The sequence below is a fragment of the Magnolia sinica genome, chromosome 4, assembly GCF_029962835.1.
Source record: "Magnolia sinica isolate HGM2019 chromosome 4, MsV1, whole genome shotgun sequence".
NCBI lineage: Eukaryota > Viridiplantae > Streptophyta > Magnoliopsida > Magnoliales > Magnoliaceae > Magnolia > Magnolia sinica.
In genome coordinates, this window is record NC_080576.1 from 15,321,481 (window position 1) to 15,393,569 (window position 72,089).

At 38.8% G+C, this 72,089-nt stretch overlaps 1 protein-coding gene across 1 annotated transcript; it reads left to right on the forward strand.

Moving 5' to 3' along the window:
• Window positions 1–48,939: 48,939 nt before the first annotated feature.
• LOC131242553 (IAA-amino acid hydrolase ILR1-like 6) lies at window positions 48,940–57,488 on the forward strand. The gene is made up of 5 exons (XM_058241273.1): window positions 48,940–49,500; window positions 50,520–50,645; window positions 54,270–54,584; window positions 56,387–56,515; window positions 56,837–57,488. The coding sequence occupies exons 1-5, from the start codon at window positions 48,955–48,957 to the stop codon at window positions 57,200–57,202; spliced, it is 1,482 nt and encodes a 493-aa protein (XP_058097256.1). The 5' UTR covers window positions 48,940–48,954; the 3' UTR covers window positions 57,203–57,488.
• The last annotated feature ends 14,601 nt before the right edge of the window (window positions 57,489–72,089 follow it).

The window sequence follows — 72,089 nt, forward strand, 5'->3', positions numbered from 1 at the left end:
GCGATATGTCATTCCAAACTATTATAGATCATAAATCCTATTTTCCATGCATGAACTATTCTGATTATAAATATTATTCACCAAGGAGTTCCAATTATGTGGGCAATGATACTATATTTATATTATATATATTAGCCATAACTTATATGTACATCTATTTATGTTGAGGTTGAGCTCCAGTGGGCCGAAGGCTCTAGTCTACAAAGTGAAGAGGAAGATTTTCAGTTCAAGCTTTATTTAATATAAAATTTGATATAGGTCAATCAATTGAAATTGCACCCTTAGATGCTTATCAAGCTATCTAGTTAAAGATAAGTTGGCACAATTAGTAAGAATGAAATTACTTGATAATCTGATGTGGTGGGATTTAATTAGGCCATATGTTGTTATTTGAGATGGGGGTCGATGAGCATAATTGAACAACTCTCAAGCCTGTTTTGTGTGGCCACGTAGTTCAACCAAATCTCAGCATGATGAGTCACCTAATAATCTGCACCTATGACACCCAATTGTAGAAAATTCTTGAAGCAGTATGCTTGTGGTTCACCTCTTTTTTGTGCTTTATTTTTATTATGATATTGTTAGGTATGTGGTTAAGAAGAAATTTTTTTACCAACAATATCCACTCAATCCGTATTCCAGCTCATATTGGAACATGAGTCCAAAAATGAGATAAATCTAAAAGCCAAATAAGCCATAAAATAGAGAATAATAAAGATTGAAACATTTGTGAGGCCACAAGGTTTAGGTAATCCAAATATTTTTGTGTTTTCATTTAACCCAGTGGGATTGACCTTATGGACAATTTGGATGGCATATAAACAGGACGTAGCCATTTCCCTCCCCATCCTTGAGAGTGGATTAGATGAGACCCGTCCTCACCCGAGACTATGTGGGGAAATGGGGAAAGAAATTCCTACGGTGAAAACCTTTATATCTTCACATTGGTGTTTATAAGCCATCCAAACCGTTTAAAAGGTCATTCTCACTAGGATTAATTGAAAAAACACACACATATACAAAAGAAGCTTAATACAAAACTTTTATGGCTAAATTGTTCCAACGGTGCTCACTGATTCCCCGTCATTTCCTCTGCGTGGCCCACTTATTTTAGGATTCACCTCTGCACGTCTTAAAATGAGCCGGAAAAAGGGTTGGACGGTTGAATTTCTCACGAACATCGCACTTGGCCTCACCCACCGTCCTTTTATATGAACTTTTTGTGAAAAGTTTTTGCAGGAAATCCGCCTCCGCCTGGAGTCTGGCAGAGTCAGTGATCAGTTTTCACACGTGACTCTTTGGTGGTACGGTCCATCTGGTCGTTATTGCTGTACTCCACGTTCTTAATTCACATGCGTGCGATAGACGGGAGACACGTGGCAGTTAATGCAGTACACTGTACACCTTTACAAGTGTAGCAAGACGCCAGCGGCACGCGTTGACAGTTCGGCGCAGCGCGACTTAGGTGAACACGCGGATCAGGCTGCTAACACCGCCCCAATGATGGTGTGTGATGTGTCGGGCGATGTGAGCCACCTTGATGTATTTGTTTCATATCCACTTCATCCATCAATTTTTTTTTTCTCTTTTATAAGCATTAACCCAAAAAATAAAGATGATCGGTAGCGCAAATCGCTACAAATGAACCACGCCTCAGGAAATAGTGGGAACATTAACCACCACCGTTCAAATATCAACTTGATCCAAAACTTTTGCGGCCCTTAATCTTTTATTTTTATTTTAATTATGATGGGTGTCCAATAGTTTTCAGATTAACTTTATTTAGATTTATAACATAAAATGAGATAGAAAAATAAATGGATAATAATATAGATATAAAGCACATACATCTCCACAACATCCGATACATCACCACACCATCAACGGATCTAATCTCCGTCCGCCGGGGTGATGAAGGGGGCAATGGATTGGCTACTCCCCCTGACACCAGCCGTGAAGCTGCTGGTCGGTGCTCTGTGGGCCCCACCATGATGTATGTGTTTCATCCATTCCGTTCATCTATTTTTAAATATCATTTTATATCTTTATCCCAAAAATGGGAGGGATATAAATCTCAAGTGGATCATACCACAGGAAAACAATAGTGATTGAATATCCCTCATTTAAATCCTCCTAAGGCTCGCTGTACCGTTTATTTAAAATCCAATCCGTTGATTAGGTCATAAAGACCCAGATGAAGGGGGAAAACAAAGTTCAACTTGATCCAATACTTTTATAGGCTCCAAAAAGTTTTTAACGATCGAAGTTCAATCAACACTGTTTCCTATAATGTGGTCCACTTGAGACTGGGATATACCTCATTTTTTGTACATTACCATAAATTGATCTAGAAAAATAGGTGGACGGAATGGATGAGACATATACATCATGGTCGGCCCACAGAGCACCGACCACCAGCTCTAGGGCTGGTGTCGGGGGAGTAGCCAATCCGTTTCCGATGAAAGGTAGCATTACCAGTGGGTAACGATGTGGATCAGCCGGTATGGGGAGTAGCCAATCCGTTTCCGATGAAAGGTAGCATTACCAGTGGGTAACGATGTGGATCAGCCGGTATTGTCAACACCACGGTAACACCACCCAAGGGGTGGTGTGCGGACGCATTAGCCACTGTAATGCACAACCATTCACCATATCCATCCATTTTCCTCGTATGATGCTGAAGTATATAAAACAGTGGTAACTGAGCACCTATCATTAAGAGCTCCTTAGGGTCACAAAAGTTTTAGATCAGGCTGTTTTTTGTATTTTTCTCTGGCACACGTTAAAATTACCTTCTCAACATGTTTGATGGAATAGACTAGAAAAATTTTCAACAATGGATGTCATCATCTCCGCTCCTTCTTATGGTGTAGTTTACTCTAACTTCACATCAGCTTCATTTCGGGTTCACACCATGAAATGAGATAAATGGTGTAGATATAAAACACATACATTACATTGGGCCTCACGATGATTAACACATCAACACACCACTGCAGGGGTAGTGTTAGCTACACCACCTAATCCACATCAATATACCATAAGTTCCACCCTGATGTGTGTTTCGTATATTCATGCAATTCATCCTTTTGTTGGCTCATTTTACGTGTGGTTTCAAAATTAAGGCGGATCAGAATCTCAAGTAAGCTGCTCCATGGGAAAATGGTGGTGATTATACACCCACCATTTAAAACTTCTAAAGGTCCACTTTAATTTTTATTTATCTTCTAACTTATTGATAAGGTCACATAGACCAGCATGAAGGGAAAAAAAAATGTAAATTCCCTTTAACCAAAACTTTTGTGGCCCCCAAAATTTTAACGATGGGAGTTCAATCGTCTCCTACCTGATATTTGGATCTCCCTCGTATTTTAGACCATGCCATAAAAATGGATGGATGGCATGGATATACATCACATACATTGAGGTGATTTCCATGATATGGGCCTCACCCACTAAGCTGTTGCTGTCTCACCTACGTGCCCTTGGTCATACGCCACTCACCCCTCCCACAAATTTGTATAGCCCATTATGATGTTTCCTTGCATCTTCTCCGTCCATATGATTCCTTAACTCATTTTAGTACATGAGCCTAAATAAGAGCAAGATATAAAATTCAAAGTGGGCGCATCACAAGAAACAGGAGATGGAGACATCCATGATTGAAACCTTCCAAACAACCCGTCCATAAGGTAATTATCACGTGGATGAAGGGAAAAATATAAAGTAGCTCTCAACTCCAATTGGTTGGACAATAAATTACAGTTACTGCAGCAGATAATTTCCAACCTATGATGTGTGTGCAAAATCCAACCCGTCTAATAGGTTGGTCCTATCATGATTATTTAATAAGAAAAAAATCAGCCAAATTCACTTTTTAAAGGGACCACACTTGTAATTTTCTATTTATCAATGCCTAAAAATTGTTTCCTATGTTGTGGTCCGTCCAATGAGCAGATGAGACTAAATTTTTAACTCGGCGGTCCTCAATATTGGATCAACCTATTCAAGGGGTAAGATGTCACATGCTCTTAACTGGTTTGAATTAATCAACCCGGTGCTCTATAAATATAACCATAATCCAAATTCTTCCTTTCCCCGCCAAGGTTTCGTAAGCGTTCAGTACTCGCTCCTGTGGCCCACTTGAGTTTTGGGTCTCCTTCAGGGCAAAGGAACGGATGGATGGAGTAGATATAACACAAACATCGTGGTGTATTGGAGAACCGTGAAACCGCTGTCACGTGCTACTTTTGAGTCTCAGTCACATGATGTTACACGGCCTCATGTTTTTCATACGCTGCCTTGCAGTTGCAGGTGACAGTCCCGTGACCAACTATTTCAGGTACGAATTCTTCAGTGGTGGGGCCCACTAGACGAGTCTTAGGACTCGTGCAAGTAAAAGACGCCGAGCTATGGTCCTAAAATAATTATAGCAGATTTTTTGCGTCCGGATGACGTGGCCAAGCATTCATTACGCACGTGGTGTTCTGACCATGGACAGAATCGGTTCCAGCACCTTTGTTAGGTAGGACTTCAGCTTTCTCTGGGTCCACTATAAAAATATATAAAATCAGATTCGTCCATCAGGTGTGAACCATTATTTGGACCGTACAAATAAAATATAAGCCAGGTAAAAAACTCATATGGCCCACACCAATGAAATAATGTAAAATTGCTCCCAAAATTACCAAGTTCACATGGAGGGGCTCGTTTTATCTTTATCCTGATGAGTTACACCTGATCACCATGTAGTCCAACACAAAAACCTACTGTTAGCATCTCATGGCCCTCGTGTTCCACGTGCTATAACTCATGTAAGTTATGTATTTAGTGGTTTTCTGGTTTTCAGGAGTTTAATTAAGGATAGAACCAGAGAGGGAGACGGAATGATTTTATATACTTGTGTAAATCAGCAGTTGCTGAGGATTCTAAGTACATGAATGGGATATCCGAAATCTCGAACCCTTTCATCTATCATTTCCAACTGATGAATTTGAACCCTTATATTTCTTTCTCGGCTGACTATTTGTGGGCCCTGCTTCGTTAGGGTCGGTGTCTTCCAATCGATGTTTTTGCAGCAGTTCCATCCTGGTGTGTCCCATTGTCTCAATGGTATAGATCGCCTGACGATGGGCTCCACGTCTACAGGATTTACCCTCACCAGGAATGCATTTTTGCTACATCTGCCTATTCCCCTTTGTACAGTGTACTGTTATTGAGTACAATATAATATTGCCACCATAGTAACTCAATTCAAGAATGATAAAATTACTACTTTTCTTCCCAATTGACAATAAAAGATTTAAATTTTGATATATTGACTTGGGAATGGTGCCATCATTTAGATTGTGAAAATCTAATAGACGACTTTTCATGATGAGGTATCAAGATTTTCAAAATGCTGTAAGTTTTGTATTTTTAGCAAAATTATAAAAAAAAAATCAACATAAGAAGTTTTTAAAAGTAGTGACTAACTTAGAACTTAACGAGAACTTTTGACACCTAGTTTTGTATTCTACTAAATAAGTCACCTCATGAAACTGTATAGGCTAAGTGTATAGCTTGATTCAAAGTTCTAGTGAGTCCTAGCAAAGTGATGAGCCTATCAGATTTTTGTATCGGGTTAAAAAATTAGGTGACTCATTTGATGAACTATTCAGATTTTGTGCCAACATCATGTGTCAATTTTTTTTTTTAATGTAATATTTCTATGAAAACCCATTCCTGGGAGAGCATTTATCTGCTTATATATACTAATCTGCCTCGTTCATCACTTGTCCCTATCATCAAATTGGTATGAGTCTTACAATGTAGGATGCTAGCAAAACCTTATATATAAATAATTATTTATTATTTTATTATAAATATTTTTTAATTATTAATTTAGTGATATCTTTCAGATAATGTCCTGAGTAAAACATTAAACCAACATCTCAACTGGGACATTCCAAAGAACAAGATTTGTCATTATGTTTGGAAGGATAGGCAGTCAATGCATTCCAAAGTTACTTACAAAACCAAGTGTAGTACATAGGTACCAGATTCATGTATTCCAATTTATTTACAAAATAACATATATATGCATGGTTGCAATGTTGAAACGATTCATATGTTGGTCCTTGATGTGGATGGTCCACACCTTAAATATCAATGGGGTTGACAATTGGCTAGGCCAGGGTTGGCCCTGGTTAATCCTAATTCCTTAAGCTCCGACCCTAGTCCTAATCTAGCTTGCCAACATGGCCTCATGAGGAAAAGATTTAAATGACCAATGGTCTAAAATAAGTCCAATTAAAAATTTTGTTTTGAAATGTCCTCTATGCACAATGAATCACTACGCCAAAATGGCCATTTTGCGACGTATTTTTGCGACGGACTTTGTCCGTCGCAAAAATCTCTTGGTTTAACGACGGATTTAATCCGTCGCTAACGAAAAAAGTCCGTCGCTAAGCTTGTCTTTCTCGGATATCCGTAGGCCAAACGTCGCAAACTTTTGCGACGGACCAAAATCCGTCGCTAAAATCCGATTTACGACGTATTTACGACGGATTTTTTGTCCGTCGTAAATAGGCGACGGATGAAATCCGTCGCAAATTTTGATTTGGCGACGGAAAACGAACAGTTGCAGATTCCCACCGAAATTAGCAAATGGCGGGCTTTTCAGTTGATTTTGCGACGGATCAGGTCCGTCGTAAAAGGTCTTTTGCCTACACATTAATTTTTTTTTCATTTTCTTTAGAATATGGTGGAAAATTAAGTTTTTTTGTAGTCTAATAATTGTTTTTTAAAATAATTTCAGTGGTTTAATTGTACATATTTGTATCTAAGATTATTTTTTAACAATTGATTGAATGCAAAAAGAAAATTTATTTATTTTTATATCAAATGAGTGGAATTTTTATTTTTATTTTTTAATTTAAAACTAATATTTAAATGATTTGTAGTATCACATGAAAAAGAATATTGAGAAGTTAAAAAAATTTAACAATGTTTGAGAAAAAAATTAGATTTTCAAAAAATAAAAATCGTGATTTAATAAAAATCTATTGTGGGAACAAAAAAGAATATTTAATAAGGTTGATAAATTTGAAAAAAAAAATAGCATTTGATTTTGAGAAAAAATAATATCCTGAAAAAGAAAATTAAAAATATTTTAAAAAATGTGAAAATTTTCACAATGTTGAAAAATGAAAATATTTTAAAAAAGAAAATGAGAGTTTGAAATTTGAAAAAAATAAATAAATTGTGAAGTTCAATTAAAATTGACAATTTCGAATAAAATGCTTTAAAAAAAACATGGAGAAGTGAAAAATAATTGAAAATTTTTAAAATAAAACGATATTAAAAAATCGATACTTTATCAAAAAACAAACATTTTGAAACGAAAAATAAATAAGTTGAAAAATTTTGTGATTTTGAAAAATAATTGAAAATGTTCAAAATTCGAAATTAAAAGAAAATTATTTATAAAAACACTAAGATTTTGAAAAAATATATATAATTTTTAAAAAAAATTGAAAAGTTGAAAACAACATGATGCTTTTAAAGAAAAAAAAAATGGGCATTTTGGAATTTTTGGGAAAAAAATTAAAAATTGTGAAAATTTAAGATATTTTGAAAATAAAAATTAAGAATTTTTATTTTAATATTTTTTTGAAATATTTTATATTTAAAATGATATTTTGTTAAAAGTTTTCAAAGAAAAATTAAGAGTAAAAAAATATACATTTTGAAAAAAAAAATGTAATTTTTGAATGGAAATTGATATTTATCTGTGAAAAAAATTATTTTTTTAATAAATTATTAGCACATCCACTAATTGAACATTTAACCACTTTTGGACAATCGAATTAGTCCAGATTGAAGAGTAAATAACTTCATATGTTTAAATCAAATTTCACTCAAATTGTTGATCAATCTTGTAATCCCAATACCTTTCTCACATGTAGCTAGCCTGATTGAGGCGAGTAACTAGTCAAATTGAGGATATTGATCAATAAAATAGAGTGAATGGACTATACATATAAAATGGGCTAAATGTTATTGTCAAAATTGTGACCCAATTTATTGACCTTGTGAGAACCTACGAATTGATGTAGATAAGTTTTGTGGGCCCCATCATGATGTGTGTCGAACATCAACATCGTGCATTTAATGTGTCCCCTTTAGGTTATGAGATATCTCAAAAATCATCCGTAAACGAAACTCAGGTGGACCATACCATCTAAAACCAAGTCAAGACATCATAAAAAATATAAAAGCACTTGGTGGGGCCCACATGAGTTTTGGATGCGGCTAAAACTTGGTCTGACCCCTCATCCAAGTGGGACACACATAATGAGTGGGTTGGATATGTGAATCACATTAAGGCAAGCCTAATATATGATTATGAATGTTTTAAGGAAACCCCTCTACATTTAGGTGAGTTAGTCATTACCTTTACCAAAGTAAACTTTGTGGGGTCCACCGTTATTTATTTATTTTATCCATTCCGTTTATCCATGTTAACAAATAATATGAGGTCTAAAGAACAAAAAGGAAACATATCCAAAGCTCAAGTGGACCACACCACAGGAAATAGTGTGATTGAACCTCTACCATTGAAAAATTCTTGGAGGCCATAGAAGTTTTGGATTAAGCTGATGTTTGTGTTTTATCTTCATTCATATATATTTGATATTATGAATAGGTTGGATGGCAAATAAATTAACGTTAACGTTACTGTGGGCCAAAGGAAGGTATCAATGGTGGAAATCATTATTCCACATTGTTTCGTGTGGCATGGTCCACTTGAGCTTTGGATTTACCGAAAATTTGGGATCAATCCACACCGTTCATCCATTTTTCAGAGAATTATTCCAAAAATGAATCATTTCCAAAGATTAAATGGACCACACCACAAATACTAGCATGGATGGGAACGGATTGGCTACTCCCCTGTCACCCACCCGTTGGCTAGTATTACGTGCTATGTGGGCCCCACCATGATGTATGTATTTCATCCATTATGTTCATCCATTTTTACCGATCATTTTAGGGCTTGATCAAAAAAATGATAGGGATATAAACCTAAGGTGGACCACATCATAGGAAAACAATATTGATTGGATATCCACCATTAAAATCCTCTTAAGGCCCACAATACTGTTTATTTGACATCCAATCTATTGATTAGATCATACAGGCCCTGATGAAGGGAAAAAACAAAGATTAGCTTGATCTAAAGCTTTTATGGCCCCCAAAAGGATTGGCTACTCCCCCTGATGAAGGGAAAAAACGGATTGGCTACCATTGGTTGGTGGTTGGTGCTCTGTGGGGCCCACCATGATGTATGTGTGTCATCCAAGCCGTCCATCTATTTTTATATTTCATTTTATGATGTAAGTAAAAAAATAAATTATATCTCAATCTCAAGTGGACCACATTATAGGAAACAATTTTGAATGAATTTTGACCATTAAAAACGTTTTGGGGGGATAAAAGTTTTGGATCAAGCCGATATTTATTTTTTCCATTCATCTGGGTCTTTATGACCAAATCAGCATATTGGATTTCAAATAAACAGTACAGTGGGCCTTAGGAGGATTTTAATGGTGAATATCCATTCATTATTTTTTTCCTGTGATGTGGCCCACCTAAGATTTATATCCTAATCAATTTTTTTGTATAAAGCCATAAATTGATCTGTAAAAATGGATGAACGGAATGGATGAAACACGTACATCATGGTGGGGCCCACAGAGCACCGACCACCAACCCCGCGTAGCAAGGAAATCGGATTGCGTACTGAGCTACTAAGTACGCTTTTATCGTACTGAGTAAACTCAGTCGGGCCCACTGTGAATGTATGTGGTTTATCCACACCGTCCATCCTTTTTTCCCACTAATTTTAGGGGTTGATCCAAAATGTTAAGTAAATCCAAAGCTCTAGAGTACCATACCACAGGAAATAGTGTGGAATAATGATTTACACTGTTGAAAACTTCCTAGGACCCACAGTGATGTTTATTTGTCATCCAACCTATTCTTAAGATCACAAATACATAGATGAAGAGAAAAAACAAACATCAGCTTGATCCAAAACTTCTGTGACCTCCATTAATTTTTCAATGGTAGAGGTTCAAAAAAACTGTTTCCTGTGGTGTGGTCCACTTGAGGTTTAGATATTCTTCCATTTTGGTATCAAGACTTAAAATTATCTGTTAAAATGTATTAACGGAGTGGATAAAATAAATAAATAACGGTGGACCCCACATGGTTTACTCAGTACGCTAAGGTACCGAGTTACTCGGTACGCAATCTGCCTAAACGACGCCTCTGTTCTCTCTCCCTCTCATTCACTCCGTCGGTTCCTCTCCCAGCGCCGGCCGCAGACATCTCTCCTACCTCTTTCTTCCTGTCAATCTCTTCACCAACACAGGTAATGCTCTCGCTCTCTCTCTCTCTCTCTCTCTCTCTCTCTCTCTCTGTTTACTCAGTACGCTAAGATACCGTTTTCAGATCCATTGATTTAAGATCCCAGGTATGAAGCACTATTGGTATTATTATTCTTGGTAGCTGATTTTCTATGTAGCTTGGATACAGTTCCTTCCTGTTGAGAAGCTGTCACAGTGCTGTTTGTCCCACTGCTCTGTGGTATTTTTGCTGGATCAGTTGTTTGTTGCTTAGGGTGATGCTTGTTGCATCACCTCAAGCAACAAACAGCAGATACGGGCATGTTAGTAAGAACAGGAATAATAGTCCTTGAGGTGATGCTTGTTGCAGTACACTCAGGTTTTTAGTTCTGACGAGTGGAGCCCATGGTTCAGTAATTCAGATCATTGGTCTTTTCTGTCCAGCCATGGAAAGAGCATGCCCCAAATATTCCTAAATTGGAAAATCCTAGCCTCCAGCTGTAGTATTTCTTTTAGTTGAACGCAGGTCCTTATTGTAGTTCTATTTTCAGTTGTCCTTTTTTTTTTTTTGGAAAAGTAATGAAATTTTATATGAAAAAAACTCCAAATAGCTACTGCCCGACCGTAGTGTAGAAAGCAGCATCAACCCAAGTGAGGGAGACAAGGAACCATCATCCAGGGCCTTTAAACAAGAGTACTTGCAGTGTTTTACTGCTTGAGCCGTGTGCCTGCCTCGGCTGCTACATGACCATGACAGATGCTGAAAACGGACCAGCTGATCCTGCCTTGGCTGCTACGTGATCTTACATAGCAACCACACATGGAGATGGCCATGATTTCTGATCAATAGTTTAGGCTGTTCCAAGTGTTTGGATCACCCCAAATCAACTCTTCATTCCATATTCCACAGCACCTGAGGTTGATCTATAGGTTCAATAAGTACACACTAAGCATGTCTACATGGTAAGTGCACAGCTAGAAGAAGGAAAAAGAAGCTGAAAGCATGCTTTCCAACAATTGTTGGAGATGGAACAAAGCTTGAGACACATACCATGCCACGCAAGGTGTGTCACTAGCAACATTCACAACCCCACGACAGGTTCTCTACGACACACGTTCCTTGACAAACAGTTACAATTGCCACTTAAAAAGATGGTGAATTAATTGCAAATATGATCTCTATGCCCTCCAACTGGAAATCATCAGAAACCATTACTCCACTGCAACACAGTTCCAAGTCCATCCATCCATATCAGCCCATGACACAGCATACTGTCTTTGAAGTAACTTTTAAGAGAGTCAAACGTACAAGCCCACTATGGATCTAGAAGTTGATTGAAGTAACTTTTGCTTGTATTTGTGTGACAAAGAACCTGCTAAATAAAGGATTTAATCTTTGTAATTCCTTTTTTCTAGCAATAGAAGTTCAGAGCACTTTGGTTTTCCAAACCGAAATGTTTCCAAAAGTATGTTTGTGAGTTTCTGCATTTTGGTGCAGATGAGATGCACCCCACCCAATTTAGCAGCCTGTTAAACATCAAGTTATCCAAACGGGTGGTGGAAATGCACCTTCTTAGGATGTGGTTTCTGGAAAGAATAGCCTGTCACAAATGATCAGTTAAATAGATATAAACCCATTTTCACAATGGATATCCAATTGAATGGTGATTTTGGGTACATCCAAATGGGCAGTTGTGCACGTGTTGCATGTGGAAAATCTTGACAACCAAGACTATGACTTCACCTTTTGACTCCTGCTGGGACTGCATTGTGACGCACATGGTGATGGGCGGACTCAGATGAGTCGTCAATCCATGTCATTTGGAACAAATGGCTAAACTATTCTTGGACAGTTACCATCCATAAGAAAATTTTAGTCACTCGAATCTTTTCTAATTTTTACTATATATAATGTGATTAGCTTTTCTTGGCCAGTTACCATCCATAGAAAAATTTTAGTCACTTGAATCTTTTCTAATTTATGCTATATAGAAAAATCAAAAGCAGAAGTTTATCGATGTCATGCATTGTTGGAGAAACTACAGGTGGTAACTGGTCGGTAGATGCATGTAGATGCTTCTTGTGTAATTTTTGCAGTTTAGGCATCCATTTTGGTTTGTTTTGAATCTTATTTTGGGTTTTGGATTTTGTTGGTTTTTGTTAGATTGATTCAGATTTTCAGATTTTGGTCATGTCTACTTTCATGTATGGGACTAACTAGATTACACCCATCTGTTAGAAAATAATATCCCCATCACCATGCTTAATAAAAAGAAATGAGGATAAACCTGTTACACTTGTATTAAGCATTTTCTTTTTGTTACTACTGGTGAAATCAGGATTCAATGTTATTCAATGTCATGCTCTGAGTTTTGTTTATCTGTTTATGTATGGAGAACAGGTGGTGCTAGTATCTGGTGAGACTGGTTGCAGGAAAACAACTCAGGTTACCACTTCTTTTGAATTATGTTCATTTAGATTACAAATTTTGATGTGATTGTATATAGATTAAGACAATCAGTTACCCATTTAAGGATTTTTATGTGGCCAGGCATAGATACAGTGTGCTCCTTATGCATAAAAATTCTTAAATTGTCCCTGTTTGGACAGTTCAATGCTGGATAGAATGTAATGCTTTCATTTTAGCAATTCAAATGCACTTGCCTTTTCTATGCATCATCTTTCTTTCTCTCTGGATATGTTTCTTGCATTTATTTCCATTGTCAAATATCCTCACTTTGTGTTGATACCTGACGTGGGAATCACATACAAGATCAATATATCTGGAGAGATATGGGGAGATGCTGCCGGAATTTCGATGTAGGCATTTAAATTTGAAAATGAAAGCGTTACAATCTATTTGGTCTTGGATGGGCAACTGATTTAGTCAATTAGATAGACATACTCATTCGTAATCTAACTTAAACACATCATGTATACGTTACCAGAGATGACTTCCATGACACCATGCAAGAACTGGATGCGGGCAGGAAGGTTAACTGTTGAATACATGGAAGGTGTTGTAACATTTCTAAAGTACGTGAAACAAAATTCAAATGGGGAAGACTGGCACAGCTGTCCTTGTGCCAAGTGTTGTAACATACGTGGGAAGATGACATTAAAAACCATTTCCAAACACTTGGTTTTTAATGGCATAGATCAAACGTACACGACGTGGTTTCTCCATGGGGAACAATGTCTTGACACAGGTGCGAGTACATTTGTCGATAATCGTAATGAAGATGTGTTGCCCAGAATGGTCGATTTGGTGAATGATGCTTTCGGTCATTTTCAACCCATCGAGTTAGATGCATGTATGGATGAGGTTAATAATGGAGATGATATTGAAGCTCATGATGAATTAGGCGATGAGGCTCGGTATAGGAAGTTAATGGAGGATGCAAAACAACCCCTATATCCATCGTGTAAACCGGAGCATACAAAGTTGTCTGTGACAGTGGAGTTGCTGAGTTTGAAGGCTAGGTTTCGTTGGTAAGACAATAGCTTTACAAAGTTATTAAACTTGCTCAAGAAAATTTTACCCGACAAGAACTCTTTGCCAGATAGTACTTATAATGCAAAGAGGCTGATCAGTTCATTGGGTATGAACTATGAGACAATACATGCATGCCCTAACGATTGTATTTTGTACTGGAAGGACCATGTTGATAAGCAGTGTTGTCCAAAATGTGGAGAAAGTAGATGGAAATTTAATAGTGTTGTAAGGTCAACCGCCCCACATGTACCTCGTAAGGTGCTAAGGTACTTCCCATTAACGCCAAGGTTAAAAAGACTCTACACTATACCAGAGATTACAGAGAATATGATATGGCATTCAAAGTCGGCTCAAGATGATATTTGCATGCGTCATCCAGTGGATTCGTCTATGTGGAAGATTGTAGATGAAAAGTATGCTGATTTTGCTGCGGAGCCACGTAACGTTCGTTTAGGACTTGCAACGGATGGATTCAATCCTTTTGGGAATATGAGCAATTCATATAGTTGCTGGCCTGTTATGATTGTTATGTATAATCTCCCACCTCATTTATGCATGCGGAAGGAGTTTACCATGTTAACACTTTTGATCCCTGGAAAAAAGGGTCCAGGACATGACATTGACGTTTACTTGCAACCGTTGATTGCAGAGTTGCTTGAATTGTGGGAAGGATCTATGACATATGACTCGCACAGTAAGAATATGTTCACAATGAGGGCAATTTTACTATGGGCAATACATGATTTTCCAGCATATGGACATCTTTCTAGATGTAGGATAGGAGGAAAGTATGCATGCCCTATTTGTAGTGAGGAGATGGAATCGGTTTGGCTTGGACATGGAAAGAAGTTTGCATATATGAGACATAGAAGATTCCTACCACCAGGTCATGACTTTAGGACTGACAGAACCAGATTCAATGGGAAAGAGGAAAAAAAGGAAGGCTTTGAAGCGTATGAAAGGTTCAGATGTACTCTGTAAAATGAATAATATTGAAATCGTTTTTGGAAAGCAAGTGGGAAAGATTAAGAAAATGTCTAAGAATGACCTAAACAACATTACTACCTGGATGAAGAGATCAATCCTTTTTGACTTGCCATACTGGGAGCATTTGCCCATTCGTCACAATCTGGATGTGATGCATGTTGAGAAAAATGTCACTGATAACCTCATTGCAACAATTATGGATACAAAAGATAAGACTAAGGATGGTTTACAAGCCCGTCAGGATCTTCAGGCTATGAAGATAAGAAAGTCTATGTGGCCTGAAGAAAGAAACGGCAGGTTATTCTTACCCAAAGCTCCTTTCACGTTGTCCACATCTGAAAGAAACATGTTTTGTCTGACACTGAGCAATTTGAAAGTCCCAAGAGGATATTGTGCAAACTGGACACATCGTGTCAATTTAGAGGATTGTCAGCTAAAGGCCCTCAAGTCACATGATTATCACATTGTGATGCAACAATTGCTACCAGTTTTGTTGATGCACTCGTTTTTAGGAAAGAAGAAGACATTGCGCACTGCCATTTGTGAAATGTCAAGATTCTTCAACGTCATATGTTCAAAAGTTATTAATCGTGAAGAGCTTCAAATTATGAAAAAAAAAATAGTGGAAACATTATGTGTATTCGAAAAATATTTTCCCCCATCTTTTTTTGTTCCTATGACACACCTAGTGGTGCACTTAGCAGAGGAAGCACAACTTTGTGGACCTGTCAGATATCGGTGGATGTATCCTTTTGAGAGGTAACATTAATTATCAGAATTTATCAACTTTCTTTTTTCATTTTTTTTTTAAATTTATATCGATATCTGATTTTAATGTGTATAGGATGATGAGAACATACAAAAAGTATGTGACGAATCAAACTTATCCAGAGGGTTGTATTGCTGAACGCTACATACTGGAAGAGTCCATGATGTACTGCATGGACTACATGCCTGATAAGATGTTAGGAAGCCATAAGAGAGTGAAAAAGATATTCTATGATGAGGGTGATGATAATGCCGATAATTTTCAAATCGATAAAAAAGGAAAAAGTTATCTTCTTACTAATGTGCAATATCAACAAGCACGCAGATGGGTATTACAACATCACGCTGAAAATGCTCAATGGCTGGGGTAAGTTGACAAAACTCTATATTTCTATCCTTAATGTTTTTAAATTGTACCATGTAAAGTAAAAAATTTAATTATATTTTATATTATATGTGAATTGTAGGAAGTACAATGAATACATTCATGGCCAAACACGTAAGGGACAAAACAGGAGGGGCAATCCGTCGGTACAAAAAGAAGTAGACTACAATGCTTGGTTAAGGGAACAATTAGAGAATGAAGAAATGTCACAATTTAAGAGAATCGCTACTGGTCCTAGCTACGATGCCACATCATACAGTACATACTCAGTAAATGGATATGTTTTTTGCACATCAGACTCTGAAAAAAAATTGACAACACAAAACAGCGGAGTCTCTATGAAAGCCTTAACTATGTTCAGGGCGAGTGCCAGGGATAAGAACTTGGTAGAACAGGAAGCCACCTACTATGGTATCATTAGATAAATTCTTGAATTAAACTACTTCACCTTTAAGATAACATTGTTCTACTGTGATTGGGTGCATATCGAAGATACTTCAAATGGATGTTATGTAGATCCTGAAACAAATCTGATATTTGTTAACCTAGGAAGGTTTAGAAGGAATATCAAGGAAGAAGATGAGCCATTTATACATGCATCTCAGGCGGCTCAAGTCTTCTATTGCAAGGATCCGACAAGAGATGACTGGCATGTTGTATTAGATGTTCCGAAGCGACTAACAAAAGATGCATATGCATTTGAGGATCCGCTAGTGTTTGAGGCCAGGTTGACTGCAGGTTCCTCGAGCCCTTCCTTAATAGATGATCTGTATGACCCAACTAGTGAAGATATACAAGAAGGGTCATATGTAGAAATTGTATTAAGTAACTCACGTATTCAGAAGCGAAAAAGAAACTGATCAAGTTTCATATCAGGTTGAAATAAATTTAACTACTTTTACTATATTAGATTATTTTCCTTTTCATTTTTTCTAAATTCAGTAAAAACTTATGCATGTGTATAGTGTCATCTCTTTATTATGTATCGCAACATATTAAATGACTAATAATCTTAATTTTTTTTTAGGAATTATGTCGTATGTAGGGCCTTCTAGTTCTGTCCCAGGAAGCACCACAAAGATAAAAGTTTCAATTAGTCCAGTTGGAGAGATTACTGGAGATAACAAAAATCAATTCACCTCATTTCTAGGAAATGTGGTCAGGACTCATTGTCCAATTGCATACAAAGACTGGCGGCTTGTGCCAGATACCATCAAGGATAATGTTTGGTCAACTATTTTGGTAAGCATTTAAATACATGAGTTTTACTTTCTAATGTTTATAATATAATTGTTGTTGACTAATTGCCCTATTTAATGAAATATGTAGGCCAAATATGATGTTGACGATAGTGACTGTAAAACTGCCATAATTAAGCGTGCTAATGATATGTGGAAGGACTGGAAGAACCGATTACGAGGAACTGTCCTAGATATGTATGATAATGATGGAGACAGGAAAAAAAATTGCCCTAATGGCGTAAAGCTAGAAGATTGGGTCAAATTCGTTGATTACGAATCTACAAAAGAGGCAAAGTCTCGTCGTGGAAAGGGAAAGGAATCCAGAAGCGAAATGAAGTTCCCTCACACGACTGGGCGACGGGGATCTGCTAGGACGGCAGAGTTGATTGTAAGTTTTTAATATAACTTTAATTTCTTTTAATCTAATTTAAGAATATAGAATAATTAACATGATTTCTCATTGTAAATTACAGCAACAAAAAAATCCAGATACTCAAATCACGAGAACTGAATTGTTTCTGGCAACTCATACTAGATCCGATGGGTCTCTCCCTTCACAGGAGCTGAGCATCACAACGGAAAAAATAAAAGACATAGTTGCCAATGACCCAGCTTGTATACATAATGATTTAAATCACGACCCGGTTGCACAGGTTTTTCATTCATTCTCTTCACTTTGACATACTTAGCTTTCTGAACAATTTTTGTTACTAATATACATGCATTACTAATAATGGTTGATTATCATTTAGGTTTGTGGTCTTGATAAAAGAGGACGTGTAAGGGGGTTGGGTCATATTGCAAAAACTACCATTATTGCTTCAACCCCTTACATTAATGAAATTAGAGAAGGAAAGGGTGAAATTGCTGAGGTTAAAGCATCGATAATTGTATTAAAAGAGCAAATGGAAAACAAGATCAACGAGTGCAAGGACATGATATTGACCATTGGAGAACGTTTGCTTGAAGTTCAGAATCAAATAAATACTCCAGTTCAACCAATGCAATGCTCTCCAGGCACTGCTGGTTCTCAGGTATTTTAACAATAAAAGAATAATGTACAGTTACTATTTTATCCATGAAAATAATAAAAATTATTTCTTGTAGGCATTTTTTCGATCTGGCGATACCTCAAGTCATCGTGATGAGTCAGCTCCACCTCCACCTCCACTTCTACGGGTGGAACAAATCTGTCATTTGACAGATATTTGTAGTCGAGTTGTTGCACGTGGGCGTCTGATTAGAGATAATGCAGGCAACCCTCCAGATTGCATCAAAGTTATATTGGATGTTGTTGAAGTTCCCAGTGCGAATGTGTTTGGTGACATTGAGAAGACGTTAGCCGATTGCGACGTGGGTGATGTTCTCGTTTGGCCTAGAGTGCTGACGAAAACATAGATATTAAAGGAGTTTACTTAAAACTTTTCCTAAGTCAAGAACATATTTTTGTAATTTGGTCAGGACATATGGATTGTGTTTGAGGTTATTTTGGATATTATTTGACTAAATCTTTATCTCGAATTATTTAGTAGTTTTGCTTGACTAATCTAGTGATTTGTTTCAGCTTTTCATCTTCTTATGCGTGACAAAAGGTACACATATTTCTATTATGATTTATTTTAATTTTTTCTTTGCTTATGCGTAAAATGTTCTGATTTAAATATTAAGAACTACGTAGTGGCTTGATCCCAATCTTCCAAACATTGGGTACGTAGGCAGCCGTTCATACTAGACCGTATCGGTGCAGCCACAAATATATATATATTTTTTTTCCCTTCTCATAGTGTGGATGCATTTTCGTTGGGACTACTTGGCAATAAGAGCGAGATGGATGTAAGTTCTCGAAACCTTTAATTAATTTCAAATCATTTATATCTTTATCGCTTCATTTATATGCTGTCGTTAGGGTCAACTTGTAACTCCTCAGAACCCGCTCTGCCGTAAGACATTACGGTGCATAACGGTTCCCATTAGGTTAAGTTGCAAATTATTATTAAGGGTTGGTTGGATATATTTTATTTTTTGTAAATGTTGTTAATAGTTTGATGGATGATGAATGTATTTGTGAATGTAAATGAAAAAAAAAACTTATTATATATATATATATATATATATATATATATATATATATATATATATATATATATATATATATATATATCAATAGAGGATGCCTTGTTTAGGGGGACATGAAATTTTGTAGCTTATGGTATGGTGCCCCAATATTGGTTGTATGTTACTAATATGTAGTAGATAATACTAGGATCAATAGTAAACATTTTGTTTTGAGTGGAAGACCGAGTAAAAGAACTTGGAAGATGTACTTTTTATGCCTTTCAGCTTCAAACTAGATACCTTTTGGATAAACCAAACATCCATTCACCACTAGTTTTCCAACTTCAGATTCATACTTTGGAATTCAGATTTAACAAATACCAACCTGGCATGTTTTGGTAGGAAATGAATAGATAGTTTAATGTTTATTTTTTCTTCTTTTAATGTGATTTGTGTGATAGACGGTTGCAAGTGTTCGGTTTATGTGATTGAATTTGCTATTTTTTTTCCTTATTTTTTCATTCCAAAGTTATCTGGGATTTTTTTAGTCTAATATCATCCCTTGCACTTGCATTAAGCACTTTTGTAGGCATTTTCAAGTTTTGTATCTTTTACAGCATACATGGCTGACTCCAATGGTGATGGTTATGGCAAAACTGAAGATGTTAATGCAATTGACAATCATGATTTTTTTTTTCCCCCAATAGTCAATGAAATCAACTGATTTAGGTGAGATTTTACAAGGACATTGGTAATGAACTGCACATGCATTGGATTCTTTTCTTTAGTTTGATCTCCAAATTCTTGCATTTTACTACTAACAATATTTGTTTTAGTTGCAATGCATGTTTGGGGATCTACTTATCTTTTCTTCTTTTCCATTACACCTAGAGCTCTTCCTTAGCTCTGGAATTGTTTGCCTCTCTATTTATTCATTGGTTGCTAGGATCTTTGGCATGAATCTCTCATATACATGGAATCTAAACCATGGATATCTATTTAAATGGGTACATTTTCTCCTCTTTTTTTTCCCTTTCAAATAGACAATATGTGCTTGACCAAACACATGATATTTTCGTATACAAATCAAGTTTCTTCATGTGGTCCCAAACAGTCAACATGCATGAGGGACCAGCCTGAATTATGGGCCAGGGCATCTATACATATAGGGTTCATCTGATGCATGGATTGTGCTGATTTTTGCACAAGGTGCTCCTCATGGTAGGCCCACCTTTTGGACAAGTTGGATGTTGCATGCACGACAGGTTAGAAGTTGTCCACTGGCTGAACAATAACCTACGGTCCAACTTAGCTGAACTTGATGCATTATCCCTGCTCATAAAAGAGTTCGAATTGTTGGGAAATAGGAATTTCCCAGTTCCTACACTTTCCTTTGGTCATGTCGTTAGACACTAGGGCATTAAATGCAGATTGCCTTGCACTGTTGTGTATTGATTCCAACATCTAAAGATCCTTTCAAACTGTATTGTACTCTCCCAGTGAATGCTATGAAGTTAAGAAATGCTCTTACCTGAACCTCTAATGGCTAGGATGAATTCTAATCTTTTATTTTGTTAATTGGTTTTAGTTGATTAAACTCTTCACATTTCATGGATTTGAGCTGGTTATTTGTAATATATGAAGGGTTGACTAAACTATTCTTTTCTTGGATTGAATCTGGTTGTTTGTAATATATGTAGGAAGGGCTCAAAAGAAGGTTGAACAAGAGCAGATACTAAGTAGCCAATTCAAGGCAAGGCATAGCCAACAGTTGAAGTTCTGGGTAATTTCTTTTGTACGGGTCCTAGTTTAAGAGGGGAAAATGTTTAGTTAGTAGGGCAAGTCAATTTTTGTTGGAGTGGGCCACTTGAGTCATTTCCTCTTTTATTGAATTGAGTTGTTAGCAATTTTGTGAATAGGATTCTTATCAAATAGTAGTGTGAATTATTTTTTGAATGACTATCAGGTGCAAGATTAAAAAAATAATAATAATAATTTATCAATATTTTATTTTATTTACAGATATTTTAGCGACGGACCAAATCCGTCGCTAATTTGTGAACATTAACAACTAACGACGGATTTGAGGTCCGTCGCTTACTCATATTAGCGACGGACCTTATCCGTCGCTAATTTCCGACCGTTGAACGTCAACGACGGATTTGAGGTCCGTCGCTAATTTCTGACCGTTGAAAATCAACGACGGATTTGAGGTCCGTCGGTTACTCATATTAGCGACGGATCTTATCCGTCGCTAATATTTTTAGTAACAACTGATTTTTTGAATTTTACCGACGGATTTTTTATTTTTTAAGACAGATCTTATCCGTCGCTATGAAACGACGGACGTTATCCGTCGCAGATTAAACGAAAAAAACGACCCAGTAAACAGCGACGGACCCAGCGACGGTCGAAATCCGTCGTTTATTTGGTTTTACGACGGATTTGGTCCGTCGCAAATTGGCGATTTTGGCGTAGTGAATCCTATATATAAATGGTTTGAACCATTGAAACATAACGCCAAATCCAATGCCTTGAAACTATACATCTACAGTGAATATGAATTATTAATGATTGTCTTAAGACTGTCATGATGGTGGCCCATATAGACCAGCACGATAAGCCGCTCGTGCCTAGTCTAGCTTGGCCTGGGTATTGGGTCTATATTTAAAGCTAGGCCTAGTCCCCAAGCCAAGTTTAAAGGGTTAGGCCCTAGCGCCCTAACTTTATAGGTCCGTCTCAACAAGGTCAAGCCGGCCACCCAACCCATTACCACACACGCACACACACATATCATGAGAATGATGCTTCTGATGTGAAGATTTTTATCCATTTAGTTGTTAACTGATTTTTTATTTTTTATAGCCAAACATGTATTTATGATATAATTAGAGTTATTAATCTACTAATAATCTAATTAGAATTATATCCTCAAAACTTTATAATACTTTTTTTATATATTTGCTCACAATGTTATTTAAGAAACTTTGTATAAATAACCAAAATGCCTTTATTAAAGCTTAACTTTTTTTATATTTAACTTTACTTATGTCTAGGAAATCTCTCTTCCTCTCACCAATGCAGTAAATCTCACCATGCAAATGGTAGGTCCCATTTAAAAATTACTTGGCACATGACTCACCAGGTGGGGCATAGATCTATGTTGAGCTGGATTGTCAGTTGTTCACTAGTTCTAATAGTGTGAACTAATATTTGTCTAGCATATCTGAGTCCTGCATGATGACGGTATGATTTTTAGGCCAACATATGCTCACACTTGATTAATGACCTATATCACTTATAAATAAATCATGATAGCACGTGTCCCATGAAAGGCCTAGTACATCTGGCCATGAGTCATTACTCTTAAGCATTTTGCTTGACTGAGTATTATACATGGGTCATGTATTTCTATGCTCAGGAGTCTTTGTAAACTTTCCTATTTCATGAACAAGGCTAGCCGATTATGCATAGGTGTAAGATGGCATGTGTCATAGCCCAAAATTCAAAGTACAAAGTGTGCACTCTTAGACCCAAGTTTCAGTTTATAACTTATACACAAAGTATATTAACTTCATCTGTTGAGCAGCTTAATTGAAAGTGAGAATTACGTTCTTATAAGTCCACTCAAGTTTATTGAATTTAAATCACACATATATAACACTTAGCATCAATCAACCAGGCATGTATAAATCATCATGACTGTTCAAATAATATAAATCTCAAACATCATTAATTTGTTATGGCATCTTAACATAAATATATTTATTCCAGTCTCATTACGTTTTAATTAAATAAATCTAAGTAATTGTTTAAAATCCTATAATTAATGCCAATATGCATTATATGTCAATCAAATTATCCTAGCAAATAAATCAGATATTAAAGAATGGTCTAATGCTACCAATTCATCTTTAGATAAGTATATGCACATTTCACGTGGGTTGCGGTAGCTTTAGTGACTTTTTTCGGTTCATGCACTATATCATTTTTCAACGGCTCATTTGTATGGTTTTTTCATCAATAAAAAGGTGAGTTGGACAAGTTTAGCGAAATAACCCAGCATGGTTCATAAATATATCAATTAAAATAGTACAAAGTACTAAATGAAAAAATCCATGCACATGATGCATGAATGCATTAAATGGAGTAATCATCCATCTACTTAGGTTGGAGCTCATCAACTGGTCTCCACCCGTTGGGTAGACTTTCACCTTTCGGTAAGCACATACATTGCCCACATCTGGTAATGCTCTACTAGGATCGACATTTCTTCTAGGGAGGGCCCCCCAAGATCGACCATATAATATGTGGATGCGATGGATAATGTATAATTTCATCATTTCATAAATACTTATGTTAATTTAGAATGTAAGTACGTGATTCCATCATTTTTTTCAAAAATTAAATGTGAGAATGTAAATTAAAATGTGAGACAATTTCATGAATCAATATCAGTTAAATCAATATATCAATCAATTAATTACTCAAATAATTTCATTTTAATTTCTATGAACATGAGATATGTTAGGTTACTCACTTGATTCTAGTGGTGAATAATTCATAAGATAATCTGATGGTTTTGAATTTGAAAATCCTAACAATCATATAACCATGTAATTGTTTGATCCAAATACATCACATAGTGGTTTCCACCTTTGATTCAATACCTTAACTGGTCAAGCACTATGCAACAACTTTCAATGACTACTTAATTGAAGTTTACATGCATGATGTATTCATTCGATTCGATTATCAAAGCTTGAATTTTTCCAGACATCTATCAATCGATATGGTTGATCGATTGAGGATGCCTTGATCGATCGAACTTCGAATTGACAGAATTCTGTTTATGGCATATAGGTTGCTGGACAAAATTTGGCACCTTCAATTGATCGATCGATTGATCATTGATACGCAATAAGCCTAAAAATTTAAGAATTTACATTAATTAAGAGTCTAAGGTCCATTTAACTACAATGGATAGATCAACCTTCATTATTGAACCCTCCTTGGTTAATAATTAGAGAGGCTTATAGATTGTTAATCTGAACTATTTATATGCTTATTTACATCTAGATTTCAAAAATTAAATGGAAAATGATTAATTAGGTTGGCCCACTATATGAATGGATCATCCAGATTCTCGAAGTCTTGGTATATTTTACATTTACACATTGGATGAATGGTGTGAATCTAACCACACATACACCGATGATCTATCTCATTCTTTTACTCCAAGTGATACCAATACTTGCATAGAAAATATGAGCTTTCCTTATTAAGAACATCCAAATCTGACAACACAATAATCATATATTCGATCTGTCCCGTTCATTGCGTTGTCCAAATAATTAAATCTCAATTTTACCAAAAATAATAATAATGAATATATCTTACAAATATTAATATATCATCATTTGTAGAGAGCAATTCCTTGTATCGAAACTAGATTATTTACGGAGAGAACTGATAATCTCCATTCAAGCATGTACGATGGTCGAAGGACTAATTAAAACCATTTATACATATTACATTAAGATTATTAAAATTATAATGGTATCAATCACAAATTACTTTCCTAGCAACTCTCTCTCTCTCTCTCTCTCTCTCTCTCTCTCTCTCTCTTCCTTAATTGTATGTAAGGTGTCAATTGGTTAATATTTTAGTTGGAATATAACTTCTCTTACGACATTTTCCTTAAAAGAAAATAGGAGAGAGTTAGAGAGATAAAAGGGAGATGGGTTAGGAATAGAGATAAGATAGGAGATTAAAATTAGATAAGAAATAAAGAATTGAGTTTGGATAAGAAAGAGAGATGAGACACGAAATTTCTTTCTCAAATTCAAATTATTATTTTTCATGGCCGTTATAACATGCCTCCTACTAACCAAGTAACACATGAGGAGAAAGTGCATGAGATCCCATCCATTAGGTGAATTATCACATGTTCACACTGATAGGGTTTCCTCCTTAGTTCGGATGAGAGATAGTACAGCCGGTTGAAAATTGGAGTGTTTCACTGTGCTGCTCGACCAGTCGACTGAACAATGTTCGATTAGTCGAGGGTCACTCGACTCAAAATCTAGCGAGCTCAATGAATAGTGCTCGACCGGTTGAGTGAACAGTTTCGACTAATCGAGGACTCTGCTCGACTAGTCGAGGCTACGCAGATTTGAGTTCGGATTTTACACAAACTGTGGAAATCTGAAGCCCTTTCGCAAGGGGTGCAAAAGGGAGTTGCCTAAACTATAAATAGGGGTGCTTAAGGCTTTTCTAGGCAATGCAAGAGGATTTTCTTAAGTTTTTCAAGGGTTTGCCAAAGGGTTTAGGGCTATCAAAGGTGAGAGAGAGAGAAGAGAGAGAGAGGAAGCTTGTGGAAGGGAGTCGATGTCTCAGCGCTTCTACATCCTCGTGATCGGTGAGATCTCTTCATTTTCTTTTTATTCTCTTATTGTTTATCCACTCTTGTGTGAGTGAAGAAGGTTTGTTCCAAATAATGTATGCTTATGATCGATTGTAACGTTCTACTTGATAGTGGATTGTTGATCTAGACGAGGTCCTGAGGTTTTTATCTCTTTGAGGATTTTTCATATAAAATCTCCTGTTTCGTGTGGTTTATGCTTTGATTGTTTTCATTGCTTTATTATCCCATAATTCTAGTGTTTTGGGAGGCTAGATCCTAAGGTTTTGTGCAAGGCCCCCAACAAAGTGGAATCAAAGCTAAGTTCATTGAACGGAGTGGGATCGGTTCTGAATTATGGAAGGTGGCTCATCAAGGAAGATCAGCCTCAATGATTCTAACTGGACTATATGGAAGGCTAAGATGGAGGACTTGCTTTATTGCAAGGACTTGTATTCTCTAATTCAAGGCATATCAGTAAAGTCAAAGGACATGACAGATGATAATTGGAAAAAATTAGACCGGAAGGCGGTGGGGTTTATTAGACAATAGTTGGACGATTCTATATTCCACCATGTATCTATGGAGACCTCAGCCGCTAGCCTATGACTGAAATTGCAAGGGCCGTATGAGAGAAAAATAACCGGCAATAAGATTTTTCTAATAAGACGACTTGTGAATCTCAAGTTCAAAGAAGGTGGTTCTATGACTAAGCATATGAATGAGGTCAGCAATATATTGAACCAGCTCTCCGATATGAAGATAGTCCTGGATGATGAATTACAAGATTTGCTATTGCTTAGCTTATTGCCTGATAGTTAGAAAACATTAGTGGTATCTCTAAGTAACTCCGCATCAGATGGAAATGTATCCATAGAACAAGTAACTAGCTGTCTCTTCAATGAGGAGACAAGGAGGAAGTCTCAGGGGTCTACTCAGCAAAAGGCCCTTGTGACATAAGAACAGAAGAGAGGAAAGAACAGAAAAGGTGGGAAGGCCCGACATAAATCAAGAAGTAAGTCGAGTACCAGGAAGGATGTTGAATGCTGGAATTGTGACAAGAAGGGCCACTATAAGCATGAATGTCGTAAGAATAAGAAAAACAAGAAAGGAAAATGAAAGAAAAATGAAGATGAATCAAACTCCACTACGGTCATTTCAGATGACGACGTTGTAGTTATTCTTTCAGTAGATCATGATGTATATCTCACGACTACGAGTCAGGACACTAACTGGGTGATAGACTCAGGAGCCTCGTTTCATGCAACTCCACGTACGGACTTCTTCACAAGCTACTAGTCAAGTGACTTTGGGACTGTGAAGATGGAAAATTCTACCATATCAAAGATCATAGGGGTCAGTGATATTTATGTGAAGACCGATGTGTGTTGCACATTGGTTCTCAGGGATGTGAGGTATATCTCAGACCTTCGCCCCAACTTAATGTCAACGGGAAAGTTGGATGATGATGGCTATGAAAGCCGTTTTGTTCGTGGGCGCTGGAAGCTCATCAAGGGTTCGTTGATCGTAACCAAAGGAAAGAAGTGTTGTATCCTTTATAAGGCAAGTGTCAGTGTGTGCAAGGGTGGGTTAAACGTAGTGGAAGATTCAGCTATTGATATGTGGCACAGGCGTCTAGGTCACATGAGTGAAAAAGGACTTCAACTACTAGCAAGGAAGCGGCTCCTTCTAAACGTGACAGGTATACCTCTCAAAACTTATATTGATTGTTTATTAGGGAAACAACATAGAATTTCATTTGTTAAATCCGCTTCTCATGTTAATAAAGTACATACATTAGAATTGACTTATTCTAATGTTTATGGTCCTATGAGGACAAAAACCTTAGGTGGAGCATTGTATTTTGTCACTTTTATAGATGATTCATCTAGAAGAGTTTGAGTTTATTCTTTGAAATCCAAGGACGAGGTCTTTGGTGTGTTTAAATTGTTTCATGCTATGGTTGAGAGAGAGACAGGTAGACCATTGCAGTGCATCTGCACTGACAATGGTGGTGAATACATTAGTGACTTCCATGAGTATTGTAAGTCACTGGGTATATGGCATGAACAGACGGTTTCTAAGACCCCTCAACATAATGGTGTAGCTGAGCGAATGAATCGCACTATTGTAGAGAGAATCAGATGCATATTATCCCATGTGAAGTTGCCCAAGATGTTCTGGAGAGAAGCAATGTACACGGCAGTGTATTTGATAAACAGGTCTCCATCAGCCCCGTTGAATAGAGAAGTACTTGAGAAGGTATGAACTGGACATGATCCATCTCACAATCATCTCGGGATATTTGGATGCAAGGCATCCGTGTACGTACCGAAGGACGAGAGGTCCAAGCTCGATATGAAGATCAGGCAGTGTGTGTTCTTGGGGTACAGTGATAAAAAGTTCAGTTACAGATTGTGTGATTCGACTGAGAAGAAGCTCATCATGAGCAGAGATGTGTTATTCTTTGAAGATCAGTGTATAAAAGACATTGGTAAGCTAGAGAAGAACTAACCTAGTTCAGGTGAGTTAGAGGACATGAATCCTGTTATTTCTCCTGTGGTGCTTGATGACGGAGGAGTACAACAAGGTGCAGAGGACGAGGGAATTTCTACAGAAGATGGACCAGGGGAGCAGCCTTCACTTGGTCCACCTGTTGAGCCATAGGTAAGGAGGTCATCTAAGGACAGACAACCATCCAAGAGATACTCGCCGCATGAGTACATTATGCTGATTGATGGTGGAGAGCCAGAAGATTATTATGAGGCCCTAGCTGTAACACCTGGTCCATTCGGTACTATTTTCCATGCTTATGATGATTGAAGCCCTTAGCTAGACATGGATTGATCATTCATAGTATACACCCAACTGACCAGAACCCCAAGACCTCGAAACTTATTTCATATTAACCGCCCCATCGCTGCGATCGTGGAGGTACCACCCGTGCGTCGGTATGATACTCCGTTAGTGAGATACACCGTGAAGAATAATAAGTGTATCATGTGCGCATGGCACCATGTATTTCATTCCACACATGTGCACAACACATGTCATGCACACATGTAGATGCTACACATGGGTGAGAATCTCTACCCATGTGTGTGATGTCACACACCCATACCTCCCATCTCTCATGTGCTTCCCAAAGTCAACATCTCTCCATGCCACACCTCATGTATGGCATCATCAAACCATGTCATCCCATGCTTCTTTAATCCACCATTAATTACAAATCATGAATTAATTATCAAAATTATAGCCTAAGCTAATATTAATCACATTAGCCTAACTTAACCAAAAGTTTATCCACTTCTCTATAAATACACCTCCACCCCTTAGCATTTCACCATTTTTCTACAATTAGAGAGAGAGAGAGGATTGATCTTGGTGGGCCATCAATCACGTCCCTTCCATCCATCTCCACCATCAATTACATCTCAACCATCCATCTAATTCATCAAGGTGAGTACACTCACTCCACTCTTGGTTTGTTTGTTTGTTTTTTTTTTAATTATTTGTATGATTATTAGTGAAAATGATTTGAGAATAATGATGTGATCAATGGTGTAGATACATAAGAGAGTACATATAAAAATAAAAAAAATAATAATAATTAATACTTGTGATGATAGGATGATAATGATGTGATTAATGGTATGGATGCTTGGAAAAAAAAATATAATAATAATAATAAATAATTTATTATAGGGACCCATTGATAGTGGCCCCACCAGAATTTTGTAGCCATTCAAACTGTTCAAGTATGGCAATTTGGTTGGCCGCAAACTCACACGTGCATTCACACCAAAAAAAAGAAAAAAAAGAAAAAAAAAAGAGGCAGGCGTCCAAATGCCTGCCGCCGTTTGAAAGAAAAATAAGGGAAGAGTGTGGGTCACAATGGGCCCCACGCATGATGTATGTATTAAATCCGTGCCGTCCATTCAATTTTTTAGATCATTTTAGGCGTTGAACCAAAAAATGAATCCAATCCATTTCTTTGGTAGGCCACACCATTAAAAATCATGTGAAGACATGCTAAAACATATAAAAGTACTTGCTGGAGCCCAATTGAAATTTTTATGCATTTGAAACTTGGATTGAACGCTCCACCATGTGGGACACACACAACAGATGGACTGGATCGTCCTGTTGCGGGCCCCATATATGAGAAACAAAAAAGAAAAAAGAAAAAAAAAAAGAATAGAACTTTGACGCTGCTGCTGCAGCGTCTCTTTTGACGCTGGAAAGAGGTGGCCCCACTGCAGGCCCTAGCTTGATGTATGTCGAAAATCGACACCATGAATTTGATGGTTTCCCTCTTAAGAATGGGTCACGCCAAAAATCAACCGTACAAAAAACTTAGGTGGCTCACACCATCTAAAATAATGTGCAAACATGGCTAAAACATATAAAAGCACTTGCTGGGCCCCACCGAAAATTTGGATGCATCTGAAACTTCTATTGACCCATCAACCACGAGGGACACATACAACAGATGGACTGGATCGTCCTGTTGTGGGCCCCAAATATGAAAAATTGCTGTCAGCGTTTGACGCTGCAGCAAGCAGCGTCTGCTATTCATGTTGGAAGGAGATGGGCCCACCATAGGCCCTACCTTGATGTATGTCGAACATCTGTACCGTGCATTTGATGGGAATCCTTTAAAAATGGGTCGACCTCAAAATTCAGCCGTACACGGAACTCATGTGGCCCACACCATCAAAAAAATGAAAATAAAAATAAATTCATGAAGCTGAATAAATCAGCAATTTTCATAGGTATGATCATGTGGTATATGTTATATCTAAACCATCCATCCATTTAGTGAGCTTGTCTTAAGGTTTGAGAAGAAAAATAAGATAGATCTAACTATCAAGTGGGTCACACTACAAAAGCAGCAAGGATTAAATATCTACCATTGGAACCCTTTTGGGTAAGAAGTTTTGGACCAATATGAAATTTGTATTTCCCCTTAATTCAGGTCCCGGTGACCTTATGAACACATCGAATGGAAAATAAACATTATGGAGGGCCCTATGAATGATTTAATGGTGAAATCATTATCCTCACTGCTAATTGAGGTGAGGTCCAGGTAATCTTTGGTTATGATTCATTTTTAGATAATTTTCTAAAATGATCTCTAAAAGTAAATGAAAAGTGTAGGTATAATAAATACATCACTTTAGGACCCATGTAACTTTGATCTCTTTGAACCATTCGTACAACTCGAAGCTCGAGCATGTAAAATCACTTGTTTGGTCCACCTGGAATATGGATGTATCTAAAACTTGGTCTGACCTCTCAACCAAATGGGACACACATAATGGATGGGCCGAATTTATGAAACACATCTCTGTAGACCCGATTATGAATATTTAATGGAGGGTAAACCTCGCAACTTGTGTGTGGTATGGCCCACTTTGATGCAGGTGCTATGCCACTTAATCTACCATGGCTATGATACGATATATGTTTAAAATCCTCATCGTTTATCTATTTTATTAACCCTTTTGACGGTATGTTACCATGAAGCAGGCCCATCCAATGATTAGACAGCCGTACATTATGAAATAATATAAATTGAACTCTCATCACTAAAAAAAATAAATTATTATGGGCCATCCTGATGATGTATTACAAATTTAACCCATCTAGCCCATGTATCGGGTCCCCTTTAGAGCATTGTCCCAAAGATCAGTCAATCTAACCTGAATTGGACCATATAATACAAGGCTGCGAGAATAAGGACATAACTATTGAATCCAACCTAAGGCCACCATGGGGTATCTATTTAATCCATGCGGACCATCCACTTCCTCATATCATTTTAGAATTTGTGCTAAAATCAAAGTAGACCTAAGTCTTAAGTGAGTCACACACGACTTAACCTCATGGGAAAGCCCCATGAGCTTCACCATATAAAACTCATTGTAAATTCCATTTATTTATAGGTCCAAGAATGTTAAGGCCCATTTTAAGTGAATGCTATATGGGCCCATCAGTGGTAGCCTTGTTTGGGCCAACCATTGGGCCTCTTCGACAAGGGTTGGTAATCTCCATGTGTTGAACATATGACGAACTAGTATTATAATTTTTGAAGTAATGATGAATAATCCCTTTAATGGGCTGGTTGTGGACAGCACTTGATCACTTGGCACTTTGGTTAGAGTATGGTCCTAAGTAATAGGATCATGTGACTTGTGTTTAAACCCTTAAACATGGTTAATTATAATAAATATGTAGACTCTAGTGGTGTGAGGGTGTGATATCCCTGTTTGGACCATTAATGATGTAGGTATTTGATGTATATATAGCCACCTAATCATAGGCAATGGTGGAGTATATGTAGTATATGTGGTCATTTAATTATATGAATGAGAAATACGTACAAGGCCACCTAACCGTATGAAATCAAGTGGCATTTATGGTCATTCAATAGCGTAGGTTTGTGTTTATCGATATAGATACCGCCGCTTGAATCACATATAACTAAGTTGTACACTAAACCGAATGTGATGTAGGGTTGTGTTACCCAAGCTAATGCTATCAAGGTCCTGGATTCTATACACTGTGATCTCTAAACCGTAAATGGTACGATGAAATGTGGCTCTTGGCCTTTAACCATGCGACACTAAATATGAGCCATTAACTATGTGACGTATGAATTGGTTATGGTATAAGACTTATTATAATTGGTGTAGCCATGTATTCGTGGCCTATGGGCAAGGCCCATTGAGATATATTTTCGGTCCATATGATGAAGCTCATTGTGATGTATTTTCGGCCCATGTGATGCGGCCCATAGTGATGTGTATTAGGCCCAGGTATGTGGTCTACCTGTGAAATAGATTTAAGGCCACTTGCAATGTATTCGAGGCCCATGGGCGAAGCCCAATGTGATGTATTTGAGACTCATGGGCGTGGCTCATTGAGATATATTTTAGGCCCATGGGTTGTGGCCCATTGTGATGTATTTGAGGCCCATGTGTAGGGCTCACCTCTTGAGTATTTGAAGCCCATGGGTCGTGAAGCCTGATGTGGTGTATTCATGGCCCATGAGCCAAGGCCCATTGCGATGTGTAGTGCACATATGGTATGACCCAATGTGATGTATATGCGGCCCATGAGTGAGGCCCAATGCAATGAATGTGCGGCCCTTGTGTGAGACCCGAAGCGATGTATCTGAGGACCGATGTGGTGTGATTTCATCATGATGTATGTATTAATATTTATGTGGGCCATTCCTTGGGGACAATGTTGGTTAAATGTCCACATTATCGAAGCCGATTGTTGAGGCCGGTTATTGATACAGATTATGAGTATGTGACAGCACAACATTATCATACATGCCCATACGCATCATCTGCATGTTTGTTATGAGATGGGGTTGACCATTGCATATGTCGTTGGACAGATTGTTATGAGACTCCCTGATAGGCGGAGGTTATCTCACATGAGTGCACGGTATGCGCAGGATTGATGCATGACTGTATTGTATGACTCATGCATCTTGCATTGTGTGCCCTAGCGACATCAGGGCCGTAGCCTCCACAGACATATCGTGGATGGCCAGATGGGACACCGAAAATATTTGGTTCTAGCATACGGGCGCCATAGATGTCCTTGGGTGAAAATTTCTAAACCTCCGAGGCCAGGAGACGCCCCAACGTCGAGACCGAGTGGATACATGAGCGCTCGAGTGCCGAATACCAGGAGGCCGCGTCTCCCACTGTGTCGTGGTCGGTTGGGAGGGGGTGTGGCCTTACTCGCCCGAGGGTAGGGGGCATTACTAGGCTGAGTTTGACCAGCTCGTAAATGGGTCCGCTATCGACGTGCCGGATAGGTATTGGCAGACTATTGGCCAAGCGGATAGTGAGGTTTCTTACGCTTACTTGGACTGTGCTGCTGGGAGAGAGACGGTGCCATTTGGAGTGTACTAAACCCCGGTGATGATCCCAGAGATGAACTATACTGATATGTGGACTTATTGAGTAGGAGTTGCATACTCATTCATTCATTCATTCACTATTCACTCGGGCTGGTGGTGCGCAACTATTTATTGAGTGTACCTTCGCAATGGCCAGGATTTCGGTTGGGGCACGCGACTAACCTGAGATCAGAAGTTTACCACATTGAGTCTGACTATCCAAATTAGGTATGAGACTATTTTGGATAGAAGTCCCTTGTGATAGATCCCATAGTCTGCGATACTACGTACTACCATCCCGACTTCACTCCAGCATAGTCAATTCATTCGCACCACAGATTGCATTGCATCCTCGACATCTGATATTTGGCTCTTTATAACTCCTCATTTACATGCTGATTTATATTGCGTACTCTGATATTGTATGACTCATGGACTTGTCAGTATTTCCGATATTGTATAATTATGGCATGACAATATGATGATGATGATGTGATTATGGATGCATGTAATATGGTTATGGTTGTGGTATGATTTTCTTGTAGCATATTTATCTTGCTTGCATGTAGAACACACTGCACACACGTGTGTACTCACTAGGCTTTTTGCCTAAGCCTCCTATTTTCCATTTTTTTCAAGGTTGGAGTAGCTTGGAAGACTTAGCTTTCATGATGCATTGCATCTATTCTTCGATTTGGGCAATGTTGATGTTACGTATCTTTTGTAAAGCATTATACTTATAACCATCAAGACTTATGATGGAGAGTGTTGCTTGGTACTTTGATCATGGATCTTCATGCTCAGGTATTACTATGTATATATATAAAAAATCAGTCAAAAATCTTCCTTATGGTGCGCCGAGCTCGGGACTTGGTGTATGGAAGTCGAGTGCCGAATTCGGGGCATCACGGAAGCTTTCCGTCCCCGGGTTTGGGGCGTGACACTAGCCGACGAGCGTAAGGGGGAGTGATTGAAAGTTATGCAAGAGGAGATGAAATCCTTGCATAAGAACCACACATATGATATGGTGAAATGGATACTGCGGTATCTAAAAAGCTCATCCAAGTTAGGCCTATGTTATGGTGACAGAAAACCTGTGTTAGAGAGCTATACAGATGCAGATATGGCAGGTGATATAGAATCCAGAAAGTCTACATCGGGGTTCATGTTCATGTTTGCAGGGGGAGCGGTTTCTTGACAGAGCAAGTTATAGAAGGTCGTAGTATTGTCGACGACAGAGGCCTAGTACATTGCAGTCACCGAAGCATGTAAAGAGATGCTTTGGATGAAGAAGTTCCTATAGGAATTTAGCCTGAAGCAGGAGCAGCATGTGGTCTATTGCGATAGTCAAAGTATTATACACTTGAGCAAGAATCCAAGTCAGCACTCCAAGTCAAAGCACATAGAGATTCGGTATCACTGGATTAGGGATACTTTGGAACAGAAAGTGTTACAACTTGAGAAGGTCCACAGGGACGATAATGGGTCAGATATGATGACCAAGGCATTGCTCAAGGGCAAGTTTGAGGTTTATAGAAACCTGACTGGCTTGAAGAAGGTGAATTCCTCCTGAGTCGGAAAGGGAGAGATTTGATAGGATTTCCTCCTCAGTTTAGAGGAGAGAGTGCAGCCGGTTGAAAATCGGAGTGTTTTACCATGCTGCTCAACCAGTCAAGTGAACAGTGCTCGATCAGTCGAAGGTCACTCGACTCAAAGTCCAGCGAGCTCAGTGAACAATGCTCGACCAGTCAAGGGCCTAGCTCGACCGGTCGAGTGAACAGTCTCGACTATTTGAGGACTTTGCTCGACTAGTCGAGGCTACACAGATTTGAGTCTAGATCTTGCACGGACTTCGAAATCTGATGCCCTTTCATAAGGGGTGCGAAAGAGAGTTGTTTAAACTATAAATAGAGGTGCCTAGGGCTTTTTTAGGCACTGCAAGAGAGTTTTCTAAAGCTTTACAAGGGTTTGCCAAAGGGTTTAGGACTATCAAAAGTGTGTGTGAGAGAGAGAAAAAAAAGAGAGAGCGAGAGAGAGGAAGCTTGTGGAAGGGAGTCGACGTCCTAGCGTTTCTATGTCCTTGTGATTGGTAAGATCTCTCCATTTTCTTTTTATTCTCTTATTGTTTATTCACTCCTGCGCAAGTAAAGAATGTTTGATCTAAGCGGTGTGTGCTTATGATCAGTTGTAATGTTCTATTTGATAGTGGATTGTTAATTTGGACGAGGTCCCGTGGTTTTTACCTCATTTAGGGTTTTCAATGTAAAATCTCTTGTGTCGTGTAGTTTATGTTTTGATTGTTTTCATTGCTTTATTATCCCATAATTCTGGTGTTTTGGGAAGCTAGATCCTAAGGTTTTGTGCAAGGCCCCCAACACACACTAGAATCTAAAAAAATTAGCCCAATCCAAAACTCTAGTAAGCCACACTACAGGGAAGAATTGGGATGGAAACTTGTTATTAGTTAAGTGTGGAACTCACCATAGTTTATACATATCATCCAAACTGTTCATTTGACACAAAACAATGAGATGAATGGATGTTAAAAAAATCACTCCATTCTAAAACTCAAATTGGCCACAACAGGTTTTAAGAATATTTACACTAAACCTTTGGTGAGGCTCACCTAAGTTTTGAATCCGTGTGATATTTGCAGTCAAGTCCAAATATTAAGGAGTGCACCTGATGAACGGTGTGTCTCCCCTTGAAATCTGCCCCATTGAAGCAGTAGGCATACTCTGATTATGCCAATATTTTTTGTAAACAAAACATTAAGCTAATTTTAGCAAAAAGATATTTTTACTCATTTAAAAAAATGTTCTTTCTGACTCTTTAACTAAGAGTGTAATAGTATATATTATAAAATTCTTAGAGTATAAATGCAATTATATGAATACACACACACGTGTGTGTGCGCGCCTCTTCTCTTTTCTAACCATCTATAACCATTCATCACAAATCCTTTTAAAAAACAAAAAGAACCTTAAAAGAACAAAAGGATTCATGCCATAGTGGGGGATGCTTTTCCTATAGACCATTGGAAAAAGAATTATACTTTAGCAGTACAGTGTACTGGATCACACATTAAAAATCTAAGAAAAGGAGCAATAATGAGACTTTTGGGTGTAAAGAAACAATATTAGATGTTCAGAAGTGAATTGATACTTTAGTAGAATGTGAAAATCCATACACATGCACACACCATCTGCACAGGTGGCATACCAGTACTCAAATTAGACCACAGCAAGAGGACCCATCCACTCCACATGAGAGGTAGCCTAGTTAATGGATAGTGGAGGTACGCACATGTGACACATGTTGAAAGAGTAACGGAGAGATTATTTAAAGGAAAATGACGAGTTGATATATAAAGAGAGACGTATTACAGTCATTTACAAAGGTACGTGCTACATACTGAGAAAAGATATACCTCATGAGCCTTGTCGTGTTATAAAGTTTTGCAAGCTATATATGGATGCATGGATGGAGAGAGCGCTCTCATTATTCTGCAATACCTATGAAATGCAGACAACTTTCTTAAAGTTGCCTGTCTCTAACAAGCATTGGACAAGCAATGAAATGGCACCATGTCTTAGACTGACGGAACATACATGATCCCTGGCAGGACAGAATCAGCTCCCCTTGTGTAAAAACAGATGGAAGGAAGACCTATATATATATATATATGGTAAGGGCCATATGGACCAAAGGCAGTACGGGTTGATACCTAACCCTTTCCACAGTCAGTGGGGTCCACTGAGATGTCCATGTGACATCCACTCTGTCCATTAGCTTTTTTCTAATTATTTTAAAATGTAATTTCAAAAATTAAAATGTAAAACTTATTTAGGCTACACCATAAGAAGCAGTAGGGGTTGAATGCCCTCATCCAAACGTTATTGGGCTTACAGAAGTTCTGCTTGAATGCCCTCGTCCAAGCGTTATTGTGCTTCCAGAAGTTTTGCTATTATGGTGATTATCACCTTATGAACCAATTGGATAGGGTTAGGACACAGGCTTGGGAAGGTCATGGGTTAGAGTGCCTATTGCGGTGAAATTCTATCACGGTGTGAGTACATGTGTAAAGAAGAAAAAAAAAGACAAAAACACCTTATGAACCGTTGGATGTTATATGAAAATAACGGTGGGCCTTAGGAAGGTTTTAGTGGTGAGCGTTTCCATCCCCATTGTTTCCTGTGGCATGGCTCACTTTAGTTTCGGATCAGATCCAATTTTGGGACCACATCCTAACATGATATGCAGGAACTTGATGGACGGAGTGGATGTCACACGGACACCTATGTGGGCCCCACGGAGCTTTGGCTCCGTGTGACGTGTACCAGACGCAGCTCGCGTCAACTTTCGTCCAGCTCCGCTGTATGGTAAGGGGTCTGACAAAGGGTTTAAAATCCACTCTCCGTCAAACAGAAAAACGCCCTTTTGCAAATGGTATGGCCGTACAAACGCTTGATTGTTTCACTTCTTCGACTCTCCAATGAATCTAGACCATCCATCTAGTGAAGATTATCTTGGATGACAGGAAATCCAAATATCACACCACATCAAAGTAAATAACTACCCGACCAGTCATCTATCTTTAGACGGCGAAGAAATTTTAGAGCAAAGGTCCAGAAAGAAAGTTATAAAATCGAATGGTTAGGAAGTTAGGAATAGAAATTACGGTCCAAATTGTGATTGGTGGTCCATTCAAGTGGGCCCATTAGTTTTTTCCGTATTGATGGACGGTGGGATACGTCTGTCTTCATTATACGCCGTTAACTATACTGAGTTGGAGGCGTACTCGATCCACCCCCACATTTCCAGAAGTAATTAGCCACGTGCTGCAATGGCAAAAGCGAAGGTCTACCTAAAAGGCGACGGACCTACTGTCTTTTGTCGGGATCTCTGTTTCAGCTGCCAAAGTGGGGCCCACTCTAGGTGGATCGCGGACGGTAGAGGTACTACGTTATCCTAGAACATAGATGCACGCAAAAAACTAAGATTTTCATCATTGTATCTGTACGGCCCATTTTATGTAAATCACACCGTTGATTTGTTTGGACCCACCGTGGATAAACCATTGCCCCAAAGTTTCCTTGATTGGTCGATCTCAAACCTTCAATCTGTTCCATGCAAATAGACGGTTAAGAAGAGAAAATGCAGCTCCCGTCCATATTCAGCTGAAAAACGACCCAAGACCGTTAGTTGGGATTTGCGATTTTTAATGTGGACCGTTAGGTGGGATTTACGATTTTTAAGGCGATCGAGATAATCACTGAATCATGGACTCCATTCGCACGAATTAAAAGCTCGAGTACACTGCACTTATCCTGTGATCGAGGATCTTTTATAGACATTATCAACGGTTAGGGAATTATTTGATACTCTGGCAGCGTCTGACACTTGATACTCAGGCACTCAAAGATTACAGGTTCTTGCATACATTAATTAAAATCAAACCGTCTATATTGTAATATCCAACGTCATTAAGTGACGGTCCAAAAACCAGATTTCTTGACTAATCTTAGCGCCTGATCCATGAATGCTTGTTTCATTAAAACACGACTGTTGGATTTTTTCAGTTTCTACTGTCCAATAAATGTAATTCTGTTGACATCTCGAGTAGGTCCCATGATTGTACAGTTTAGTTTGAATTAACCGTATGCCAATTATGTAATTTCTAAGTGCATGCGTATCATCTATCACACTGTTGAAGAGCATCAAAGTATTTCTAATACTGATATTAAAGCATGTGTACGGAAACTGTGGAGTTGAGGCTGACGATTAGGCAACTTCAGATGATGGATCCCGCACCTCCAATCTCTGTACGGACAGTGTATTGATAGAGCCGTCCTATCAATCCACCCGTCAGATGGACCCCACAATCACTTGGGCCCACGTTGGAAGGGGATTGGTTTAAAATTGCACAAAAAGCTAAAGGAGTGGTTCTTATTTTAGGTGATAGAATTTGATTGGATAGCAATCCATTCTCAAAAATAGCTATAAAAAGTATGATTGAGGTGATTCCGTCAGACAATGGAGCTCTATGACAACGGCTTGTTGTCTAATAACTACTCGCCACCTCTTTGATAGGCTGCACTCAAAGATGGCCCACGTTGATTTTTTTCGAATACAGGTAAATGCAGTTGAAATGGGCAAAAATTAGTTGCCGAGTAATTATGGCACCGATCCATGTGGTTGATTTGGCTCGTACTTTTTTTTACACTAAAATAGAGGATGCTGCCAGGTATACGAAGGGCCCAATATAATGATGTGGATTATCCACAAAGTCCATCCATCATGCCAACTAAATTTAGGGCATGATCCAAAAAATGAGGTAGATTCAAAGTCCAAGTGGGCCACACTATAGTAAAAATAGAATTGAACACTCACCATTAAAAACTTCATGAGGCTACTGTTTAATTTGGTGTGGGTCACTTGAATGTTAGATTTGCCTCATTTTTTGGCTCATGCCTCAAAATGTTCCGATGAAATGGATGGATGACACAGATATGTTCTATACACGATGGTGGGACTCACAAATTTATGCCAATTATTTTGGACCGTATTTCAAAACAAGAATACCACCGTATGTTTAAGCAAGTGAAATTGTAATAATTTACCATTTATTGGGCATTTACACTAAATTTGAAGGAGACTAAACGGGGTTTCAAATCCCTAATTCGTTGGCAGAATAAAGAAACTAAGGGTTTCAAATGAAGGGGCTTTCAAATCCCTTCTTTGAGGGGGGTTTGCAATCCACGGCGAGAGATTCATTTCAATAGTTGTAGGTGTAACATGTGTGTCACAATATACTATTATTTTATTGGGCACATGGCCCACTAATGATGATCAGCACCGTCCAAACAATATCCATGTAAATTAGCATCGTCCAAACATTGCCCATGTTAATCAACGATAAAAAATTGTTAGTTAGTCACTTAGACATGATATTATGCTTGCAGCCTATTCGAGACTTGAAATTTCATCATTTTCAGGCAAAGCATATATTTCAACAAGCTTATTACAACCATTATGTCAAAAATTACATATCTCACTAATTAGAGATAAGCATTCAATCATTATTACTTCTTTTGTTGTGTGATCCACTCAAGATTGAGATATTCCTCGGCTTTTTAACTCATGTCCTAAATTGAGTTGGTAAAATAAATGAACAATGTAGATTAAAAAACATACATCATGGTAGAATTTATGGGGTACTTCTAGCAATTATCCATAATAATCTTCCAAGCCTGTTTGAGAGAGTGGATTTGGAACCCCCATGATTAGAAACCCCCTGGATTTGCAATCCTCTTCGTGTGTTTGGCACCATGGAGTGTGAATCAACTTTAATCCAAAAGTACTTATACATGATATATTTACATGGGTTTGAATTTAATTACTAAATCAACTTTGGTTAAAAGCTTCCTATGGCTACAAAAGTTTTGATCCAAGTTGTCGTTTAAGCTTTACTTTCATCTTGGACTTTAAATTTTGTAATAACAAGGTTCAATCACCACTAATTTTTAATGGTGTGGTCTACGTGAAATTTGGATAGGTCTCATTTTTGGGTTTAAGCACTATAACAAGTTGGTGAAATATAAAAATAGTGTGGATAAAACACATACATCATGATGAATCTAACATAGTTTTATCTCTAGTAATTATCCATCATTCAATAAATTTATGTTATGTTATTACTAAATCTAGGCCAACCGAAACTCCTTATTTAATTTGTAGCCTTCGAGTGAATGAATGTACGGTAAAATGGTAAAATAATAGTAGTTAGATATTACAATTGCAGGTTTCAACCTATGGCTTTATTTACTTATATATATATATATATATATATATATATATATATATAGCCATGGAGTGGGACCCATGCCAACCTTTAGACAAAAGTGCGTTTCGTAGTGTGTGAAAATAATAATAATAAAAAACTGCTGCAATTTCGAGAGCGAGAAAACTTAATGTGTGGAATTGTCTTATTAACGCGGTTTTTGGAGCATGGGCCAACTGATGCAGCGCAGGCTAGGTGGACGGTCGTGATGCTCTGTGTACCCTTCCACATGGACGGTGGAAGGAAACTCTTATGATATTATAATAGGGTCGGATCGATCAGGTGCGGGTAGAGAAGAGGCGCGTGCCTTCCACACGCCCGGGGTTTCCAGGATATCCACAAAGATCAAGCCAGTGATGTGACTTCTCGACTCCACTCACATAGGCAACTTGGCGACAGGAAACGGATATGGATCGCAATTTCCTCACCATCCATTGAGTGGGCCCACCGTAGCTCCACCACGACCTGAAATTATACCCATCTTCCCGTTCTAAATTCTAATCGCTGATATGGTAGAACCACTCTTCCCCACGCATCGCATGATAGGCGGTGGATCAGGGCTGCTCCTCAGTTTGATGGCCTATGGATGGGAAGGCGGATTGCGTCCTACCCCCGCCCACTCTGTTGAGCCTAATGTGATGTAAGTGTCACGCCGTGCAATGCTTTTCTCGTATCATTTTAACATATGAATGAAAAAAGGGGGCAGATCCAAGGCTTAAGTGGACCACAAGGTGGGAATTGAACGTCCACCATTAAAAACTTCTTGCGAGCGGGAGAAGTTTCGGATCAAGCTGATATTTGTGTTTTCATTTCATCCACGTCTACGTGACCTTGTGAATAGCTTGGATGGTAAAAAAACACCACGCTGGCCCTTAGAAGGGTTTCAACAGTGAGTGTCATTATCAGTGCAGCCTCCTTTGGTGTGGTCCACTGGAACTGTAGACCTACCTCATTTTTAGGATAATGTCTTAAAACGTTATGGGAAAATCTTTTAACGGCTGTATAAAAAACTTACATCACGGTGTGCCCCTACAAGCCTTGCCTGGACAGATTAGCATCGGGCGTGGGGAGGACGCAATCCGCGTTCCATAGTTGGATGATCCTTCCACAGTCTCAAATTTTTCCTTAAGAATATTAAATAAAATCCGATCATGCCTTGGAGTGTCCATGCCGCATACAGGGCAATGCCTATTACTACGACGGTCATGATCCACCGACTATCCTGCCGTATATAGTAGGAAGGGGAGCGGATTGGCTATTACCCGGGTAACAAGGGCCTGCCTTGTTTTATTTTTCTTACATCCACATCGTACGTAACGGTGCTATCCGGGATGCGGATTGCATCCTACCTATATCTCCCATGATAATGTATTTATTTATTGAAACCGTCAATCCCTTTTTTCAAATACTTTTAATGTATATGGGTAAAAATTACATTGATCCAACGCCCAAGTAGACCACACGAAATAATAAACTTAGGTAGCATTAAATGCCTGAATCATTAGACCACACCAACTAATAAACTTAGGTGGCATTAAATGCCTGAACCATTAAATGGAAATTGCATTAAATGCAAAAATAATCATGGGTGTGGTTTACTTGAAGGTACGATTTGCCTAGTTTTTATCCTAGTTTTTATCGTTACCTTAAAATGACATGAGAGAAGATCCTCGTTACTTAAAATGATCCAAGGAAAGAGATGGACAACGTGGTTAAATAGATACATTACGGTGGGCCCACCACAGCACAGAGCGTTCTTGGCTAGATACAACAGGGTAAGACGCAATCCGTGTCCTGTGATTCTAAACCTTGAGAATATCCAATAAGTGGACCACACCACTGAAAACGTAATGAATGACCGTACATATATCAACAAAAGTTTTGGATAAGTTGATATTTATGTTTCCCTTGTATTCTGACAATATTAATAAGTTAGATGGCAAGTATTACCAAAACTTACAAGGGGCCCTTTGAAAATTTTAATGGTGAGACAATCACTCAAACAGCACTATTTCCTGCAGTATGGTCCACTTTAGATTTATATCTACATAATTTTTGGTAGTATTAAAATGGGCTTGAGAAACGGATGGAGGCGTGGATATACAACACATCAGCAAGGGTGGCCCCACAGTAAGGGTAACACCTACTCTATTCCTGTGAAAAGGGTGGCTGACTCATCCAACGGCAGAAAAATGTTGTGTCTGATGTCCTCAGCCCTGACAAATGGGGTTCATGGTCTGGTAACCATTCGTGCGCTTCCCATCTCTCAAATTGGATGATCCAGACCATTCACTTATAGAGAGACGGTTGAATGAAAAAAAAAAAGTATTGACGATCAGGAAAAAAGAAAAACCAAAGATTGGATGTCTTGGACTCCTGAATATGAAACCTTGTGCGGGATCTAAATCCAAGGCGGGGCCAATCTAGTCAAAGTGTCAGACCACCGAGCCATGGAACTTATTTGTATGAATGTGAACATCAGGCTGCCGTGTACAGCTCAGATGCACGGTCAGTCGGCGAGTTCAACTGTCCAACACCATGTTATGCAAAGGGCCAGATCACCGACAAGTGCAGCTTCGCGGACTTGTATTCGGTAGCGGCACCTCCCGAGCAGTCGGTGCCGGTCGGTGCGGGAAAAGCTGTGGGACCCACCATAATGTATGTTTTTTATCCACACCGTCCGTCCATTTTGCCAGCTTATTTTAGTGCGTGAGCCAGATCCAAATCTTAGGTGGACCATACTACAGGAAACAACGGTGATTAAAAGGCCACAATTAAAAACTTCCTAGGGCCACTGTATTGTTTATTTTCCACTTAACCTGTTGATTGCCTTGATCCAAAACTTTTGTGGCCTTAAGAAAATTTTAATGGTAGGCATTCAATCACCACTGTTTCTCATATCCGGTCCACCTAAGATTTAGATCTATTTTAATTTTGGGCACATGCCTTGAAATGAGATGGAAAAATGAATGGATTGGAGCGGATAAAACACATACATCTTGGTGGGCCATAGAGCTTTTCAAGCAGCAACCAGCGCGAAGTGGTTGCTGGAGCGGTCACTACCGAATCCGGAGAACGGATTGGCCACTACCCCTGCCGCTAGCCCGGTGGCTGATGGTCGGTGCTCTGTGGACCCCATCATGATGTATGTGTTTCATCCATGCCGTTCATCTATTTTTACAGATCATTTTATGGCTTGAACCTAAAAATGAAAGGGATATAAATCTCAGGTGGACCACACTACAGGAAAAAAATAATGATTGGATATCCACCATTAAAATACTCCTAGGGTCCACTGTAGTGTTTATTTGACATCCAATCTGTTGATTAGGTCATACAGACGTAGGTGAAGCGAAAAAACAAAGATCACCTTAATCCAAAACTTTTATGGCCCCAAAAAGTTTTTAACGGTCTACATTCATTCAACACTGTTTCTGATACTGCGGTCTGCTGGAGATAGAGATATACCTCGTGTTTTTGTCTCATACCCTAAAATGATTTAGAAAAAAAAGACGGACAGCATGAATGAAACACATGCATCCTGGTGGGGCCCACAGTGCACCGACCAACAGCCATCGGCTGGTGGCAGTGGGAGTAGTCAATCCGTTTCCCCGAATCCGAGTCCAACTTGGACTTTGGCTACTTGAAAAATGTGCATTCTCCAACAGCTTGAAGGGGTAGATACTAAGTAGCAGCCATTTGAACAAGAAACACGTTTCTGAAATTGTAGCCACTCATCAGTCGACCCCCCCCCCAATGGGTAGGTAATATGTCCTAAAAATCAGGCTGACATCATCTTCAGACGCGTCACATACGCACAAATGAAAGAAAAAAAGTACACGTAACTGACCGGAATTCCAAATTCCATGCAGGCGTGTCGCTCATTTATTGACCAGACTCGCCTGATTTTTAAGACATGGAATGTGAAAAATTAGGGTCGCCTGATGTGCCGTTCTGATCTATCACGTGTTACTCGTTTTCACGTGTGACGCATGTATTCTTAAATTACACGCAATTAAAAGTGAATTGACTCGTTTTTCACAATTTTCCCTCTTACCCTTTCTACCAACGTACGGTACCACTGTTCAGATTGTTAAGTGGAGAAAAATTCAAGCTCTGTGTGCCATCACCAATAACCCCTTGAATTAACGTTTGGATTCTTTCCAATTAGCACAATGTGATTACTGTTCAGATGAGCATACATTGAAACCGACGGAAATTTCCTGCAAGGCGCAGTGTTTGATGTTTGTATGATATCCCTTTTACATCGGCTCAGCTCATGTTAGCTTTTCGGTTAAAAAATATTAAACTATTGAAAATTCAAATGTGCCGCGCTACTAAGTGAAATGATCAAAAATTCAAGTAGGCCACACCACATGGAACTGTAGAAATGAGATGCCCACCATTGAAACTTTCCTAAGGCCATTGTAATGTTTATGTGATATCCAATCCTTTTCGTAAGGTGATTTTAACTTAGATGAAGGTAAAAGTCAGATATCAGCCTGTTGGAAAACTTGTGGCCTACTAAGGTTTTAGTGGTAGTCATCTCTTTTTTCAAATGGATCAGTAGAGTCTTTGATTGACCTTTTGTTTAGCTTGTGATCTGAGATGGTGCAAATGAGGGATGAAGCCTATCACTCGTGCAAATAGGTTTTCAATAATCCATGTAGGAAGTTATGAGAGTACCTTTTGTAAAGATTCCAGACCACAGGTGAAGGGGCCGGTGGATAAGAAAGGCTATACTAATGATGTTTATGTGAAATCCACGTGACCATTATTCACGTGACCACGTGACTCAAGGACCAAAACACAGCTTCATCTGTGATTTACGTCGACCATACAATTTGATATGGTGCTTGGAACAACGCTAATGGCTGTTTGATTTTCTAAATCTTATGTAGATGCATTGTAAATGAGTAATAATTATTATTTTTTACTGTAATTACAATATCTTTCCCCTTGATTGGACGCTACTTATCAAAGTTGAAATAAGGATGCTGCCAAATATATGTAGAGCCCATGTAGAGCCCACCGTGATGTATGTGGCTTATCCACAATGTTCATCTATTATGTCAATTGAATTTAGGCGTGAGCTAAAAAATGAGGTAGATCCAAAGTTCAAGTGGACCACACCATAGGAAAAAGGGAATCGAACACCTAACGCTAAAAACTTCCTGGGGTCATTGTTTGCTTTGGTGTGGACCACTTGAATCTTGGATCTACCTTATTTTTCGGCTCGTGCCTCATAATGTTCTGGTAAAACGGTTGGATGACACGGATATGTCATATACATCACGGTGGGGCCCACAAATTTAAGCAAATCATTTTAAACCATTTTTTGATGCAAAAATACCAATATGTTTTCAAACAAGATGTAATTGTAATAATTGGTTATTTACGGGGGCATTTATAGTGATTTTGGAAAACCAAACATATCCTTAGTTTCTAAACTATTTCTCTTGATGTGGCATGAATGAATCATTGATGTGCTTAATTTTTTAGCTTAATAGTAAATTTTTGTGTGACATCTAATGGTTAGAGTGAATTTCATATAATAATAACAGTGGGCCTAAAATCAAAGGTGGACATCTCTCTCAATTGTTCCCTTTAGTGTGGCCCACTTGAAATATGGGTTGATCCAATCTTTTGACACATACACCATGGTGGGCTTGTAAAAAAATCCGGGGCAATCATTCTGCTCTCAACTACTCGAAAAGTGATAAAGATGCATGCTATATATATATTAAAGTAAATTTTATGAGAAATGCTTATTTTTTATGGGCCCCACTTTGATATGCATGTGAGATCCACTTTAACTATTAGATGTGTAATCCCCATGTTAAGTTCTTGGGGAAATAGTTAAGGTTTGTTTGGGAGCGTGGATTTGGAATCCCTTGGATTTGAAATCTTCCTATTAGGAATCAAATTTAATCCAAAAGTAGTAATGCATGGTATATTTATAGGGCTTTGAATTTAATTATTAAATCAACTTTAATTAGTGACATATGTAATGTTTGGCAGGGTCCTTACTCTTGCTCCCGTGGTAGACTCTTAGGAGTTTCAACACTTGGTCAAGGGTTTGAGTACCCATATGTGGTGAAATCCTACTAAGGCGTGCGTGTGTGGGGGTGGAAATTTTTTTTTTTTTTTTTAAATGTAATGATTGGCAGAATAGTTGTATGAAGCTTGCTGAAATATATGTTGTGCTCGAAAATGATGAAATTCTTATTCTTGGATGGGTCACAAGCACAAAATCATGTCAGAGTGACTAACCAATGATTTTTAGCCATTGATTTACACGGAAAATGTTTGAACAGTGTTGATCAACATATTAAAGTAATTATAGAGATGTAATTGATAATCTAATTGTTTTTGGATATCATTAGTGGGTAATGTGACCAATAGAATAATAGTATGGTGACACAAATGTTACACATGCCAACTATTGAAAGGATTTTAGGTGTAATCCAAACTCTCACAGTGGATTTGAAACTCTCCTCTTTGAAGGGATTTGAAACCCCCAGTTACTTTATGTCACAAACAACTTCGTTAATGCTTATATAAAATCTACTCCAATCATTGGATGTTGCACTAAAATTTAGTCATAAAATTCAAAAAATCAAGCCCACGGTTTAGCTAGCTCACACCAAGGGAAACAAATTTGCTTATCATGTGGTCTATACCAACCATGGATGGAGCTGATTTGTGGGCCAGGCTTTATAGAGGGTAAAGAATTACATGTAAACATCACGGTGGGGGCTCAGGTGTCAATAAATTTAATTAAAGGCACTCTATTAATAATTATTTAAGTTAAGATGGTATCTCATTGAAAACCTTTTTGAATAGATTCATGTGAAATTTGTTTTTTCTGGTAAGGTAAGTAATTTTTGTAGGGCTCCCGGCAATATCTGTTACAGTAAATTCACGTCCTATGCCTACGGTATCCTCTTCAATTTGAAGCTATATCAGGGAGATTTGATCATCTGCATATCTTTGCTGCAACATGCCACCTTTATTGCAAATCAGTACCATAAAAATGACAGACACCAAAATCAGATTGCTACCACAGTAAATGAGTAACACTTATATTCTGTCTGGACCGTTGGTTGTCCATCGGTTACAATAACGGTGCCTAACTGACTAGATTAGGAGGCTGATTTTTGTTGCTGGTGATCTTTTATGGGGACTTGCCATTTTCATGGCACGGATGTGGTTCGCAAGGACTATATTGGCAGAAAAGATTGTACTGCACCAGGAGAAGCATGCTGACTGCCGTGCTGACCATATCTCATCGTCATCAGCATTTTCTGTCCCAGATAGACAAAGGACGGCTGTCATTCAGTGGTGGGGCCCACTAGTATTCGTGTCTCCAAATAGCCACGTGACGGTGATGGCAGCAATTCTCCTGATAGCGACACTTCTCCATTATCCCACGAGGTAAAGGTGCCCGCAACGATGCATCTATACCTCCTTTCATCCGTCTCTCTCTTTTTGTTCCATCCATCCATCGCTGTTCCCTTCATCGCTCTCCTCTCTTCCCTCCTCGAAATGGTTCTTCTACTCTACCCCTTCCTTCTCCTTCTATTTACCGTCAATTGCCACGGAGGCAATTCCGATCTCGACTGTCCTTTCTTAGAAGGCAGCAGCAGCGGCGCCGGCTATCTTGTCGTCAAAGAGTCCAACGCGACGAACGTGAGTTCGCCCCTGCTTCCGCCTCCGACTCGCCGATCGTGGACTCAGGACGACTCGGACACGATCCTCGAACTCGCCAGGCGTCGAGAGACGGTGGACTGGTTGAAGGGCTTGAGGAGGAGGATCCACGAGAATCCGGAGCTCGCCTATGAGGAGGTCGAGACGAGCCGTCTGATCAGGGATGAACTCGATCGGATGGACGTGAATTACCGGTTCCCAATGGCAGAGACAGGGCTCAAGGCTTCGATTGGCACTGGTGGGCCGCCTTTCGTCGCCATAAGAGCCGATATGGATGCTCTACCGATTCAGGTGTGTTGAAAATCCCCCTGTCCATTCATTACTTTCAGTAAACGGAAGAGAAAAAAAACAGAGACTAAATTGCCCCTGGACTGCGTACTGGAGTGCTTCTTTAGACTATAAGATCTTTAATTTAGGTCGCGTTTGGATGCACTATTGGATTGGAATAATTATTTATATGAAGCGGCGATCGCCATGTTGAGGGCTGAATCTCCTAATTGTGATTATGTTAGGTTCTAGTTGGGATAAAAAGGAGTGTAATCTCAATTTGACGACGGTTTCCTCTGTAGTCATCTAATTACCGCCATTTAGGGGTCGTTTGGATGTGCAGAAGTCAGCTTGCTGGAAGTAGTTTTCCGTAGTTCATCATCCAAATCAAGATTTTAAAAGTAGTGTTATTACCTTATAATGACTGTTGGGTGTTGTGCTTATGTGATGCTAACGCCATTCTGGAATATGAAAAATGAAGAAATGGAAAAAAAAAAAAAGGACGATCTGGGCCTATGGGAAAATAACTGGTTGTGTTTTTACCAAAAAAGGATGAGTCCTGCTGTTGTTTAACAGGTGTTTTCACATTACAAGATGCCATGTGGGTTGTGGATCGATCGTACGGTTATAATGGGAATTATGTTTTTTTTTTTTTCCTCCTCCTTTCTTTTTTAAAATTCGGTCAAAATGCTGTTTTATGGTGTGTTGGAATTAGGTTCCCATCCCTTCAGGGAGCGTGCGGTCCTCACAGACGACAACTCAGTGATTGGTTGCATATGGTGGTAGAGCCCCTCTCAGTTCGTGAAGCTTGTTGTTGACCCTTTTAAAGGAAATTCCCCTATTCACGAATTAGGAGTGTATTCACTAGACAACAACCAAATGTTGAATTTTTGTCTCTAGGCCCTGAAATTTTCCCCAATGAACAAGCTCTGGGAAGGAAACCTGAACTTGTCTCTAAACAGGACCTTGATTTGAACCTAAAATACTTGCATTAAAGATGGAAGTATGACTAAGGTATGACTCTCGTGAGATGTTGGTTGCAGGAAGCTGTTGAATGGGAGCACAAAAGCAAAATTCCTGGTAAGATGCATGCATGTGGGCATGATGCTCATGTAGCAATGCTTATAGGAGCCGCTAAGATATTGAAGACCCGCGAGCATATTCTAAAGGTTTGTACTACAATTCACTTCCCATTATTTCATGAAGTTACTGTGAAAAGAAAGGAAAAGGAAAAAGATAAATGCTTATGCTTTCTTATCAGGAAAGGTGGTATCCGTTTCTGCTTGTCTTCGCTAGCTGCTGTGCATGTATTTGGTCAATGTCTTCATTTTGAAACTTTAGCCTTTGAAGCCATTGATGCCTTGATGTAGGACAAGTAAAAAGGACAATCTTATGGACCACCAAAATTAAAGGAAATCAGGTGGTAGGGGCCGAGATGAAAAGGAAAAAAGAAAAAGAAAAAGAGATAAGGCACACTATAGCTTCGGCCATAACTTGTGACTGGTTATCAGAATCACAGGTGTAATTTGTCGTTGGGAAGCTATTGACAAGTCCTATGTCCTGGCTAATGCTGTGGGCTATTGGCACACGAATGGTTTTGCAAAATTCAATTGTTTTAGAGGTTAGCTTTGAGTTTGAAGTCGAAACGTGCTATTTTTAGTTGGTTACTATATATATATATATATATTTCTATTTCTTAGTTGTTTTAAGGTTCGAAGAGTTTTGTAAATGAAAAACAATGAGCTATTGTAGTTGAGCTAATACTGAAAATTCTGTCTGAAGCGGGCTTCCTCCACTCCACACATCCTTCCAAAACCAAGTTCACCCACCATCTCCAAGGGAGAAGGAACCCCCTCTTTAAACTTAGGAGCTCCCCCTGTAACCACTTTCTACAGACTTTACGCCCTATATTGAGAAGAGTCCCTAACCCATTACCCTCCTTCCTAAATGCTTATGCTTTCTTATTGTACTTGTATTCAAAGAGATGAATCAATAATAGTATCTCAAGCTGCTATAGAGTGTTATGGATAGTACGAGTAGAGAACCAAATTATGTAACAGAATACGGGCAGTTCAGTATCAAACCCATTTATTATATCAAGAAACAAGAAACCATAATACATTAGCACATGATGGGCTGGAGTGCTAAAAAATCCTCAAATTCAACTTACATTTGAGTTTTTTATTCTTCATACTGTACGTAGCCTCCAAATGAATGGGCATTTTAAATGGATGAACTCAGGGGTAATGACTTTTTCCCAATCTTCTAGATTCTTCCCTTGATAGTTACCAGGAAGGAAAATAACAGAAGGAAAATAACAGAAGGAAAACTGAATTGACCAAGTCATGGGTAATCTCAGGAAGAAACATTTGAAATGAGAAAGCTTTAAATGAGCTGCTTTGTTTTGGCTATAGAAGTGCATGGAACATAATGGCAAAACACAACAAATTGGTCATATATGGGTACAGGCTGATGTCTTGATGTGAGTTGGCACAACAGATGGATAGAGTGGATGTCACACAGAGCTCAGTGGACCCACAGAGCTCTATAAATGGGCCACAGAAGTATAAAAGCTCACAAAAAGAAGAAAACCATGGAAAAGGTGAAACATTCATGTTTTCATATTTTACCCCTCTTTCTGCCTAAAAGATATGAATGCTACTTGATAAAGGAACTTGGTACCTTTCATTAAAAGAACAGATAGGTTAGAGAACATCTAATTAGAAACAGTGGTGAATAGGCATCAGGATTATCCCACTTACCCACAACTAGATCTGTGTACTTTTGGATCAGATCATTTCGGTGTGCACAGTGCACATGAAAATTTCAAGCCTTTGTTGGCAATATTATAAGATTGGCACCAAGTTTTTAAATTCTTTCTACCTTGTGTGATGTTTGTACATTTAGGCATGAAAGCATTTTCTGTGCTTCTAATGGTCTTTATTTTTATTTTTGTAAACTGTTTATGTATAACGAATTTCTGTTGTTTTCATTTTGCTACACAATAACAATTTTCATGTCACCTTGCATCCTTAGCATCTGAGACGTTCCTGTTTTTCTTTCTTCCGTCTTTATGCCTCATGATTGAGAATTAGAGCAGGAAATATCATAAATTTCCAAATAAAGATATATGACTTTCGTGACCTTCTCCTATGAAAAGCCATGGAGGCCATCTTTATCACAATGGTTGGAGAGCTGCAGAAGTAGTGGGGAGTTGGATTAAAGGGCAGTTCCTACTGGTTAACTGAATGCTGATTGGCAGGATGGGGGTGCCAAGAAACATTTCATCTCTACAATTTCTTAACTTTTGCCTTTCCCTTGTCCTCTCCCTGCTACTTAGGTGAAGTGCAAAGAGGCATGTATCTCAAACACGGTGAGTGCAGCTAAAATGGTCTCAATCAGGCTGTGGCATGCTCTGCTTTATTGACGGGACCACAAATGAACTGTGCTCTAATCAAGGGAACCCACTTCACTGCAATGTTCATTCCTTAGGTGTCTACTCTTTTAGAGGTTTCTTAGGTGTACGCCAGAGTTTGAGGATGAGATTTACCAAGGCATTCCATAGAATGATCAGAACCTGAGTTCTCCAAGACCCATGCTGTTGAGTGTCCAGGTTCTTTATTTATTTATTTTTATTTTTTTTAAAAATAAATCTGTAAGCACCCTATCACATGAATTCACTGAATCTTGGCATCTGAAACTTACTCTCATAGAAGCTGTGTTGATCAGTTGCTAACCCTCGTATTCTTGTCCCATACATGCCTAAAAGGATATAACCATGAGCTAGAGGTTGGTTACCGAATTAGACATCAAGCCAAAAAAGGGGGTCCAGAAAATAACTGTCTCCTTAACTTCCAAACATCTTCCTCCAACTTTCCATGCACTCAATCCCCCCCTTTCTAATTCACTAGCCTTGGAAATTTGTCTAGTCAGCGCATGTTTATATACATAGAAAAGGTCCTAATGGAAGAAATCAAGCTGTTTTTATGTATTTTCTAAGGATCAAATTGCTGACATACTGACAAAGAGTTAACTTGTTACTTTCATGAATATCTATCCAAGCTTTTGACGCAATAGTGGCACTACTAATCTCGTAAGGAAGTGTTAGAGAAATAATCTGCCACTTCTCTTATCAATTCCTAGGTTGCGAATAGGGATCTTGTATGATTCTGGTCTGGTAAGATTCAAAAGGCAGTTTTCCTTTTCGTTGGGGAATGATGGTTACTGGGCTAATATTTTTGCTAAAAATACTATGTCTAAGTTGAACTGGATCAAGTAGTCTTGAATCCGAGTCGACTTGGACGAGTTGTATCTTAAAACCGTGAGGTGTGATGTTGCTTGTCAACATATAGATCTGTATTGATAACTATCGCTTGGCATATAGTCATACTTCAAATGCTGTCAATGTCTGTGTGGCGCTTTCCTGAATTAAACTGAAAAATCCTTTTGCATCTTATCTTGTACTACACTGGATAGATGATGATAACAAGTATCAGGTTGGCATGTGAGAATTAAGAGTAGGCACTGTACTGTACGAGAGTTCAACAAGAATCCCAATAATCCATCTTGGATTTCTGGTTTTGGTCGGATGGCACATCTAAATCTGTGCTTAACAGATATCATTGAGCATTTTACTTGAACATACTCTCTATCTGCATTTCTCCAAAAGTCGAAACACATCCTTGATCCTAGAACACGACGGTCTACCTGTAGCATATATGCAAAGAAAAATATCATATTTTTTCTAGCAAGAGTTGCCTGTTTCTGACTTCTGACGCTCGTTGTTATGGCAGGGAACTGTTATACTTCTTTTTCAGCCAGCAGAGGAAGCTGGGGTAGGTGCTCAGAGAATGATTGAAGATGGTGCTCTGGAGAATGTAGAGGCTATATTCGCTGTTCATGTATCACATGAACATCCTACTTCATTCATCGGGTCTAGGCCTGGTCCCTTGCTCGCTGGATGTGGCTTCTTCCAAGCGGTGATAAGTGGAAAAGAGGGCCGTGCTGGGAATCCACACCATTCTGTTGACCCTATTTTGGCTGCTTCTGCTGCAGTAATCAGTTTACAGAACATCGTGTCTCGTGAAGCAAATCCAATGGACTCACAGGTGCTTCTTTCATAAATATCCCTCTTGCTTATTATGTTGGAAGTTCTCCTTTAGGAGTGTATTATATGATGCTTGATCGGTATATGTTTTTTGTTTGACTCAGCGATGTTACACAAGGGACCCACCTTTTGGCAGCCTAAGCTGTTGATCCATTTCCATTATGTCTATTTCTCAAGGGCATGCATGTCATTATAGTTCCATTTGAGTTGGAGCATGAGAGAGACGTGTCTGCTCTTGAGAAATCGACTACGTTTGTGAAACTGGGATGGTCACTCTAAACTGCCGTCATTACAGTGACCCATTCAGCCTAATTAATTCCTAATAATTTAAATGTCACACTAGTGCCTTTGAATGCTTGTGATTCATCTGTGCATGGCTTATGTTGATATCTGCTTGCCAGGAAAAATCCTTTTTTGTGCACAAATTGAATTTCGAAGGTTACAAGGCATATAATTCGTGAATGAGGTTCACCCCACTATTACCTAAATTTCCACCCCCCAACGTTTCCCACTCCAAATTGTGCAATCTGGGTTATGGGTCATTTGCAATCTGGATCGCTATTTTTACCTATCCTAAGTTCTATACTCCTAGTGTAGATTAAATTGTAATGTAAATCTATATTGAGAACGTAGGGTTCTATACTTCTATTTATGCAATAGCATGCATATGTATAATATTATGCATGATATTCATCACTTACATATAAATTACAAGATTAATTCATATACAAAAATATATATTATATAATTTTGTATGTGTTGGAGTGAACTGCGCGATCTACCACTAGCGCATGACACACTGTAGTGCACTGCATACCCATTCCTGTATTGGAGTGACCTATTGTGCATCTAAGCTTTGGACCCATTCTTGTGGCTAAATTTGGATAAGCTTTTGAGTTCATCATCTTAGTCTTCCTCATAGCAAGCATTGGCATTTCAATACACTATTGAATTGAATTGCAATAATTGATTGAATAAAGTGGAAATGAGCAAAAGTGTAATGGAAAAGGTGGGTTATGAAAGTATCTGAGTCACAATTATGTTACTTTCAAGTTGGAATTGTAAAGGAAAGTAACTACAATTAGGAGTGGTAATGGGCCTGGCTAGGGTCATGAAAGTCCCCTTAACCATGGCCCTGGCCCTATAGGGCTGGGTTGGGCCAAAGCCAGCTTTGTCGTGCATGCATGCTTGTGTTTGGGTGTGTGCACGTGCTGTGTGTGGGATCCTCGGATCTGACGAGTGTCTTTAAACTATACATATACATGGAATGTGAACTGCTAACAAGCGTCTTTAGTTGTCCAACCTTTCTGTATAAGGGTGGTCCACTCGATACTAAATCGGGCCATTCATCATTGGTCTGGGCCCAGCCAGATCCAGGCACTGGGCTTAACTTTCAAGCTTGCACACGGCCATTGGTCAAAGTCTAGGGCCCCCAGGCCCTGACCCAACAGGTCTGGTCGTCTGGGTCAGGCTGGAGCTGCCCAGCCCATTGCTACCTCTTAACTGCAGTTTAAGGGCCACTTCCTCGGCATTAACATAAAGGAAGATAATTACAATTTGGTCATTGCGTCACTGTTGAACTATTCATTGTAATTCAATTTTAAAGTGCTTTCAAACACATCTGTAACTGTACAATCACTAAATCCCTTTAGCTTGAAGCTCAACACAAGTGTTTCATTTGTATGCCATATTTTGTAAGCTATGTCAGTGTAAATAAAATACTTTCTCGATAGGATATCATGCAAACTGGTTTTATATCAATATTGCTGTTTTTGTTTCTCACCTGCCATTCATCCATTTCAGGTCGTTTCAGTGGCTTCATTTAATGGAGGCGATAATCTAGACATGATTCCCGAATCCGTTGTCATTGGAGGCACCTTCCGGGCTTTCTCCAACGCAAGCTTCTACCAACTTCTGCAACGGATAGAGGAGGTTTGTAGCAGAATGCAATGTTAAGATTTGTTTGGCTGGAGTTGGCTCCCATGGAACCCAATAGGATTGCCACCAACCTTCTTGTCAGATGTGATATGATAATACAAATCAAAAAAGATTTGAAAAGGGTTCTTTTTTAATGCATCTCCGGCAACTACCGCCCAGGACTTGCTTGAGAAACCAAAGGGCTGTTTTTTAGATTCAAACTTCTTTGGGTAAAAATCCAATGTTGGGATTCTACCCCAATGTAAACAAGCTATATGCATTAACCATGATATCCTTTTGGTGCTAATAATCTTTCGCTTGTGCTTCTATTAACAGGTCATTGTAGAACAAGCCAGTGTGTACAGATGCACAGCGACCGTTAATTTCTTTGAGAAGGAGCATCATATATACCCACCCACAGTGAACGACGAGGAGATGTATGAGCATGTGAAGAAGGTGGCTGTTGATTTGGTGGGCCCTGAGAACTTCAGGGTGGTGCCTCCAATGATGGGTGCTGAAGACTTCTCCTTCTATTCGGAGGTTGTTCCTGCAGCCTTCTTTTACATTGGTGTGAGGAACGAGGAGTTGGGGTCAATTCACACTGGCCATTCTCCTTATTTCATGATCGATGAAGACGTTCTTCCAACAGGGGCTGCCGTTCATGCTGCAATAGCTGAAAGATACCTCAATGAGATTGGATGAGATCCACATTCCATGACTCAGGAAAAAAAATGATAGTCCTATGAGGAGACTAGGAAGGTGGTTAGGAAGGTGGTGGGGATGGTCGTCTATGTTCGCTGAAGTATGGTGGTGAAAACAGTGTTAGAAGTTATTGGGGATTCCTCCATGCCCATGTGTAAGCAAGGACGGTTAAAAGGAAGAGAAATGACCATCGCCCCCATTAAAGGAGAATGGTGTAACGATGTATATTGCATTCTTATTTGTATGGTACTTGATGAAGCAATTGAAGTTCGCCATTGTTCTGTTTTGTTTAAAGCTCCTGTAATTTTCAACAACCTTTTTTTAAAAAAAAAATAAATTGTGCCCGTGCATATTTGGAATTGAGATGTCAATGCAATGGCTTTGCTTGTAAATGTCGCGAGCATGGATGGCCAGCAATGGTGCATGCAAAGCATTGTTGATAGTTAGGTCTCACAATGACCTGGCTAGCCCATTGGGATTTTGGGTCTATCCTGCCAAATTGCCGTGTTCTGCACCTGGGAACTTTTTTTATAATGTCATTCATGATGGGGCATTATCTAATGAACGATCCAGATCTTTTTAAAAGTAGTTAGGCGGGCTGTGGGTAGGGCGTGCATGAGTCGGGTTTGGACCTGTTTGTTATGGGATCAACCGACTAGAATTTATGATGCAGGCTGGGCTTGGAGACTCTTTGGCCTCGCCTGGCCTGGCCCGTACATTGACAGCTGGGACTTGTTGGATCACCCGCATGCTATCCATAATGATGAAAGAGACATATCAAGGGGTTGTGCACCTTCCCATGTCGAATCCATTTCCTAATAAGTACGAAGGGTATCTCTTCTCTCTTTTGGATTATCCAGCCCATCCATTGACAGCCCGTGACGGTTAGGATCACCCCCGTACTATGCATAATAACGAAAGGAGAAATTTGCGACTGTACGACCCATTTATGGCCCATTTAGAAAACTACGCCCACCTCATTTTCCTTTGCGAGAACACGCCCGAGCTGTACGGAAGGCTTGCCAAAGGTCGAAAAAGCCCCTGCTTGTTCCTTCAAGCGGATATGTGGCGCTCGAAGACAAGCGCTGAAACTCCTCGAACTCCGAGTTGTACGAACGGTTCAAAAGATATCAGAGTTACATGGGCCCCACAGTTACGTATTTATTATATCCACAACGTTCATCCATAGTTCGAGATCATTTCGGAGCATTATCAAAAAAAAAAAATCCTATCCAAAGATCAACTGGACCACACCACAAAGAGCAACGGGAAAATTGATTTTAACCGTTAAAAAATTTGTAGGGCCCACCATAACATTTATTTTCCATCCAATATATGTATAATGTCACAAAGACCTGGGTGAAGAGGAAAAACAAATTTTGTAATGGTCCAAAACTTCTGGGACCCCTAAAAGGGTTTCAATGGTAGACGTTCAACCTTCCACTGCCTTTTAAAGTGTGGTCCACTTGATAGCTAAATCTGTCTTATTTTTCTTCCCAAGCGTTAGTACGAGTTCGCAAAATAGATGGACGGTTTGGATATAACACATACCTCATAAAAGGACCCACAAAGGCGGTGGGGATTACAACAAGGAAAAAGAAGAGCTGGTATCTTTGGCTATGGATTATAACCGTAGCGATAACAGCAGCCAATGCTTTTTCAAAATGTCTCTACTATACATCGAAGGTCTTTCGATATATACTTCGATATATCGAATGTCTTTCGATTAATCGGAAAAGGTCCAAAACTGTCTAGCAACTTTGCATAAAAAATCTTGCAATTTTCGATTAATCGAAGTGTATTCGATATTTATCGAAGATATAGCTACAGATTATAGTTGTAGCCATAATCGTAGTCTGTAAAAGTCTATGCAAATTTTTTTATTTTTTAGTTTTTATTTTTTACATGGAGAACTTTATTCTACCCACAATTTTCTCTAATACATATTTATATAAATATGTATATATAAGCATATAAAAAAAAAAATTCTCTCTTTTTTTCATTTATTTCTCTATTCATTCAACAAGAATATTTTATAAACCAAAATTAGTTACTTGATGTACCCTATATGATTTTGGGGTAGGAGAAGATACTTTAGCCAACTAACCTAGTTATTTTCTAAGATTCCATCAGGTCGATGGTCGAAAATCCATTTCATTCACTTTGCGGTCAATTTCAAACAGTTCGTGGTCATTTCCATGCATTTCACCGTCAATTCCCTCCACTTCACGGACAGTTCCATGCATTTCACGGTCATCCCAAACTATTTCATGTTGATTCACGGTCATTTCGAGGCATTTCGCGGTCAATTCCCTTCACTTCACGATCATTTGCATGCATTTCGCGCTCAAATCGCTTCAAACCATGATCATTCCCATGCACTTCACGGTCATCCCAAACAATTCCGTGTTGATTCACGGTCGTTTCGAGGCATTTCACGTTCAATTCCCTTCACTTCACGGTCAGTTGCATGCAACTGACCGCTGATCATGAATTGATGCGATTTGAGCACGAAATGCATGCAAATGACCGTGAACTGAAGGGAATTGACCGCGAAATGCCTCGAAAAGACCGTGAATCAACACGAAATTGTTTGGGACAACCGTGAAATGCATGTGAATGATCATGGTTTGAAGCGATTTGAGCGCGAAATGCATGCAACTGACCGTGAAGTGAAGGGAATTGACCGCGAAATGCCTCAAAATGACCATGAATCAACACGGAATTGTTTGGGACGACCGTGAAATGCATGAGAATGATCATGGTTTAAAGTGATTTGACCGTAAAATGCATGCAAATGATCGTCAAGTGAAGGGAATTAACCGCGAAATGCCTCGAAACGACCGTGAATCAACACGGAATTGTTTGGGACGACCGTGAAATGCATAGGAATGATCATGGTTTGAAGCGAATTGATCGCGAAATGCATGCAAATGACCGTGAAGTGAAGCGAATTGACTACGAAATGCCTCGAAACGACCATGAATCAACACGGAATTGTTTGGGACGACCGTAAAGTGCATGGGAATGATCATGGTTTGAAGCGATTTGACCGCGAAATGCATGCAACTGACCGTGGAGTGAAGGGAATTGACCGCGAAATGCCTCGAAACGACCGTGAATCAACACGGAATTGTTTGGAATGACTGCGAAATGCATGGGAATGATCATGGTTTGAAGCGAATTGACCGCGAAATGCATGCAAATGATCGTGGAGTGAAGCGAATTGACCGCGAAATGCCTCGAAACGACCGTGAATCAACATGGAATTGTTTGGGATGACCGTGAAATGCATGGGAATGATCATGGTTTGAAGCGAATTGACCCCGAAATGCATGCAAATGACCGTGAAGTGAAGGGTATTGACCGCGAAATGCCTCGAAACGACCGTGAATCAACACGGAATTGTTTGGGACGACCGTGAAGTGCATGGGAATGATCATGGTTTGAAGCGAATTGACCGCGAAATGCATGCAACTGACCGTGAAGTGAGGGGAATTGACCGCGAAATGCCTCGAAACGACCGTGAATCAACACAGAATTGTTTGGGATGCTAGTGAAATGCATGGGAATGATCATGGTTTGAAGCGAATTGACCGCGAAATGCATGCAACTGACCGTGGAGTGAAGCGAATTGACCGCGAAATGCCTCGAAACGACCGTGAATCAACATGGAATTGTTTGGAATGACCGCGAAATGCATGGGAATGATCATGGTTTGAAGCGAATTGACCGCGAAATGCATGTAAATGACCGTGGAGTGAAGCGAATTGACCGCAAAATGCCTCGAAACGACCGTGAATCAACACGAAATTGTTTGGGATGACCGCGAAATGCATGGGAATGATCATGGTTTGAAGCGATTTGACCGCGAAATGCATGCAACTGACCGTGGAGTGAAGGGAGTTGACCGCGAAATACCTCGAAACGACTGTGAATCAACACGAAATTGTTTGGAATGATCGCGAAATGCATGGGAATGATCATGGTTTGAAGCGATTTGACCGCGAAATGCATGTAAATGACCGTGGAGTGAAGCGAATTGACCGCGAAATGCCTCGAAACGACCGTGAATCAACATGGAATTGTTTGGGATGACCGCGAAATGCATGGGAATGATCATGGTTTGAAGCGAATTGACCCCGAAATGCATGCAAATGACCGTGAAGTGAAGGGTATTGACCGCGAAATGCCTCGAAACGACCGTGAATCAACACGGAATTGTTTGGGATGACCGTGAAGTGCATAGGAATGATCATGGTTTGAAGCGATTTGAGCGCGAAATGCATACAAATGATCGTGAAGTGAAGGGAATTGACCGCGAAATGCCTCGAAACGACCGTGAATCAACACAGAATTGTTTGGAATGACCGCGAAATGCATGGGAATGACCATGGTTTGAAGCGAATTGACCGCGAAATGCATGTAAATGACCGTGGAGTGAAGGGTATTGACCGCGAAATGCCTCGAAACGACCGTGAATCAACACAGAATTGTTTGGGATGACCACGAAATGCATGGGAATGATCATGGTTTGAAGCGATTTGACCACGAAATGCATGCAAATGACCGTGGAGTGAAGGGAATTGACCGCGAAATGTCTCGAAACGACCGTGAATCAACACGGAATTGTTTGGGACAACCGTGAAGTGCATGGGAATGATCATGGTTTGAAGCGAACTGACCGCGAAATGCATGCAAATGACCGTGAAGTGAAGGGAATTGACCGCGAAATGCCTCGAAACGACCGTGAATCAACACAGAATTGTTTAGGATGACCGTGAAATGCATGGGAATGATCATGGTTTGAAGCGAATTGTGACCGAAATGCATGCAAATGATCGTGAAGTGAAGGGTATTGGCTGCGAAATGCCTAAATGCGTGAATCAACACGGAATTGTTTGGGGTGACTGTGAAATGCATGGGAATGATCATGGTTTGAAGCGATTTGACCGCAAAATGCATGCAAATGACCATGCAACTTAAGAGACTAGAAGAAGCACACTATGAACACAACTTGAAAAACATGGAGTGTGTACCGACATGGGTGTGTACTAACAAGCTAAGCTAAAAAAGTAAAACTAAAAAAATATATAAAAAAATAAAAAAATACATTAGAAAAAAACAGAAAAATTACACTTCGATATATCGAATAGAACACGATATATCGAAACTCTTCGATATAATCGAAACCTAATCGATTAATGGTAGAGTAAGTTGTCGATTATATCGAAATCTAGTCGATATAATATTAGTAAGTCATCCTTGCAACCGACCGATATATCGACTATTATTCGATTGATCGAAAATAGTCACACACTATCCAGCGACAAAATACTTTTTAAATTGTATTATAGATATAATCGAGTAGATGTCGATATATCGAGGTATCGATATATCGAAAATTGTCAGAAAATGTCCAGCGTCGAACTGCTTTTTTAGTGCAATTTTTTTATTTTTTTTCGAATGTGTTTTTTTTATTTTTTTTATATATATTTTTTGTTTTACTTTTTTAGGTTAGCTTGTTAGTACACACCCATGTCGGTACACAATCCATGTTTTCCAAGTTGTGTTCATAGTGTGCTTCTTCTAGTCTCTTAAGTTGTATGGTCATTTGCATGCATTTTGCGGTCAAATCGCTTCAAACCATGATCATTCTCATGCATTTCATAGTCATCCCAAACAATTCCGTGTTGATTCACGGTCGTTTCGAGGCATTTCGCGGTCAATACCCTTCACTTCACGGTCATTTGCATGCATTTTACGGTCAAATCGCTTCAAACCATGATCATTCCCATGCATTTCGCGGTCATCCCAAACAATTCCGTGTTGATTCACGGTCGTTTCGAGGCATTTCGCGGTCAATTCCCTTCACTTCACGATCATTTGCATGCATTTCGCGCTCAAATCGCTTCAAACTATGATCATTCCCATGCACTTCACGGTCATCCCAAACAATTCCGTGTTGATTCACGGTCGTTTCGAGGCATTTCGCGGTCAATACCCTTCACTTCACGGTCATTTGCATGCATTTCGTGGTCAATTCGCTTCAAACCATGATCATTCCCATGCATTTCGCGGTCATCCCAAACAATTCCATGTTGATTCACGGTCGTTTCGAGGCATTTCGCAGTCAATTCCCTTCACTTCACGGTCATTTGCATGCATTTCACGGTCAATTCGCTTCAAACCATGATCATTCCCATGCACTTCACGGTCGTCCCAAACAATTCCGTGTTGATTCACAGTCGTTTCGAGGCATTTCGCGGTCAATTCCCTTCACTCCACGGTCATTTGCATGCATTTCGCAGTCAAATCGCTTCAAACCATGATCATTCTCATGCATTTCGCGGTCATCCCAAACAATTCCGTGTTGATTCACGGTCGTTTCGAGGCATTTCGAGGTCAATTCGCTTCACTCCACGGTCATTTACATGCATTTCGCGGTCAATTCGCTTCAAACCATGATCATTCCCATGCATTTCACGGTCATTCCAAACAATTCCGTGTTGATTCACGGTCGTTTCGAGGCATTTCGCGGTCAATTCCCTTCACTCCACGGTCAGTTGCATGCATTTCGCGGTCAATTCGCTTCAAACCATGATCATTCCCATGCACTTCACGGTCGTCCCAAACAATTCCGTGTTGATTCACGGTCGTTTCGAGGCATTTTGTGGTCAATTCGCTTCAAACCATGATCATTCCCATTCATTTTGCGATCATTCCAAACAATTTCGTGTTGATTCACGGTCGTTTCGAGGCATTTCGCGGTCAATTCCCTTCACTCCACGGTCAGTTGCATGCATTTCGCGGTCAATTCGCTTCAAACCATGATCATTCCCATGCACTTCATGGTCGTCCCAAACAATTCCGTGTTGATTCACGGTCGTTTCGAGGCATTTCGCGGTCAATTCCCTTCACTCCACGGTCATTTGCATGCATTTCGCGGTCAAATCGCTTCAAACCATGATCATTCCCATGCATTTCGCGGTCATCCCAAACAATTTCGTGTTGATTCACGGTCGTTTCGAGGCATTTCGCGGTCAATTCACTTCACTCCACGGTCATTTACATGCATTTCGCGGTCAATTCGCTTCAAACCATGATCATTCCCATGCATTTCGCGGTCATTCCAAACAATTCCGTGTTGATTCACGGTCGTTTCGAGGCATTTCGCGGTCAATTCCCTTCACTCCACGGTCAGTTGCATGCATTTCGCGGTCAATTCGCTTCAAACCATGATCATTCCCATGCACTTCACGGTCGTCCCAAACAATTCCGTGTTGATTCACGGTCGTTTCGAGGCATTTCGCGGTCAATTCGCTTCACTCCACGGTCATTTACATGCATTTCGCGGTCAATTCGCTTCAAACCATGATCATTCCCATGCATTTCGCGGTCATTCCAAACAATTCCGTGTTGATTCACGGTCGTTTCGAGGCATTTCGCAGTCAATTCCCTTCACTCCACAGTCAGTTGCATGCATTTCGCGGTCAATTCGCTTCAAAATATGATCATTCCCATGCATTTCCCTGTCATCGCAAACAATTCCGTGTTAATTCACGGTCGTTTCGAGGCATTTCACGGTCAATTCCCTTCACTGCACGGTCAGTTGCATGCATTTCGCGGTCAAATCGCTTCAAACCATGATCACTCCCATGCACTTCACAGTTGTCCCAAACAATTCTGTGTTGATTCACGGTCGTTTCGAGGCATTTCGCTGTCAATTAGCTTCACTTCACGGTCATTTGCATGCATTTCGCGATCATTTCGCTTCAAACCATGATCATTCCCATGCATTTCACGGTCGTCCCAAACAATTCCGTGTTGATTCACGGTCGTTTCGAGGCATTTCGCGGTTAATTCCCTTCACTTGACGATCATTTGCATGCATTTTACGGTCAAATCACTTCAAACCATGATCATTCTCATGCATTTCACGGTCGTCCCAAACAATTCCGTGTTGATTCACGGTCATTTCGAGGCATTTCGCGGTCAATTCCCTTCACTTCACGGTCAGTTGCATGCATTTCGCGCTCAAATCGCTTCAAACCATGATCATTCCCATGCATTTCACGGTCGTCCCAAACAATTTCGTGTTGATTCACGGTCGTTTCGAGGCATTTCGCGGTCAATTCCCTTCACTTCACGGTCATTTGCATGCATTTCGCGCTCAAATCGCATCAATTCATGATCAGCGGTCAGTTGACCGTGAAGTAAAGGGAATTGACCGCGAAATGCCTCGAAACGACCGTGAATCAACACGGAATTGTTTGGGATGACCGTGAAGTGCATGGGAATGATCATGGTTTGAAGCGATTTAAGCGCGAAATGCATGCAAATGATCGTGAAGTGAAGGGAATTGACCGCGAAATGCCTCGAAACGACCGTGAATCAACATGAAATAGTTTGGGATGACCGTGAAATGCATGGAATTGTCCGTGAAGTGGAGGGAATTGACGGTGAAATGCATGGAAATGACCACGAACTGATTGAAATTGACCGCAAAGTGAATGAAATGGATTTTCGACCATCGACCTGATGGAATCTTAGAAAATAACTAGGTTAGTTGGCTAAAGTATCTTCTCCTACCCCAAAATCATATAGGGTACATCAAGTAACTAATTTTGGTTTATAAGATATTCTTGTTGAATGAATAGAGAAATAAATGAAAAAAAAGAGAGAATTTTTTTTTATATGCTTATATATACATATTTATATAAATATGTATTAGAGAAAATTGTAGGTAGAATAAAGTTCTCCATGTAAAAAATAAAAATTAAAAAATTAAAAAAAATTCATAGACGGGCACAGACTACAATTACAATTATGGCTACAGCTATAATCTGTAGCTATATCTTCGATACATATCGAATACACTTCGATTAATCGAAAATTGCAGGATTTTTTATGCAAAGATGCTGGACAGTTTTGGACCTTTTCCAATTAATCGAAAGACATTCGATATATCGAAGTATATATCGAAAGACCTTCGATGTATAGTAGAGGACATATTGAAAAAGCATTGGTTGCGGTTATCGCTACGGTTATAATCCGTAGCCAAAGATACCAGCTCTTTTTTTTCCCTGTTGTAATCCCTACCACCTTTGTGGGTCCTTTTATGAGGTATGTGTTATATCCAAACCGTCCATCTATTTTGCGAACTCGTACTAACGCTTGGGAAGAAAAATAAGACAAATTTAGCTATCAAGTGGACCACACTGTAAAAGGCAGTGGAAGATTGAACGTCTACCATTGAAACCCTTTTAGGGGTCCCAGAAGTTTTGGACCATTACAAAATTTGTTTTTCCTCTTCATCCAGGTCCTTGTGACATTATGAATATATTGGATGGAAAATAAATGTTATGGTGGGTCCTACAAAATTTTTAACGGTTAAAATCCATTTTCCCGTTGCTCTTTGTGGTGTGGTCCAGTTGATCTTTGGATAGGATTTTTTTTTTGTTTTGATAATGCTCCGAAATGATCTCGAACTATGGATGAACGTTGTGGATATAATAAATACGTAACTGTGGGGCCCATGTAACTCTGATATCTTTTGAACCGTTCGTACAACTCGGCGTTCGAGGAGTTCAGCGCTTGTCTTCGAGCGCCACATATCCGCTTGAAGGAACTAGCAGGGGCATTTTCGACCTTTGGCAAGCCTTCCGTACAGCTCGGGCGTATTCTCGCAAAGGAAAATGAGGTGGGCGTAGTTTCCTAAATGGGCCATAAATGGGTCGTACAGTCGCAAATTTCTCTAACGAAAGAGACGTATCAAGGGTTGTGCGCCTTCCTATGTTGAATCCATTTCCTGCGCTCAAACAAAAGTGACAAAAGAAAGCCCAAAACGGAATGTCTTCTCGCTTTGCTGCTTCTACGTAGTTTTTTTTTTTTTTATATATATATATATATATATATATATATATATATATATATAAAATAGTTTTTGATATGTAGTATTCACCCTTTTTGCTATACACCAAATAACACCCTCTCAGTGTGACCAAATAAACCTGCCTATCTTTCATATACACTTGTAAAACATCATGTACTTCAAAGTGGACCGTTAAAGGAAGGGACCATCGACTATTAAAATTTGATGTTAACCACATAAAATTACACTTTCGACTTTAACTTTGTAGATAGAAATTTCCATTCTGCACCAATGCAAACATAAAGAAGTTATAGATTGTATTTGGATGGTTTTGATATACCATTTAGATGGTCTAGATCAAATTCTATGATGGCCCACCATTGGACGGTTTGGATTGGGTGTTCATGATGTGGCCCACATGATCAAGTAGTTTGGATCTCGCCCAAAATGAAATTCTCTCTCATTTTTACAAAGTGAAGGATGAATGTATCATTTCATGTGATCAGTGATCAATCTAACAGTAACTCTAAGGGAATTAATCACATGGTGTTTTTTAATTGGATATGAAAAGAATAATCCTTATTTGATAATACTAAAAGGAGGGTTTTTTATTATTTATTTTATTTTTATTTTTGCCTATAGTTAAAAGGAGAACGCTATACATTGAAAATTCCTTTTTGTTATATTCAAGGTTTTTGACATGAACATTTTAATTTTGCTATAAACCAAATTACCATCTCCCATTTCAATATTGTCAAATAACCCATTCCTTTCCATATATAGTAATAAAATGTCTAAGGAATAATTTAGATTTGACTATTAAAGAGGCTGTTGACTATGAAATAACTCTTTTACCTTGATTTTATAGAGAGAGAATTTTCATTTTGCCTTTCCGTAAACATGGAAAGAACTTACATGTTTTGAGCTGTTTAGATCAAATGCCATGGATGGTTCATTATTGGACAGTCGGATCATTAATTCGCTCATGGTGAGGCCTATATATTACTAGTGTTTGAGATCTCACTTAAATTATAAATTATTATTTTTTAATGTTTGTATGAGGACAAAATGAGATTTTTTTAAATTTTTTTTTTAACATTTACAATAACTCTTGTATTTATAAGTCCACATTGGTAAGCATATAGTTTGGGACTCACTCGATATTGTACATGCAATACCATGCATTGATGATTGTTAAGTGAAAGTAAAACCCACGGTCCACATTCAATGAAAAGTAGCCATCAGATAAAAGGCAAAGATCAAGGATGGATATCGTCCGATCTAAGATCTGGATATCCAAGGCATGGTCCCACATGTACTTATGATTATGAGTAGGACTACAATTCCACTAGCAAAAGACGCAATCACCATTAGGTTCTCATCGAATTTCGGTTTGTAGAATTCATTTTGAGGCAGCATCCCTTGACTGATGTTTATACAAACTTCTGTCATTCTTATGTGTCTATTTGAATTAATTAAAAATATAAATCGTAGTAACATCATTTTTATAAAATTTGATGTTTTCCACTGTTTATTGATCTTATAAATATTGTTTGAAAACATCATTTTAATAAACCTCTTATTTCCTAAAAAATGACAATTTTTTCATTTCTTCCCCGTATTTAAGAAATGCCATTTGTAAGAATTTAAGGGAAAAAAAAGGACCATATTTTTGTAAAGAGCCATACCGGTTTGTCATATGCCACCACTCATATTCTAAGTGCTTGGTATGTGCAATCATCTATCTTTAAGTGCCCCGCATATGCTAATGTGCTACATGTGTAGCATGTACCGCCGTCAATCTTAAATCTCAAAATGCCATAACTGCACACATGCCATCACCTTTTAGTAGCTTAAGTTTCAGTGTGCTACACACCTTAATGTGCCATATGTAACATGTGCTACCATCATCTTCAAATACTCCATCCATCCTTCTTTAAGCACTTTATATGCATGAACAACATATGTTAATGTGTGACATATGCAACATTTGCCGCTGGCTATATTCAAGTACCCCACATCTGCCTCAATTAATCTTAACGTACCATGCATATGCCGATGTACCAAATGAATAACATACACAAGCACCCATTGTTAAGTTTGTCAATGTGACAAATGCCCAAACGTGCCACGGCGCATAATGTGGCACTCTATTTTATCATCCCACATGTGTCACAATCTATTTTTAAGTGCTCCACATGTACTTGTGCCAGCCATGTGTGCAACCATACATCTACAAGCTCCAAAATATGCCAATGTCCCACATGTATGGTGTCATGTGTGACAATGTGACACATGTTACAATCTATCTTCAATGCACATCTTTGTGATTACTTTCTGTCTTTGAGTAAATTTTTCATAAAAAATTTCTTTTTCTAACATATTTGAAAATTTGAAAATGAGAATTTTAAAAATAATAATAATATTGTTGAAAAACAATAACAACATATGTAGATTCATGGAAAGTAAAAGAAATAAAACATCATTTTCCATGAAACACTTTTAATCATTCGTCAGGCCTTTCTTTGTGGGAGTTTATGAGAAATACCATTTTTTACATTCAATTTTATTGGAAATTAAACAAATTTATTTCCTGACCTCCACTATTAGGAAAGGCATTATTCTATGATGGAATTAAAATGAGTTTATTAAGGGTTAACCCTAAACCTGACACCATTGATCTTTAATCACCTAACATGTGCCACATGTGTCAATGTACCAAATAAGCCATTGCATATTTGATTATGCCCCACATGTACCATCGTATCACATGTGTCATCATCTATCTTTCCATGTACCTCACACGTGCAAAGCATCCCGCATATACCAATGTGCTACATGTGTGATGCAGCTCGACGTGGTCACAATGGACTGTAATGGATAACTTAAATATGCTGAATATACAATAGTATATCTTCTTCAAAACAACATTGATTGAGGTAATTCAAAAGCTAAAATGAACATTAATGAATCTAGTTAAAGTAAAAATAAAATTCAAACTCAAATGTGTTTGATTTTATTACATTTGAAATTACTCAAAAAATTGTCCATTTTAGGCAATTAGTACTTTAGAAATTTTTATAATTTTCTTAAAACTTAGAATAGAATAAAGTTTTGTAAGATGAAAATAGACTTGATGATAAATTATTATAAAAACTATAAAATTCATTCATAAACTAGAAGTGCTAAAAAGTCACAAGCAATAAATTTGTTGGAATTGAAAACATCTATAACTATTGCTGATGAATTAGGAATCACTTTACTGATATGAGTTGGAATCGCTCGGAAGACTCACTTAATTCTCTCTTCTGTTGGTAATTTGCAGGAAATAATATATATGTATTTTATAACTAAAAAATTAGACTTTTTTTTTTTTCTCATTACAAATGAGTCATCATATAGACTAATTACAACCTTTCGTAAATGCATTCATAACAACTATATGTTCCAATGCATAGAACATTTTTCAACACAAAATAAAATAACTTTCAACATCATACAATAAACCTTTCCAAGACATACTTTAATTTCAAATTCTTTTATTTTCTACGCATGCAACATAATTCTAAATATATGTATTATAAATGTACGTGGGCTGAAAATAATGAGCTAGATTTCTTGGCTTGGACCTAATTTATGGGCTGAGCTTTTCTTTTCAATTGGGCCTAGAAAGTTTGCATCAATGTAACATTATTATCTTCTCGTGTACCCCACGTATACTAATATGTCACAAGTACCACCATTTATCTTCTCTTACACCATGCCTGTAAGGCACTCCACATGAGCAAATATGCCACATGTGCCATTGTCTATCCTATAAACTGCTGAGTACTGCGTTATACACCGTGTGTAAATGTAGAGATAGCTGTACAGGCACGTGCTTTCTGCAAAACTCATTTTTGGTCACCTTATGGAAACTGTTTTTGTTGAATAAATCATGTCTGCACCACGTTTTCAATCTGAATTGTATCAAATGGTTGTGGCCCACATCATGGTGGGCCCACACCTTGGCTACCCTTATAAAGAAATATATAATGCAACAGAAAGTCTGGATGGTGCGGATTATTGCTGAATTTCATTCTCTTGAACCGTCTATTTGCAAGCAGCCAAAGGAAACCTCCTTAGAATTTTCCAATTGACAGGATTTTGGGGCATGGCCCAATAGTCCAAGGGTCTGAAATAACTGTAACTTAGGCCCCCACCCGTATAGACTACTTCTGGGGTATACTGTTGTCCATATACTCATGTGGTTGACCATAAATTCCTAAAATAGATAAGAATTTACATGATTCTTGACTGAAGGATATTAACATTATCCTAAGGTGTTCTTGATCCAGGCCCTTAGTAAGGCTGTCAAATGAACATACCCAATCCCATCCAATTAGGGCTGTAAATGGCCTAATTTAGGGGCGAGTTTAGTCAAAATCAAACCTCCCGGTTTACTAAATGTGTATATGCCCAAACTTTAAACTCATACCTTTTTACTAAATGAGTGGGTCTGGGTTGGATATGAGTCAATGCTATCATATTTATTTATAAATGGATCTAGGTCTTGTAGAGAAAGATTACCTAGATTCATTTATAAACGGATCGAGTCTAACGGGTCTGTACTTCTCACATTACTTTTCCAGGAATGCAAGCATTTTTATTGAGTTTTTATTTTTTATTTTTTTATTTTTTACACACGCACACACACCCCAGACACTCACGTTAGTGGAATTTCACCACCTATGGGTACTCGAACCCTTACCGGGAGTTGAAACTCCTGAGAGTCTACCACCCGAGCAAGAGTAAGGACCCAGATGGGTTAACTAATCTGTTTTTGGATGGGTTTAAAATCAAGTTTGGATAGGTCTGAATTTGGATGGGTTAACTAATCTGCTTTTGGACCCAGATATATACCATTTAACAAACAAGTCGGGTTTGGATACTCCATCAGGTCCACTGACTCATTTACAACCCTGAACGAATTGAGAATAACTGAGATCCAAATCTGATCTGATATCCGATAGA

Excerpts from the sequence above, each read along its gene's own strand:
- LOC131242553 (XM_058241273.1), top strand. The coding sequence starts at position 48,955 with ATGCATCTATACCTCCTTTCATCCGTCTCTCTCTTTTTGTTCCATCCA. Across the intron at positions 50,646-54,269 it reads CCCGCGAGCATATTCTAAAG|GGAACTGTTATACTTCTTTT; the intron begins GTTTGTACTACA and ends TTGTTATGGCAG. Across the intron at positions 56,516-56,836 it reads TTCTGCAACGGATAGAGGAG|GTCATTGTAGAACAAGCCAG; the intron begins GTTTGTAGCAGA and ends TTCTATTAACAG.